This window comes from Lissotriton vulgaris, chromosome 1_1, assembly GCF_964263255.1.
Source record: "Lissotriton vulgaris chromosome 1_1, aLisVul1.2, whole genome shotgun sequence".
Taxonomy (NCBI): domain Eukaryota; kingdom Metazoa; phylum Chordata; class Amphibia; order Caudata; family Salamandridae; genus Lissotriton; species Lissotriton vulgaris.
Window position 1 is genome coordinate 1,198,889,165 of NC_141685.1, and position 72,089 is coordinate 1,198,961,253.

Here is a 72,089-nt window from a genome sequence, read left to right on the forward strand (position 1 = left end):
GTAAATGGTTCACGTACTCCGGCCGCTGCAGCTGCCAGGCGGACATACGCCAGCGAAAAGGTTGTTGTTTAGAGGGGAGGGTCACGGTGGCCAGGACAGGGGAGTGATCCGAGAGGCCTCTGGGGAGTATTGCGGCATCCCTGACGCGACTCAGGCAGGCACCCGGCACAAACAAATAATCTAGCCTCGAGAAGGACCCATGCACCGCCGATACATACGTGAATGCACGCACTGCGGGGTAAAAATGCCGCCATACATCAATCCAACCCAGACTACTCACAGTCGCACACAATCTGGTGGGGGCAGCCGCGGGGGGGGGTCAGACACTACAGGAGCTCGTCTCAGGCGGTCTAGACCCACATCCATGACCTCGTTCCAGTCGCCCCCCACCATGGTCAGAACCTCTGGGGTCTCGTCCCACAGCGCAAACAGCCGCTCGGACAATGCCCACTGCAGGGGGGGAGAGGCGTATACACTTCCAAAGACCACCGGCTCGGAACCCAGCAGGCCCTTGATAAAGACAAACCTGCCCTGAGGATCAATCCATTGCTTCTCATGAACATAAGCCACCCTACGGTGTACCAATATGGCCACCCCCCGCGACCCCCTCGTAAAGCCAGCATCATAAACCTGTTGATAACCAAACCTCTGAAGGCTGAGGGCCTTGGAGCCCAGCATGTGAGTCTCCTGGAGCAGGAGCACATCCACCATCTCCCTCTTCCCCCAACGCAGCACAGCCCCACGCTTGATCTTATCTAGGATACCCCGCACATTCCATGTCACCACCCGCAGGGTCTTTTGAGGAGGCATAGTCGCAGCATCAGCCATTATCGACACACAGTCCAGAATCCGGCCCCCCTCCCACCCTGGCGCAACCCGCAAATCAACAAAAATCAAAACCTCAGACACGTGTGGTCCCACCCCCCCAGCCCGCGTACTCAACAACCCCCCCCCAACCCAGGACCCCCCCAACATTTGCAACACCAGAACTCCCCTCCACGCCCCACACCCACCACCCGAATACCTCAGAGAACGTTGAAGTATCTGTCGCGGCATGGAGAGACCCGGGTCCAAAACAGAGGACCCAGGGCCCGCCATACCAATGGATCCCAACAACCCAACCATGACACACACACTACCCCCCCAACAACACTCACATCCGTGAGGGTCTGAGGCCCACAAACAGTACCCCCCGAGCCCCACTGCGTCCCCACGGCAATAACTGGAGTCCTCACATGGGAACCGACCGGCATATCAAGGACAGAATGGAACAGTCTCACCAGCCAAAGTAGAGCAGTTCAGTATTCAGCATACAGAGTGTGTTCAGTCCCGGCAATGTTCAGCTGCCCGCATCGGAGTGCTCCGAGTCCCTGGCACCACCCGACTGCGATGCACTGGCGGAGGCAGATCTCTTCTTGGAGCGAGACCTCCGATGGCGGCCCTTCCTGTTCGGGCGATCCGTCCGCTCCGGCAACGACCCCTGGGACCTGCCCGGGTCCAGCCCCGGCTGGGCGTGGGGCCTGAGTCGCACCGCTTCATCGGTCCAGCGGAACACCTCCTCCGGTGAATCGAAGAAATGGGTCCGGGACTGATATATCACCCGCAGGCGGGCCGGATACAGGAGAGAGTATTGGAGCTTGAGGCCCCTCAGCTTAGCCTTAGCGTCCATGAAGGATTGCCTCTGTTGCTGTACCATCTTCATATAGTCCGGGAAAATCATGATAGTATGATTCTCGAAGGCGAGCGAGCCCTTGTTCCTCGCCTCCCGCAGGATAACATCCCGGTCATGATAATTCAGCAGCCGGGCGATGACAGGTCGTGGGCGCTCACCCTCCGGCGGCCGCTGGGTCAGAGCCCTGTGGGCCCTCTCAATCACGAAGCACGTAGACAGTGCCCCTTCGGGGAGCCAGCTTTCCAGCCACTCGGTCAAGAACCGCTCCATGCTGTCCTTCTCGCACCGCTCCGGAAAGCCAATGAAGCGGAGGTTGTTTCGCCGCGCTCGCCCTTCGGCATCCTCCACGCGGGCCGCCAGTGTCTTTTGAATGCCCTCCACCTCCGCCAATCGTTTCTTTAGGCCACCAATGTCAGCCTCGGTCGCTGTGATGCGGGTCTCAGCCCCGGTGATCCGCTCCACCGCGTTGCGGAGGTCCTGGCGCAGGAGCGTGACATCCGCCCCGACCGCCCCAATTTTGGCATCGAGCATGTCCCGGGATTGGGTGATGGCCGCCAGTACAGCTGCATTGTCCGGTCCAGGGCCACCGCTGCCACCGGCCGCCCCCGCGCCGCCACTCGGCCCGGTGAATTTATCGATGGGGCCATGTTTAGGCGGGCCACCTCCTCTGTCCCTGGTCATGGCACACGCTGGGCAGGGTGGACACCACCCCTGAACCGTCGGGCACTGTCACAAGTCCTGGATGGGACGGCCTAGACGAGGCCTCAGAGGAGAAAGCGGGCCAAATCCGGTGTCGCGAAAATCGAGGTCCCGGCGTCACCCAGGTGGGACAGGCCTCACCCACACTCGTCACCACGAGCGGCCGTCCAAAGTACAGGAATAAGTTGTGGCTCCGTGGTCTGTGGGCAGCCGTGTTCAGCGGGCCGGGCCAGGAGCGGTATATCGGATGCCACCACCGTCTGCCAGTCCGTCACCGGCCGCCTCGGGGCTCAAGGATCCCAGTCTCCAGGCTGTCGCGGGGCTACGCCGTGCAGTCGCCGCTCGCTGGTCACACAGGGGAAGAGCCGTCCTCCCGATGAGTAGGAGCTGGTGGCACCGTCCCGATCTCCAGGCGATCGCAGCCAGAAAGTTGAGCCAAGGGCGGCGTAGTGGATGCCACCCGCACCCGCTAGATCGCAACCGCCACCAGGCGTCGCGAAACTCGAGGACCCCGGTCTCCGGCCGGTCACCAGGCCGCACTTCGCCACCGTCTCCCTCCGATCACAGGACGGGAAGAAACGCAGGATCGACACACCAAAGTAGACAGGAGACTTCGCCAGATCGATGTTAACCACTGGGTATCAACAGCGGGCTCGGGGCCAGGATAAATGATCGAATTAAGTCCGGGCCGGCGGGAGCTCTACAAGGCTGCGACCGCCATCTTCGCCCGCCAAGCCACGCCCCCCCACCGCAACGTGTTTTAAGACATTTTAAAGTAGGCAACGCTTACTGAATTGAAATGTGTGAGATTCCGTTTTAACAGAGTTATTGAAATCTGGATATAATGGGGCGAAGGAGTGGGGCACACTAGTAGATAGAGCAATTCACAATATACTTATCTGCATTACATTGCACATATTCGCAATTTCGAGATAAACTGATTTGTCGGAAAGACATGATGGCTTCTAAGACGGGGTTAAAGGGTTAAAACACATTGTTCTGGGATTTCAAGTTCAGGAATTTAGCCACATACCAACGAGAAGCGAAATGATCGTTAAAAGTAGCATATTTTAATATTTACAAAAGATTTGTAGGCTGTGTCGAAAATATTATGCATAAGGTGTGAATAGGCTATTGTACAGGACATATACAGCATTTATTCAGGCTAATCAGTCTCTCTCTATTTATTCCTAAAGGAAGACATTTTCAAACACTTATTTCTGAGTGGTGTCCGTTTCTATTTTCCAACATGTGGCTATATATAGGGATTTATTCCCAAATGCCTTGAACAAAGACAAGAGGCGAATAATCCTCATGAGCGTTGTTGTACGGGAGTTCATTCGAGAGAAGCAGTGAGCACAAAAAGTCGACTCATGGTATGCCACTAATTTATCTGGCTTGCTTGTATCTGTCAGTTAGAACAGAATACATTATGGAAATGTAACCCTTGTGCTTGATTCTTGTCTACATAGCTTGCATACATTTTCTTGTCCAATGTAAACTCTGCTTCTCATCAGACATCTCTAATTTTTAACCAGTAAAGTAGGTTTTTCGGAGTTCACGTTCTTAAGCATCCATTCCTAGTGTGTCTGCTTATAGCGTGCAGATCATCTTACATTAAACACATGTTTTCAGTACTGTTTATAGTCCCAGGCATCAAGAAGCATTTTCAAACACCAATAGCAAATGGGAATTATATGGCAGTCTCTTTGCACTTCTTCTACCACCTATTCATGTCTGTGCTATTGTGTTTATGTAAATTGTAAATGTAAATTGATACTTGTATAGCGCACTACTCACCCGCAAGGGTCTCAAGGCGCTTGTACGAATACCGCTGTGGAACCCATCCTGGCTTTCCCTGTGAGGCGGCCACTCCTGGGCACCCCCAAGGTGGAGGCCAGGCATCCTTAGCGTTGTGGGGGCCGTTGTGGAGATTAAGCAAGATATTACCCAGAGTTGCAGAGTGGGACTCCATGATTGGAATAGGCACCGAGGCGAGAATTATCAGGTCCGTGGAATTTTGAGCCCAAGACCCGCAGAGGCGGGGAATTGAACCCTGGTCCCGGGCTAGACCTCTGCATCAGGGTCTGCCACTCTAACCATTGAGCCACACTTCTCCACTTTATGTGTGTTTATTTGACCGTTAACCCACCCAGAAGCCATATAAAGTGTTACTGCCATTATAACATTATTAAAGCTTAACATCTCACAGAACCTGGGGGACTAGGACAGTATGTACCAATAGTTGGTTCTGCCGATTAAGGTAGAATTACTTTAATACTTGAATTTCATCCTGAACACTAGGAAAAGCCAATTCATGGTATATAGTGTGAGAAGTTGGCTGGTATGTGATGTTCACTGTTCTAGTGAGCACCTTGCACCAGTCCAAATGACCCTTATGGTGATTGGTTGTAAGTCAACCTTATAGACCAGCTATCCTATTGGTAGCATGGACAAAAGCAGTCTTAGGCTAAACTTAAGAGGGCATGTGAAGCCAGCTGTTTTACCATATGCAATCCTTTTAATACCAAATTAAAGGACACCACACAAGTTATGTATTATAAAATATATGTATCTATTACTAGAATAATCCTCTGTACTCATTATGAGGCAGAAGCACCAGCGTTAAACAAAGAACTTCATATAACATACAAAAGTTGCACAAATATGGATAGGCCCTGGTGGCCCCTAAAACCATATACTAAACTAGTGGTATAAGAACCACGTCACGAACAATGGTAAGGCCTAGGGCATTGAGAATCTCTGGGGCTACACTGGACTAACATAAGTTAGGACAGAGGAGGCTCACAAGATCCGGGTGCAGTGTCCATAGGCACACGCCTTCACCAACAGAAGTCAATGGTGCTTAAAAGTTACAAAGTTACAGATTTGGAAGTCTTCCGACTGGACTAGAACTTAACCACTTAGAACTAGGACACTAGAGATGTAAATCTCTACAGGAGCACTGAAGTACCCTCGTTACCTCACCCACAGGAAGCGGGTGCATAGGTGTCAAAGTGCGTCAGGTTTCGTCGTGGAGTTCTATGGAGCCTTGGTGAAAAGATGATGCAGGCGACCAGGAGAGAAGAGTCCGGTTGGATCCAAGGGTGGATCGAAGATGTAGAGTACCTGAAAGCAGAGGGGACAGAGTCTGGGTTACTAGCCAGTGACCAGGATGGAACCAGGAAGGAACCAGGCGATGTCAGGTTGCGATCAGGTGCTGTTGTGAAGTTTGTCTCCACTGCCACGTGGACCAGGAAGTATCGACGATGACTAGGAGGTAGACACAGGCTGTCCCACAAAGGTTCTCGCTGTCTGCAGTATCGGTTCTTGAATCGGAGTCAACAGATCTTGGCAAATGCAACCCATGCTGGAATCGGAGATGGCTTCTGGAGCAGACCAGCGAGGTCTGATGGGCTGCTCCTTTTCAGGGGAGCAAGGGCCAGTCTGGAGCAACCAGACCAGCAATGAAAATTTGTAGGTTCATTGTCACAGAGGCCACTAGCCAACAGGCAAGTGACCGGACAGACGCATCAAGCAGGAAAATGCAAAAGGGCCCCACGCAGCACTCAGTGAGTGTGGAGAGGTGATCTTCAGTGCAAAAGTTGTTCGGTGCTGGGGATTCTCAATCCCCAATGCACAGCTTCGAAGGTGCCTTTGGAGCTGCACAGGAAGCACTTTGCTGTCTTTCCAAGATGGCCGGTCCCATGTCTCATGTCACCTCCACGGGTCTCAGCTTTGCTGTGGCTGTGGATCGGGCTGTTGGATGTCTGGAAATCTGGTTCTTTTTGGTCTCTGTTGTTCGAACTATGGCAGGAGCAACAACAAGGAAAACCTTTGAGCGCTGATGGTGCCTGCTTGTGCAGGGTGGTCAATCCTTGACCACAAGGGAGATTCTTCAGTCTTCTACGTTGAGTAGGATGTCGAAGGGTCCAGAGTTCCGTTTCAAAGTTTCAGTCAGGAGGATCTAAAGTCTAAGGACACAGCTCCTACCTTTATTCCAAATCAAGAGGCTGGATTACCTGCTAGGTCCCTTCTATGGGTGGGACCCAGGAAGGGGGTGGTTACACCCCTTTCCCTTTGTCCAGTTTCACACCAGAGCTGGGGATGGAGTGCCCCAGCACCGGTTTGAACTGGACTATGCATGGACACCTTGTTTTCCCCCAGGAAGTGTCTAGTTTCATTCAGCCCTCCGTGCCCCAATCCACTATCTCCTGTCTGGGGTGGTGCTAGCACCTCCCTGTGACAGGAAACCTTTTGTCCAGGCCTCCCATGCCGGAGTTTTGGTCAGCAGCAGGAGGCCAGACTTGTGTCTGTGGCAGCAGCATCCATTTTGTGATGCTGAGGATCTGGTTGATTTTAACCGCGTTTAAGGAAAGTAACATGTCTTCTCCCTCTAGAAGGGTGGAATGCAACCCCCGTCGCCAGGACTGGCAAAGGGGTAGTTTTCCAAAGTGGATGACACCTTACACGACATGTTTTGATAAAGCCAAACCAAAGATAGCATCTAAACGCGAGGTTCATAATGCACTTAAGAGTATATGGTATAGCAATATCCTAGAACAGCTATAAGGACATGGTTCCAAAAGCTGCAGACAGGCTCAGCTCATCCTAGAGCACCATCTCACATAAAACCAAGCACTCTGCCTCCAGGCTTGTTAAGGCCTGCCATAGGAGTGACTTATAGGTGCATATGTGTCCAGATATAGGTTTAGACATAGGTATACTATATCTAAGCAAGGGGTGTTTACACGACCTTGCCCCAGCTGAGTGATCATTCAGTTGTGTCAGTTTGAATGACCAGCCAGGGGGGGCAAAAGATATGCTGCAGCCCCTGGTAGGCCTTGGTACCTATAGTACTCTGTACAGGGGCTCATGAAGTGACCCAATCCCAATTGGTGATGTACCTAAAGTACATGGTTGTGAATTTAGAGAGAGAACAGCAGGGCTGTGGGTCTGATTAGCAGACCCACAGCCCCATTAAGACCCCTCTCTCCTACATATAGTTCTCTTTATGTACCATATAGACACAAAAACGCTGAGCCAACACACTGAACTCCAAAAAGTGAAAGATATATTACCAGTCATTTATCTTATAGCACACTACATATACAAATATTTTTAAAAAAATCAACATGGTATATCATACATACATAGATATGTGTACGAGATAAATAAAGACACACATTTAACATTTACAGAATACATTGAGAAAGAAACTTAGCATAATAATTAGAACATATTGCCTTATCACTGGGCACCCATATGTGAAGTGCAAGTGCGGAATGTCTTTTGGGGACATCGACGTTTCAACCCTTATTCAAGAGTGTAATTAGAAAACATCTCTGCCGGCCTTCTTTAGGACTTGGGATATATTACAGGCCGCCCTGTGGTTCCAATAGATATTGGGTGGGTCATACAGGGTTCAGTAGATCCTTTCTGCTACCAGTGTGGTAATCCCTATTGGGCCAAAGTTCCTGTAGAACCTCAAAGGAGGGTAACTACTTAAAAAGGTCAAACAAAGGACCTTTGGGTGACAGCTTGTCTGCATCTGTCTGGATCCTCCTGTCTTGGTAATAACTTCACTTGCTCGCAAGTCAACGAAATGTGCGATCTCTGCTTATTCATGGATCAAAGGAATGCACAACCACTGCACACTTGTATTCTTCTAAAGAGAGCGTCTCCGCAATTGTTTGTTCCCTCTGACTTCAGTCAGTGTAGTTGACATACTCAAAAGACATTCCACACTAACACTTCACATAAGGGTTCCCAGTGATAAGGCTATATGTGCTAATTAATATTGTGAGTTACTACGGATGTCTAACAACAACATTTCTTTCTTTCTCAATGTACTCCGTACATTTTAATTTTGGGTCTTTGATCACGTACACCTATTTTATGTATGTAATGTAATACAATGTTAAATCGTTTTTTCTTTATACTTGTATATGTAGTGTGCTATAGGATATATGACTGATAATGTATTGTTGACTTTTGTGAGTTCACTGTGTTGCTCTTAGTGTTTTTTTGTCTGTATGGTACATAATGTAAACTATATACCATTGATTGGCTTTTCCTACTGATCAGGATAAAATATAAGTATTAAAGTAATTCTACCTTACTCGACATAACCAACTATAAGTACAGGCTGCCATTATAGCATTGCCAATATTATGCTTGGGGTGGGTAGGAACATGCCACTGATGGACGTATAATTTAAAAAAATACAACAAATATTCCAAAATTGCCCATCATTTTGCCAGGGCTAGCATTACACTGGAATTATGCTCTGCCATGCCATAGGTGTCAACACTATTCAAATAACTTCCATGTTATGTAATATTGTGTTAACCTGATTTGTAAAGTGCGCAGCTACTCAACCATCAGTATGCAGGCGCATCCATTATGCTTTTAAAATATAGAAGTAAAAAATGTTGATGCAAAAATATAGAATGCAAAAATATCAACTGCCTATACTTAAACATGTAAGTACTAAAATATCGAAAAAATGTAGATGTACAAATATAGTTGTAAAAAATATCAAACTTTATATATATATATAAAATAAAATAATAAATATTAAATATGTTAAATAATATAATTAATATAAAAAATAAGTAGATGTAATATAAACATAAAACAATATAATAAATAAACGTAATTAAAAAAAGTTAAACACACAAAATAATTCATATATATTTACGTAAAAACAATTAATAAACTAAATTAGTAAACTATTGATTTTAATTTATTTCATAATTGTAAAATTATATAAGAATTTACATATATATATATATATATATATATATATATATATATATATATATATATATATATATATATATATATATATACACACAAATATATGTGTATTTATGTACCAATAACATAACTCTAATAAAAAAAATTATATTATAAATTAAAATCTTCAAACTTAACTTTCTCACAGCTGTGAGTGCAACAGTAGGGAAAGTGTAGGATAGGAGAGGGGTACAAATTACTATTCCAACCCGTGAGTGCAACAGTAGGGAAAGTGTTGTATAGCAGAATGGTAAAAATTACTATTCCCACTCCAGTGAGTGCAACAGTTGGAAGAGTGTTGGATAGCGGATGGGTAAAAATTACTATTCCAACTCCAGTGAGTGCAAAAGTAGGGAAAGTGTTGTATAGCCGGGGGGGGGGTAAAAATTACTCTTCCCGAGGGCGTGGCTTTGCGTGCGAAGATTGCGGACGCAGCCTTCTCGAGCTCCCTCCAGCCCGACACTTATCCGTCGATTTATCCTGGCACCCAGACCCGATCTGCAGACCACACTTGGGGCACTTGTGGCGGAAGATGGGAGGGGTCACTTGGTGCCGAGTACGGTGCTCCCGGACCCTCCGACACGGACACAGCGGCTGAGGCGGCCTGCGGCCTGATCCCGGGAGGTGCAGCCAGGGCCTCGATTTTGGCGCCTCCCGGTCGAGAAGTTCCCGAGCAGGCTGGCCGCGTCAACATCCATCCTGGGCTCAGCGCCTCTCATAGGCAGCAGGCTTGTGGGCTGGTCTTCTGCCTTATCCACCAAGAAGGCTGAAACAGCCGGTGCACCGAAGACGCCTGGGGGAGCTGTGGCCTACATCGGGACTGTGTAACCGGGACCTCGAGTTTGGTGGTTCCCGACAGCGGCGTGGAGGGTCCGGCGGAGCTGTGGCCCCTGGTGCGAGACCCCACCCGACAAGCCGGGCATAGCGCTTCTGTGCTTCTTTGGTCTGCGGGCTAACTGGCAGCCAAACCGACCGGCGAGTATCGCGCCCGAGCCCGGAAAGGCCCTGCGACGGAGCCAGAGAGACGGAGTGCAGACGTGAGTGACTCTCCGGGGGCCCCTCTGTGGATGTAAACGAAGGGCGAGGGGGGACGGGAGCCAGCGATTGCAGTGCTTGTGGGTGCCCGGCGCGATTAGACTGTGAGACGAGGAGCTGTGAGGCCGGGAGGCAGCGGTGCCACGAGGCCCTCTGTGGAGCGGAGGCAGGACCAAGGGTCTTGCGGCAGGAGGACAGGGCCAGGCCGGAACCGCGTTGCGCACCTACGATACAGGGGTAACCCTATAACACCCAGTGCGCCCCCCAGCAACAGACGATAGCAGTGTGGGGGAATTGCGTGCCCGAGGGTAGAAAGAACATTTGTGTGGAATGCCCTTGGCCGCTACTGGTGGTGCGGGGTGCCTGCGCTGTGACGATTTACAAACGCTCCGAAGACAACGGCCCCTGGGTGAGCCGCAGATATGACCAGAGGAGGTAGTGGGCCAACCAAGCAGGGACCCATCGATAAATTCACGGGGCCAAGTGGGGGGCCCGGAGCGTCTGGAGGTGGCCAGGGAACGGGGCCGGACAATGCAGCGCTCATGGCGGCGATTACCCAGTCCAGGGACATGCTGGATGCAAAGATAGGGGCAGTTGGGGCAGACGTGACCCTGCTGCGCCAAGACCTGCAAAATGCAGTGGCACGTATCATGGAGGCAGAATCCAGAATTTCGGTGGTGGAGGACGACGTTGGGAACCTGAAGCAGAAAATGGCGGCGATGGAAAACATTCAAAAGGGCCTTGCGCTCCGTGTAGAGGATGCCGAAGGGCGCGCGCGCAGGAACAACCTTCGCTTTGTGGGTTTTCCGGAGGGATGCGAGAAAGGCAATATGGAACATTTCTTGTCCCAGTGGATGGAGAGCTGGCTCCCCCCGGATGTCCTATCTCGTTGCTTTGTGATTGAGCGCGCCCATAGAGCCCTGACACAGAAGCCACCAGTGGGAGAGCGGCCCAGACCGTGCTAGCTAAAATCCTAAATTTTCATGATAGAGACACTATATTACGGGAAGCGCGGGCCACGACTCCCTTCTATTCGAGAATCAGAAGATTATGATCTTTCCCGACTATACCAGAATCGTGCAACAGCAGCGGCACTCTGCGAGGTCTGAAAATTCAATACTCCTTGCTCTACCCGGCCCACTTGCGGGTAGTCTTCCAATCGCGAACCGATTTCTTTGATACACCGGAGGATGTCTTCAAATGGACTGATGAAACAGTGAGGGTCAGACCGCATGCCCAACCGGGTCTGGACCCGGGCCACTTGAGAGACCCGTCACAGGACCGGGGGGACCAAAATGCCCGGGGCAAAAGAAACAGGAGGTCTAGATCGCGGAAACGATCCTCTTCTCGCTGTGAAACTCAAACTGGTGCGCCTACTGACTCTGATCATTCTGAAAAGGACCATTGAGAGACTTCGGGGAACTGAGTTTATTTGCAGATGCCACAGGCTCCAGCTGAGAAGAGTTGCATAGCTGTGTCCTATTTTGCAGATATTTGAACACTGAGTATATTGCCATTGCTAGTTTATCTTCTTGAAACTGTGTAGGGTTGCGGGGTGGGATTTGGGGTGCTTCTTTATAGGGGCTATCTACCTCCTACGTGAGTGGGAGTTGACTGGGGGGGGTTTCTTCTGTTTAAGGGGGTAGTTGGGATCCATTGTTATGGTTGGCCTTGGGCGCTCTGTTTTGGGCCTGAGGTTGCCCATGCTGCAACAGATACTTCAGAGTTCTATGAGGTATAGGGGTGGGTGGCGGGGGACAGGGAGTGGGGAGTTGAGGGGTCTGTTTTGGGGGCAGGTGGGTGGAGGGGTCTGGGTTGGTTGGTGGGGGGTACACGCGATTTCTGGTGCCTTGTTATGGATTGTGCTGTGAGACTGGTCCTGGTGCTGGGCATCCTTGTGTTGGGTCCTGTGGGATTATGGCTGAGGCATCAACCCCGGGGCTCCCCAGGGAGTCAATGGCCATACTGAGTTGGAATGTTAGAGGGATGCTGGATAAAATCAAGAGGGGGGCGATTTTGCGGTGGGGAAAGAGGGAAGCGTTAGATGTCTTATTGTTACAAGAGACACACATGATGGGAACGAAAGTGCTTAGCCTGCAGAGGTTTGGTTACCAACAGGTCTTCCATGCTGGGTTTTCCAGGGGCTCCAGGGGTGTCTCCGTCTTGGTCCATCGCAGGTTGGCTTACATTCACGAGAGACAGTGGATAGACCCACAGGGTCGGTATGTGTTTGTTCAAGGGATGGTGGGTACGGAATCAGTTGTGTTTGCAGTATTTATGCCCCCCCCCATTGCAGTGGTCCCTGGCTGAGCGCTTGTTTGCGGTATGGGCCGAAATCCCGGAGTCCCTAGCGGTGCTGGGTGGAGATTGGAATGACGTGATGGATGGGCATGTGGACCATCGGAGGCTACAGGAGATGCTTACTGCTGCCGCCCCTACCCGGCTGAGTGCGATGGTGGAGGGGCTGGGCTGGGTAGATGTTTGGCAACACATGCATGCTAGGGCCCGCAAGTATACGTATGTCTCTGCTGTTCATGGTTCCTTTACACATCTGGACTACATATATGTGCCTTGTGGGTTCTTGAGCAGAGTGCGGGAGGCTAGCATCCTACCTAGGGGGCTGTCTGGCCATTCCCCTGTGGCCGTGGTGGTTGACCGCGAAAAGGAAGCCAATATCTGGGTTCGGGGACCTGTCTTGTGTGAAGGCTACCTAACAACAGTATGTAGGTGTAGCTTTTAAGAAAGAAAAAATGTTCTTTCTTGTTTTCCCCTCACTCACCGGAGTTTCCTCACGGTGACATGCTTCATCATCGGGGTCATCCCAGTTCTCTACGAAAAGGGGCGTGCTACGACTTGCGAGATATGTAGGAGCACTGTTAAGGTGAAGGACTATGTTTGGTGTGAGAAGAGTGGAGTGGATGTGTGTGTGAGTGTTAAAAATACCGTGCTAGTGGGCCTCAATGTTTTATTCTGCTCCTAGACCGGTATGTTAAAAGTGGGGTTTATACTGTGTACCAACCAGTGATGTGGGTTGGTTCAGTATATGGTCAACATGTTTCACGCTACCCCTAGCGTTTCGTCAGGACCATACAGGGACCAGCCCTGTATAATGCCACTCCTAAAAAACCTAGATTTAGGATTCGAAGAATAGATTAGTGCAAAGAATATTTACAGTAAGTGACGCTGTTCCAACTCGGTACACGCGTATATGTATTGTTCAATGGTGAACCTGTAAAAGATATGAACAAAAAACAATGTTAACAACCACCTTGCCCCTATCTCAACCGAGATCGGGGTCTTTTCATCCTTCAAGACGTACATTATCCATGCACGTTCAGACATGCACATGGTCTATATGGTGTAGTTTCGCCATATTGGTGCGTGCATGCTTTCAAAGTCTGATGTCTGATCGTTGATTTACACTAGAAGTGAAAATAACGTGAAAAATCGTGACAGACATACATGAGTGACTATACATAGAACAGTGAACACACAGATTCGACACATACCCAAAGGGAAAGTATTCCATATATTTACATTTGTTGGTGCTTAATGGCACATCATGGTCTCTTAGGGGGGCGGTATCGCCTCGGTGGAAACAATGCTAAAAGGGTTTGTAGAGTTATAAAAACACAGAATTAGTTTTCTAACGTTATTCACCTTGAGAGACTACGATCTAATGTTCCCAAGTCTTTCAGGCCCAGATGGTTTAGAAACTTACTTCCTAGTCAGCAATGCCGCGTGGTATTACCTAGCTGCTTCCCCTTGGACCGCATCTTGCAAAATGGTCCGTGGGTCCGGTTTTTATAGGTATTGACTTCCGGGTTTGGAGACTAGACTGTGATGTTCCGGCGGCCATCTTTGGTGGATGTTAATATGCCTTGCGTGGGTCTTTCTACTATTCCCATTGTGCTAGTTAGAGTAAGTAGGCTTTGTTATACAAAGGTTATCGTAATATGCATTGTCTTCCAGAGGACTTCAGGGATTCTTTGTTACAGATTTAAGAACTTTTATGGAATCAGTGTTTTAGGGCTTGATGAGCGATAACACGGTCGCGTAGTGTCACCTGCTAAGGACACCCACACGGTATGTCATCGTTCAGCCCCCTTGTATCTGTCTGAAGTTTGAAAACCCAGCGTTGTTCACGCTCATGGAGGACTTTCTCAAGGTTTTCCTTGTTCTTGACACATTCCAGGACTACCCATCTCAGGTCATTCGGGGTATGGTTTCTTTCGATAAAGTGGTTAGTCATGCGTGTTGTTGACTTCTTACAGCGTATATTGCTTCTGTGTTCCACAATTCGAGTGCTCACCTTCCTTGTAGTCATGCCCACGTAGTGCAGATTGCACTTACATGTGATTAGGTATACAATTGTTACACGGGTAGTGTCCGTTTGGTAAAGGTTGCAGTCTATTGGTATTCTCTGCTGGTTTTGGTCGCGTGTGTACCAGGTAGTCTTTCAAATTCCTTCCTCTTAGATGGCTAAACATCGGTTTTGGGATGTTTAGTTCCCCACTGTTCAATATTGTCCAGTGTTTCTTTACAATCTTACTGACTTTATCAGAGACCTTGTCAAAAGTTGTGATACAGATGGGTCTGTCACTGGTTGGAGGTTGTTCTGTTTTTGGTTCTAAAAGGGCTTCTCTGTTGTTATTGCTAGCTCTTTTGCAAGCTTTCTGTACCATTTTTTTTTGGATAATCCCTTTGTTGTTACTTTTTGCTCAGTTCCTCAGCTTGTGATAGGTAGTCTGATGTGTAGGAGCAATTTCTTTTAAGTCGGAGGAATTGTCGGAATGGAAGGTTTTACTCCAAGTGCCTTGGGTGGAAGCTGTTATAGGTAAGGAGGCAATTCCTCGAGGTTGGTTTGTGATGAGTGGTGGTTGCCAGGACTCCATCTCTTGCCCAGATGTTCAGATCCAGGAATAACAGATGGCTTCTGCTCATGGTGTTTGTGAATTTCAAAAATGGGTCTTGTTCATTTAGCCAGGCGCAGAATCTTGTTGCTTCTTCCTCATTGCCGTTCCACATCAACAAAATGTCGTCGATATAACGTTACTGTCGTGGGGCTTCATCTCGCCCCAAACAACCGCACTGCTAAATGTGCGAATTCCACAAATGTTTGTTTGTTTATTCACCATAATCAAACTTCATCCTTGTACTCCTTAGTATACCAAACTTGTTTAACTTATTCTCAAATTTTTATGCGAGTCCACATGCTGTGTGTATATGCCATTTCCGATTTTTTACTGTTCACTCTGTGTCTATCCGGACTTTATGAATGAACAAGACTGAAGCATTAATTCATGTCAGGCAGTGTTTATTCTTTAAAAAGTACCCAATGCATTTCGGGCTCAACGCCCTTCTTCGGGGGTCACTGTGAATAAATAATAAATAACCACAATCACAAATTATGCTCGTCACTTCGGTATCACATTTCCTAATGCTAACCCAATTATGAATATGTTGTGCGATAAATAAAACATTTTTATCACTTTAACACAACCTATGCGCAATGAATGAATATGTTACGAAGGTAACAGGCAGCCTACCTCATACGTGCCTTTCTGTTTTTATATTTTTCCTAATTATCACTTTCCAGTCTTATTAAAAAAGGTTGAACCCAACCCCTCGCCCTGTTCCATACCTGTTGATTTCTCATACAACCTTCCTAGGTCGATATAACGTTTCCATAATTTGATGTGGTTGGTGTATGGGTTGTTGGTAGTCAAGATTTTCTTTTTCTTCAGCTGGTGGACATATAGTCCAGCTATGCTTGGCGCAAAAGTGCTGCCCATGCTTGTCCCATGTTGTTGGCGGTATAGGGTCTCCTCAAATCGAAAGAAATTTTCTGTGAGGGCTAACCAGCAGCATTCAAGAACCACATGTCTTGGTGTGTGATAAGTCCACTCCTCTTCAAAGAGCACTTCCTCCAAAATGTCCAATGTTTCTTTGTGCAGTAGACTGGTATAAAGACTTTCCACATCTAGGCTTATCAAAACACTAGATGTGGGGTCAAAAGTTGTGTCTTTCAGAAGGCATAATACATCCTTCGTGTCTTTCAGATAAGTATCTGTTTTTTGAACAATGGGGCGGAGAAATGCATCCGCATATCTTGATACTGGTTCCAAAATGGACCCTTATTCCTGAGACTATTGGTCTCCCTGGTGGTTGTTCCATGTGTTTGTGGATCTTCGGGATCGTGTAGAAGTAAGGGATGACTGGTTTTGAGTTTACTAGAAATTCTGATTCTTTTTTATCCATCCAGTCATTGACCAGGCTCTCCTCAATGAGGTGTGCAATGCAGACCCTTATTCTTTCCGTTGGATCTTCTTTGATGATGATATAATTCCTTGTGTCTGCCACAAGGCGTAGACATTCTTGTCTGTATTTTTCAGTATCTTGCAGAACAATTGCTCCTCCCTTGTCCGCCGGTTTTATAGTGATGGCGTTATTGTTTGATAGTTCATGAATCGCTTCAAACTCCAAGTTGCTTGTGTTCTTGAAGACTCTTATGGTGTTCGGATCCAGGTCCTTCACATCCTTCATCACAGCTTTTTCAAAAGCTAGCAATTCGACTGGTAAGTTGTGGGGGGGTGGGACAAAAGTAGACTTCTTCTTAAGGCCCCTATCTGTGTTTGTGGTTCTTATTGGGTCTTTGTCTTTAAAAAAGACCTGGAGTTTTAACTTTCTCAGAAACTCCTTTAGCTCTGCGCACAGTTTGAATTTGTCCGTTGTTGGGGTAGGTACGAAACCTAGTCCTTTGTTCAGAACCCGTGTCTGGACTTCTGTTAGTGTTAGGGACGATAAGTTGACAACTAGATCTGGGGGTTGCTCGTTGATGTTGTTAGGTAGCCTTCACACAAGACAGGTCCCCGAACGCAGATATTGGCTTCCTTTTCGCATTTATCCTTAGGAGGACGACCTGATCTTTAGAACCTCCTTCTCCCTCCTCTTTTGGAGTGGTGGTTGACCTACATAGGATGAGACAACCATTCCGATGGAGGATGTCTCCGTGGCACCTTCAACAAGCTGAATATATACAACACATACGGGGCGCGATTGCTCACTACTGGTGGGAAAATCTGGTAGAAGACTGAGATGTGACGGTCGCCCAGGAAGCCATGAAACCTACTTTGAGAGGAATTGACATTGCGTGGTGTGCGGCGGCCCGTCGCAAGCGCCGGGAGGCCATAGTTGCAGCAGCAGCTCGGGGGGAAGCTCTGGAGCAACGGTGTCGGAGGGAGGGGGACGGTGTGGCGGTGCGGCAGCTCCTGCAGGCGCAGCAGTCCTATGCATCGGTGTTACTAGATGAAGCCCGACAGGTGTGGTTGGCCACGCAGAGTAGGGTATATCAATGGGGAGACAAGTCCTGTACTATGCTCCACAGTCTATGCCAGCGCACCCTGCAGCCACTTGCCCTGCCCGGCCTTACGGATGGGGATGGTGTCACCATAACGGACCCGGCGGAACTAGCAGCTAGCTTTGCCCATTACTACTCAGGGCAATATGCACCGCAGGATTGCCTTCCGGCTGAGGCAATTGATACATTTATTGCCGACCTACCCCAAGGGCAGTCTCCACTGAGACGTGAGCGGTGCTGGACCTCCCCCTCACGGCGGAGGAGCTAGGAGATGCACTGGGGAAACTCAACACAGGGAAGGCACCCGGGCCGAGCGGTTTGCCGTGTGAATTCTATAAAAAATTCCATCTCCAATTGGGGTCCCATTACAGGTCTGCGCTAGAGGCAGCACGAGAATTGGGCAGGCTGCCAGTTGACTGGCGCCACGCTGAGGTGGTGGTGTTTCAGAAACCAGGTAGGCCCCCTGATCGTCATGACTCGTATCGCCCTATATCTTATCTCAATATTGAGGCTAAACTGCTGGCTAAGGCATTGGCGAACCGTCTCCTCGCGTATGTAGCTGACCTAGTCCACCCAGATCAGGCGGGCTTTATGCCGCGCAGGGCGACGCGACACAATATTCGTCGGGCGCAGACGGCCGTGGACCCAATGAGGGCCACTGGAGAGTGGGCGGCCCTGCTTTTGGCAGATATAGACAGAGCCTTCGACTCGATGAGTTGGACCTATCTGTTCGCGCTCCTGCCTCATCTCAACCTAGGCCCGGTGTTTATCTCATATGTCAAGCTGCTATATACGGACATCACGGCGTCCGTGCTTGTCTCCGGAGCGATCTCGGAGAGGTTTACCATCGGCCGGGGGACCCATCAGGGTTGCCCGCTGTCCCCGTATTTATTTGCGTTGGTTATGGAGCCCCTCGCCGCTTGGTTGCGCATTGACGCGCAGCTGCGGGGCTTCGTATGGGATGGGTGCCTCACTGATAGAATTGCCCTCTATGCGGACGACGTCCTCTTTTTTCTCACTGACTTACATAGATCGGGCCCCGAGTGCTAGAGATTATGCGAATTTTTGGCGAAGTGTCGGGCCTCTACCTCAACCCGCGTAAATCACCCTGTGGGTGCTGGGAGATGGGGCAGACGCGGGCCCATGGGCGTCAGCCTTGCAGGTGGCGGCCAGGGGCATATTGTATCTTGGAGTGTTCTTGTCCGAGTCCGCGACGATCTCGTGGGAGCGTAACGTGCTACCGGTGTGGGAGAAGGTCCAAACGGATGTTAAAACATGGTCCCGAATGCCACTTACCATATATAGTAGGTCTGCGATCTTTAAAATGGTCGCCCTTCCGCGCCTCCTATATCAGTTGCAGAACCATCCGCACCTAATCGCACCTCAGTGGTTCCGGCAGGTCAATTCCGTCCTAGACCGCTTCTTGTGGGCCGGAGGTGCCGCCAGAGTGGCGCTGCGTACATGCTTTATATCCACATATAGTGGTGGCCTGGCTACATCCGACATACTGTCGTATTACCAGGCCTCCCATCTGTTAGTCTTAAATGAATGGTGGTATGGAGATGGGGGAGACCCGGCATATGCTCTGGAGCGCTCGCTGATGGGGAACAATACATTGCACACAATCTTATACTCGGCCAGGCTCCGGAGGCGGCTGCCATCTGCCACACAGGTGGTCTTTGCGGTTTGGCGACAAGTGCTGCGTCGCATGGGCTGGTGGGGTAGGTTGACGGCGGAGACCCCATTGTGGCATAATGGGCGGCTCCCCGCGCTGGCCTCGCTGGGGGGGTTTGGCGGAAGGGATTCTATAGGTAACTCTTCACTTGGAGACGTTATGTCCGGCGTAACTATCAAGTCGTTCCAGGAGTTACGGGGTGAATTCCACATGCCCAAGACTCAATTTGTCAGATATTTACAGTTTTGTCACGTGCTTGCGCCTAGCCTAGTTGGGTTGAAGTCACTTCCGGAGTTCAGCCCTGTAGAAGCGAAGGTTTTATGGGAAATCTCGGGGATAAAAAGGTGTCCCACATTTATCAAACGCTGGTTACCCACTGCTCCTCCACCCTGCTTCCATTGAAGGACGCCTGGGAAAAGGATGTAGGGCCCCTGGATGAAGATGACTGGAGGGAGGCATTGGAGTCCACACGTGGGACCGCTATCGCGGTACGACTCCGACTAATCCAATTCAAATATTTGCACAGGGCTTATTATACACTGGAACGGCTGTGGAAGGCGGGCCTGATTGTGTCCCCGGAGTGCCTGCGCTGTGGAGCTGAGATAGGTTCCCTGCTACATACTGTATGGTCTTGTGCGGGCTTGACTAGGTTCTGGAATGGTGTATGGAGTTGTTTGTCAGAGGTACTGGGCTGGGATCTCCCCCGCACTCATCGCCTGGGTCTCCTCCATGTGCTAGAGGGTGTGGGAGGGAATATTTATAAACGCCACCTTTTGCTGTTGGGTCTAGTGGTGGCCAAGCGGGACTTGGCAAGGGCATGGAAGAATGAGCGAGCCCCCCCTGAGTGCGTGGAAGTCTGGACTGGACTATTTTATGGGGCTAGAGCGCCCAGTATTCGAGGCCAGAGGTTGCCCCTGAAAACACTACAAAATCTGGAAGCGGTGGGCGGACTATAGGGGTTTGACTCTGGAGCCCCCAGCAGAACCTGCCGATGATCCGGATCTGGAGGATGGGCACCAGGCCTAGAGAGGCGCATGGCACCTGGCATACTGACAGCACTTACAGGAGGCTTAATGTGATCGTGTGTACTGGGTTAGGGAGGGATAAGGGGTGGGTAGTGGGGTTACAGGGGAGTTGTGGGAGGTGGAGGGGTTAAAGGAGAAATGTTTCTTTCATTGATTGGGCTATCATGATATACGTGTGTTGATATTTGGCAGTGACCTCCTGATTGTGGAGAACTGTGTATATGCCTTTACCTTATCAATCAATAAAATTGTTGTGAAAAAAAAATACTCTTCCCACTCCAGTGAGTGTAACGGTAGGGAAAGTGTTGGACATCATAGGGTTAAAATGGACTTTTGCCACTCCAGTGACTGCAACAGTGGAGAAAGAGTTGGATAGTGGAGGGGTAAAAATTACTATTCCCACTCCAGTGAGTGGAACAGTAAGAAAAGTGTTGTATAGCGGAGGGGTAAAAATTAGTATTCCCACTGCAGTGAGTGCAACAGTAGGGACAGTTTTGGATAATGGTGGGATACAATTTACTATTCTCTTTACAATAATTGTAGGAAAGTAGGAAGTATGGAAAGTATTGGATAGCCTAGGGGTAACATTGGCTATTCCCACTCCAGTGAGTGAACAGTAAGGAAACAAACACAATTTAACAACAATAAAAATATTTTTACAAAACGAAATAAATTAAAAAATATATAAATATGTTAAAATGGCAAATACAAAAATATTTAAAAAAATGTTTTAAACTTACATTAATGTTAAATACCTACAAATGTTATATTAAAGGAAATAAAAAATAATTCCCAAACACATACATTTTTTAATCATAAATTATTTAGAAACAAAATCATTAATTATTACAGAAAGTTACTTTTTTTATTTCCTACCCTATAACACCACACAATTCACAACCCACATCTAAATTTAATAAAATGTACTATCTCATGTAATATAATTAATTACCAATTGAGTACATATTATTAATTAAAAAAACGAATTAAAACTCATAACATCTATTTAACTTCCCACACTTCAGCACCTATAATCCCCAACCCGCTGCTAAAATTAAACTGTAAAAAAAATGTAATACACAATTAAAACGTATTTTCAATTAAAAAACTCATAGTATTTAACAACTAATTCAAAGGTAATAAAGTTAATTTACTCCCCACACTGTACCCCTATAACAATAAAGCCCACACACAAAAATATAAACAAATACCCTAATTAAATGTAAATTAATGAATTAATATTAATGATCAAATAGGTTTTTATCAATTAAACAAAAATTACTTCCCACCCTTTAACCCTAAAAACCTCTCAACCCGCACCTATTGTTTTTACACAACTACCCCAATTAGGGCTATAAAATCTAAATTAAATAAATAAAAATGAATCAGTAATTTATCATAGTTAAATTACTTCCCACCCTATTCCCCTATAAACCAAAAACCCGCTACATCTATATTTTTTACACAATATTTTTTACCCTAATTTAGATGTTCTTGACTACGATATTCTTGCTGTTGATATTTATGGATCACGATTGTTCCAACTCTTTATTTGTGTAAGTCAACATTTCCAACTTAATATTCTGTCTCAGCACGTTATGGTTCAGGATGATAGATTTGTGATTGGGTGTCTAGCGTGCTGTTTTCAATTAGTGGTGTGTTGATGTGGGAGAGTGATACCTGGGAATGTATTTTGCTTCGGCTCTTGTGAGCGGTGATACTGAAGATTTCTGTTTGATACCATGATTATATGCAGTGGTATTAGGGGGTACTAGTGGATTCTTCAGTGCCTTGGGAGTAAAGTGGAGGTGAGGTGGATGTGTGGTGCTGTAAGGTGGTAGTTGGGGCATGGTAATGTGATGGTGGTGGGTGGTAGTAAGGTGCTTTGAACTGGCTGTGAACACATGGGGAGGTAAGTATAATACGGTTGTGAGGCAGTGTCAGGAAGATAGATGGTAGTGTGAGTCATAAAAGCATTTTTTACTGATAGAATATGGTATTGCCCTGGTGAGGTGGTTTTGTGATGCTCTGCGAATAAATCTTGGGTTAGTAAATTAGTAGTGTATAGGCTAGTGCTGTTGGACAGACACTATGCATAGACTGTGTTAGAACTGGCTATTTCTGGTTGGCTAAAGTTGGTGCCAAAGCTAGGCAGAAACCACCATTCTATTCAGGGCAAGGGAGTCACACGCCAAGATAACCCCTGCTCACCCCCTGGTAGCTTGGCACGAGCAGTAAGGCTAAACTCGGAGGCAATGTGTAAAGCATTTGCGCCAGCACACAACAGCAACAACATCCTAGGCACACCACAAAAGGAACTCCACACAAGGTTAATATAAAATAACTTTTGTATTGTAAAAACACATCAGATAGTATCACACAATATACATGGTGCCAACTGGCACGGGCAGTATTCACTAGGGATTATGTACAGGACAGGGCCACATGGGCCACTGTCAGAAATTGCACTTCTAGAACTTAGAATAAGTATAGCACACAATAACAGTTATAAATCAGAACCAGTAACTAATGGTAACAGGTAGGTACCACCTACGCAACCCTAAACACCTTAGTAGAATGTCACTCCGGGAACCAGGACCTCACTAGGACCACCTGTACTACAAGAACAACCACCTAAGAATAAAATACATTTAGGGGTATAAGCAAGAACACATAACACATGATGCATAAAAACATTCAGAGGTGTAGGTAAGGAAAACACATGATGCATAAAACATACATTCAGCGGTGTAATAACAAGGCACATGATGCATCAAAAACACAATTTAGAAAAGGGGGTGGTGATGAACAGAGTGTCTGAGTTAAACAGACCACTCTTACCCAGTCCAAAGATCAGGGCTTGATCCATCACCGTTATTTATCTCACTGCCCCATCCCAGCTCAGAACCTGGCTATATGCAAATCAGTCTGTCCCTGGCCCAGTGCATCATGGGAACAGGGCAGACTAAACTACCAAGCCAATTCTTCACCAGAAAGGAGACAAGCTACCGGGGACCGGTTTCTGGCATTTCAGCCTTCTTCGGCCCGGCTTGCTTGAATCCTGATGGAGCAGTGAGAAAGGGACTCATGTCTGAGTATACCCTGCCACACCTATAGTGGCCAAAAACGATTTAGAAAAGGGGGTGGTGATGAACAGAGTGTCTGAGTTAAACAGACCACTCTTACCCAGTCCAAAGATCAGGGCTTGATCCATCACCGTTATTTATCTCACTACCCCATCCCAGCTCAGAACCTGGCTATATGAAAATCAGTCTGTCCCTGGCCCAGTGCATCATGGGAACAGGGCAGACTAAACTACCAAGCCAATTCTTCACCAGAAAGGAGACAAGCTACCGGGGACCGGTTTCTGGCATTTCAGCCTTCTTCGGCCCGGCTTGCTTGAATCCTGATGGAGCAGTGAGAAAGGGACTCATGTCTGAGTATACCCTGCCACACCTATAGTGGCCAAAAACGATTTAGAAAAGGGGGTGGTGATGAACAGAGTGTCTGAGTTAAACAGACCACTCTTACCCAGTCCAAAGATCAGGGCTTGATCCATCACCGTTATTTATCTCACTGCCCCATCCCAGCTCAGAACCTGGCTATATGCAAATCAGTCTGTCCCTGGCCCAGTGCATCATGGGAACAGGGCAGACTAAACTACCAAGCCAATTCTTCACCAGAAAGGAGACAAGCTACCGGGGACCGGTTTCTGGCATTTCAGCCTTCTTCGGCCCGGCTTGCTTGAATCCTGATGGAGCAGTGAGAAAGGGACTCATGTCTGAGTATACCCTGCCACACCTATAGTGGCCAAAAACGATTTAGAAAAGGGGGTGGTGATGAACAGAGTGTCTGAGTTAAACAGACCACTCTTACCCAGTTCAAAGATCAGGGCTTGATCCATCACCGTTATTTATCTCACTGCCCCATCCCAGCTCAGAACCTGGCTATATGCAAATCAGTCTGTCCCTGGCCCAGTGCATCATGGGAACAGGGCAGACTAAACTACCAAGCCAATTCTTCACCAGAAAGGAGACAAGCTACCGGGGACCGGTTTCTGGCATTTCAGCCTTCTTCGGCCCGGCTTGCTTGAATCCTGATGGAGCAGTGAGAAAGGGACTCATGTCTGAGTATACCCTGCCACACCTATAGTGGCCAAAAACGATTTAGAAAAGGGGGTGGTGATGAACAGAGTGTCTGAGTTAAACAGACCACTCTTACCCAGTCCAAAGATCAGGGCTTGATCCATCACCGTTATTTATCTCACTGCCCCATCCCAGCTCAGAACCTGGCTATATGCAAATCAGTCTGTCCCTGGCCCAGTGCATCATGGGAACAGGGCAGACTAAACTACCAAGCCAATTCTTCACCAGAAAGGAGACAAGCTACCGGGGACCGGTTTCTGGCATTTCAGCCTTCTTCGGCCCGGCTTGCTTGAATCCTGATGGAGCAGTGAGAAAGGGACTCATGCCTGAGTATACCCTGCCACACCTATAGTGGCCAAAAACGATTTAGAAAAGGGGGTGGTGATGAACAGAGTGTCTGAGTTAAACAGACCACTCTTACCCAGTCCAAAGATCAGGGCTTGATCCATCACCGTTATTTATCTCACTGCCCCATCCCAGCTCAGAACCTGGCTATATGCAAATCAGTCTGTCCCTGGCCCAGTGCATCATGGGAACAGGGCAGACTAAACTACCAAGCCAATTCTTCACCAGAAAGGAGACAAGCTACCGGGGACCGGTTTCTGGCATTTCAGCCTTCTTCGGCCCGGCTTGCTTGAATCCTGATGGAGCAGTGAGAAAGGGACTCATGTCTGAGTATACCCTGCCACACCTATAGTGGCCAAAAATGATTTAGAAAAGGGGGTGGTGATGAACAGAGTGTCTGAGTTAAACAGACCACTCTTACCCAGTCCAAAGATCAGGGCTTGATCCATCACCGTTATTTATCTCACTGCCCCATCCCAGCTCAGAACCTGGCTATATGCAAATCAGTCTGTCCCTGGCCCAGTGCATCATGGGAACAGAGCAGACTAAACTACCAAGCCAATTCTTCACCAGAAAGGAGACAAGCTACCGGGGACCGGTTTCTGGCATTTCAGCCTTCTTCGGCCCGGCTTGCTTGAATCCTGATGGAGCAGTGAGAAAGGGACTCATGTCTGAGTATACCCTGCCACACCTATAGTGGCCAAAAACGATTAAGAAAAGGGGGTGGTGATGAACAGAGTGTCTGAGTTAAACAGACCACTCTTACCCAGTCCAAAGATCAGGGCTTGATCCATCACCGTTATTTATCTCACTGCCCCATCCCAGCTCAGAACCTGGCTATATGCAAATCAGTCTGTCCCTGGCCCAGTGCATCATGGGAACAGGGCAGACTAAACTACCAAGCCAATTCTTCACCAGAAAGGAGACAAGCTACCGGGGACCGGTTTCTGGCATTTCAGCCTTCTTCGGCCCGGCTTGCTTGAATCCTGATGGAGCAGTGAGAAAGGGACTCATGTCTGAGTATACCCTGCCACACCTATAGTGGCCAAAAACGATTTAGAAAAGGGGGTGGTGATGAACAGAGTGTCTGAGTTAAACAGACCACTCTTACCCAGTCCAAAGATCAGGGCTTGATCCATCACCGTTATTTATCTCACTGCCCCATCCCAGCTCAGAACCTGGCTATATGCAAATCAGTCTGTCCCTGGCCCAGTGCATCATGGGAACAGGGCAGACTAAACTACCAAGCCAATTCTTCACCAGAAAGGAGACAAGCTACCGGGGACCGGTTTCTGGCATTTCAGCCTTCTTCGGCCCGGCTTGCTTGAATCCTGATGGAGCAGTGAGAAAGGGACTCATGTCTGAGTATACCCTGCCACACCTATAGTGGCCAAAAACGATTTAGAAAAGGGGGTGGTGATGAACAGAGTGTCTGAGTTAAACAGACCACTCTTACCCAGTCCAAAGATCAGGGCTTGATCCATCACCGTTATTTATCTCACTGCCCCATCCCAGCTCAGAACCTGGCTATATGCAAATCAGTCTGTCCCTGGCCCAGTGCATCATGGGAACAGGGCAGACTAAACTACCAAGCCAATTCTTCACCAGAAAGGAGACAAGCTACCGGGGACCGGTTTCTGGCATTTCAGCCTTCTTCGGCCCGGCTTGCTTGAATCCTGATGGAGCAGTGAGAAAGGGACTCATGTCTGAGTATACCCTGCCACACCTATAGTGGCCAAAAACGATGTAATGCCAGAAACCGGTCCCCGGGAGCTTGTTTCCTTCCCAGTGTAAGAATTGGCTTTTGTAGTTTGGTTTGCCCTGTTCCCATCATGCACTGGGACAGGAACAGACTAATTTGCATACAGCCAGGTTCTGAAACTGGGATGGTGCAGTGAGCTAAAAAACAGTGTTGGATCTAGCCCTGATCTCTTGACTGGGTGAGAGCTTTCTGCTTAATTCAGAGACTCTGTTCCTCACCACCCCTTGTTGTAAGCATCAAAAACACATTCAGAGGTGCAGGGAAGGAAAAACACATGATGCATAATGCATAAACCAACACATTCAGAGGTGTAAAATCCAGGAAGACACATGATGCATAAAAACATTCAGAGGTACCAGAACATAACTCAATAGCGCAAAAACACATGATGCCCAAAAACATTCAGAGGTGTGTAATCATTTTCAATACATTACATTTCCTAGCACCACATCATATTGCGCAAAACTCACATTAGGCAATTGCCATCACACAGATAATCACATTGCGCCTAAATGAAATCACATACCAGCCCCCATCTAATAAAGGGACTAAAGAGCCCTGTGTCCAGAATGTCAGGGCGCGCTGCCAATGCAGTGCCAGTCAGGGGTGCGCCACTGGTGCACAACCTAAACGTTGCAGGTGCCCACTACTTGCTGGGCACCTGGGAACATCCCAAGACCTAAACGGTGCATCTGTCCACTAATTGCTGGGCAGCTGAGAGTCAAAACTGCCACAGGGTCCTCACTGACCCCTAGGCGCAAACTGCGCCCACTGCTGGAGACACACTGGCTCTGGGCATATCACATGCCCCAAACGTTGGAGCCACACAGGCTCTAAAATCACAGTGCCCCTATGGTCTTGGGAGCCTAGACAGGCTCTAAACAAGCATGTCCCCAGGGAGCCTCCTGGGCTCTAGACAACGTTGGGGGACCCGCTGCCAACCGGGGCCGCCCTAAATGCACCACCATGAAATAGGCCCCTAACTGCACTAGGCAAGTGCCGCCTTGCGGAGCCTCTCGGGGCTTGTCAACAACTATGGCCCCCTTCGTTGGAGTCCCTCAGAGAGGACTCGAAATACACTGGTGCCCCAGAGCCTCTGTGGCTCCAAATACACAAAATGCCCCCAGAGCCTCGCAGGCTCCCAAGATTCAAATGTGGCCCCTTCGGTGGAGCGACCCCTTATCAGGCGGGGGCCGCTCAAGAACTAATGCGGGCATGCTCCCCGCACTCACTGGGACTTTCCTTGGGCTCCTCTTGGTGCTCTCTCCTCCCCCGCCTTCCTCCTCGGCAGCGCCACTCACCAGCTGCTTCTCCGGGGCGGGGGTTCGCACCACGCTTCACCCGGTACCCCATCTCGGGACCGGGACTTCGGAAGGTGGAGCCCTCGTGGCTCCAGGCTCATTCTTCTTCTCTCGGGGCTCCCTCTCGGTCACAGGAGCCCCGCAGCGGCCGCCGCCATCTTCCTCTCTCCCCCTGGACTGCGGGGCGGGACTTCCGGCCGGGCCGCCCTGCAATTGGCCGGCCGGCCAACCACTTCCGGGTCGTCGCGGGCAGCGCGGCGGCCCATTTCAGGCACTCGTAGGCGGGGGCTGAATTAACCGAGGAGTGGGCTCCCTCGAGTTTAAAATATAAAAATAAAAGCACTACTAAGCGCTTGGGAGCAAGTAAAGCGCTCCTAGCGCTGTAAATAAAAATAAAGCGCTTCAAGCGCTGGGGGAAATAAAGCGTTCCAAAGCGCTAGAAAACAGATAGAGCGCTCCCAGGCGCTCAGGCTTCAACAAGCCTGGGTAAAGGCAAGAAAAAGGTCTCTGCAGGAAAATGCAGCTTCTCCATGCTGCCAAAGGTCCCAGAGATTCCAAGGGGCAAAGCAAAGTCCCCCCAATCCGCCCAGGCAAGGCAGAGGGGTCCCCCAGAAGTCCTCCGGGGATCCAGGAGAGTCCATCAGATATCCAGGGACTGGGCAGGGCCCAGGGATTCCCCTGGGCCCAAGCAGCAGCACGCCCCTGGTAGGATTCAAGTCAGAAACATGAACAAATTGTAAGGGGACACAGCCCCTTTTTATACTGTAAATTCCTTTGTCTAGCAGGGTGCAGGCAGTGTAAGAACCAGCTAGAACTGGTTATAGAGAATTCCTATTACTGGCCAGGCTAGGGACATCAGACGCACCCCAGGGGGTGGAGCCAGCATTGTGTGGGGAAAACCCAGACCCATTCAGGACCCTCAAACCAGACGGTCAATCCACAAGCAGGCCCGGGCTCACTCCTCCCCTCACATCAGCATGGTAAACACTCCATTCACCACCGGGGCAGACCCTCCCAGACTCTTGGAGACAGGCTCACCAGCCAGCCTCAGCCAATCACATGCCAGACACAAATTACACAAATATGCCAACTTCTAGAAGTGGCACTTCTACACTAGACACACTTATGCCGCATATACCATTGCGCAGCATTCAATCTCACGAGTCCGCACATACCAAACTCGACCCTGCACTCCCCACACATCAGGAACTACCATGGGCATACATATTCCCCATTCACTCCTATGGGAGGGCAGGTCACTCACACCACACACACACAGAGAGCTCACGCACTTTACACTGTACCACAGTGAAAAAGTGCACAGAGGCCTAAAATCACCACCACCAGGTTCCAGAAACAGCCTAGGAAAAAGCAAAAAGTCTCGGGGTGAACCTGCCAAAAGGGCCGGGTCCAACAGACTGGCAGTGTGGTAGCATTGGGTGGAATCCATGTGGGACAAACATAATTAGGCCTGGCCGGAAAATTACGTTCCGCTCGCGGAATTTGTGGAATTTGGGTAATTTCGCTTTCTGGGGAGAACGTGAAATCGCCCAAAAATCTGCGTTCCGGGACTTCGCAAATATTTTTGCTTGTTTGCGTTCTCAAAATGCGTGTTCGCAAGATATTTCCCCTCGAGCACGCACACAGCGATTGTGCACAGTAAAAAAGCATTGCGAACAAGCAAGTCCGTGTATTCACGGGATTTTTCCTTGTTCTCTGAGATTTTTTACTGTTTCGCCGAGTTTTGCGTAACACGATTACGCAAATTCCGCCCACCCCAATAAATAATTGAATGTGGCAAAATTAAATGTTGCAGTGATATTATCAATGAAGTAAGAGAAAATGTCAAGAGTAATGGAATATTTGGGGGAATTGACAGTGTTTGGTGAGTTGACGAGTTATAGTTACCATAGAGTTACAGTTACTTGAGACTATAACAACTGAATTTCTATGGTTCTGTGTTTGTAAAATCTGAGCTTAACTATAATGTCCCTATAACCTTTGTTTTTTTTAGTGAAATTCGAAGGTTTTTCAATTTTATTTCCTAACTATATCATCACTGTAAAAAATATTTTTTATGAACTTTCACAGTTTTAATGCTATTTCCTAACTATAACATCCATGTAATCTTAGTTTTTTTGTGAGTTCTCAGTTTTTTTCTATTCTAACTTGTGTTACTATTTGACCCATGAGTTCAATTTAGTAAAATACATTTTTGAAAGTTTATATATACCTATTATTCACACATTCATTCTAATTGTATATTTAAAAAAAAAAATAAGATAAGCTAACTTATGTAGTCCTGTATAAATGCAATGCAGATAGTTTTTCTGTTTTCTTTGTATTGTATAAATCTGCAGAGGCGTCAAGAATCCCAGGAATAATAAGGGGTCCACTAGGTATATTGCACACATTCAATAATAAAACAAAATCAGATTTAATACAAACATATGCTATTTCAAATTCTATAAGTGTATCAGTGCCTGGGTGAAGTTGTATGAGTGGCTGTGTGAGTGACTATATGGGTGTGTGAGTGGCTATTAGGTGTGTGAGTAGGAATTTGAGTGGCTGTGTGCATGTATAGTTGGCATGGGACTGGCTGTGTGGGTTTGTGAGTGGGCGTTTAAGTGGTTTTATGAGCCTGTCAGTGTGTGTGTGTGTGAGTGCCTGAATGGTTGTGTAAGTGTTTATGTGGGTGTGTAAGTGACTGTGTGAGTAGGTGTGATGATGGGTATTAGTGGATGTGACCGTCTATGTGTGGGTGTGTTAGTGGTTTTGTGGGTCTGTGAGTCAGTGTATGAGTGGCTGTATTAGTGTGTGAATAGGTGTATGAGTGGTTGCATGGGTGTGTAAGTAGGTGTGTGAGTGAGTCTGAGAGTAGGTGTGTAGGTATACAAGTGGGTGTATGTGTGTTTTAATTAGGGTGAGAATCCATGCATGCGCAAACAAATCTTAGAATGTCTTGCCCAAGAGGAGTACCTCACCACCATTCTATCAGTCCCATGGGGTCAGCGTACCTCTCCCCCGATCCCTACTAACACTTTTACATTCTATTTTCCCCCATTAGAACTGTGTACCTATGAACAAAATGGTGGCTACAACTTTCTTCTCTGGTTGCGACAAGCCAATCATGGAACTGCTGTTGGTAAAGGGATCCACAAGACCACCCAGATCTGCGGAGGATCAGCGGTTGAAGACATCTCTAGATATACATAATTATTTTTAGTTTAATAACTCCAAAACCACTGAAAAGATTTACACCAAATCTTTCTGCCAAATTTTGAGTTATTCTGTTCAGCAGTTCGGGATGGTGTAATGTGTAAAATCCCTGGGTAAAACATATTTTGGGACCCATCTTTTCTCGAGTCCCACTTGCTGGTCACTCCAAAACTTTCCAGACAGCAGCTGAAGTGACTGATGGTTAGTTTTGAAAAGATTGTTAAAATTTGCCAAAACGCAAAAAGGGGGTCATTACGATGGCGGACAGAAAAACCCTCCGACCACCATGCTTGCAGAAAAAAAAAACAGTGGCATGTTCCGCAGCAAAACCGATGGTCACATTACGATGCAATGAATGCAAAATCTCACTGTGGCGGTTGGATTTCACAAAAATCCATCTGCCACTTCTGGAAATCCAGAAAATCTGACCGGGGCAGATGGAAATGCTGCGGAAAGCACTAAAAATGCAGATCCTCAGGCGGAATGACCGCAAGTGAAATTCTGATAAGATGGCAGAGCAGGCGGAACAATCATTGTTTTCTGACTGCTGCGGTCACGTGAAGGATGAATGGCAGAGCAGGCGGAACAATCATTTTGTTCTGACCATTGCGTTCACGCAGTAAGAAGAATGGCAGTCAAATGCAACCACACAACCAGGCCTCCAAGTGTACCTGTTCCTTCTGCTGCCCACAAACACATTTGACACACCCCAAAGATATACCCCTATGGTATTGAAAACCAAACAAATGTCAAGTCAACATCGAGAACACACCGGACAGGGATACCTCATTTTGACACACACACATAGCTGAGTATAAAACCAACCCCATCCTTGACCATCATCCTTTGCACAACTCCAGCAGTAAAGGGCCAAACACCACGGCTGAAATGAGCGACAAATCAGCACACATTACACCGCCCCAACCACCCACACCAACACTACCAACACACACCTCACACATCTCTGCCACCACCTTCCCACCTGCACTTGTCACTTCTTTGCACGTCACACACCATAGCACAGAAAAAAATGCCCAAATTTACAGGCAGTGAGTTGTAAGTGATGCTAGATGAGATCATTAGAGTAGAACGACATTTGTAAGGAAGCATGGTCCAACAGACACCACTAGTCAGAAAAAAATCAGGTATGAAAAAGGATACTTAACAAAGCAATGCAGTAGGGATGAACCTGTGCACCCTGCGTGACATCAAGAAGAGGTGGTATGACATAAAGACCAGGGTGAAATACTGTGCCAACAAGAAACATGAGGCCGCTCAGAGAACTAGCGGTGTCCCTCCCATTCTACCACTAACATTCACTAAATGGGAGGAGAAGGTGCTTGCCATACTGCATCCATAGAGTCTCACAGAAATAGCTGAAGGAGTGGAGGCTGGTAGTATCAACACATGTATCCCATCACACTGCCATGTACTGTCTTGCACAACTATAAAGCTACACTTTCTAGACCTAAATGCACGTATGTACAACACACCCTTCCCAACACATGCCTCACATATCTATCATTTCCTTCCTCTGATTCACTTCAAATATAGGTAGCAATGTTTCCATGGGGGTATGAATACAGGCAGCCAGCACTACAACTCCCATCAGGCACCCTTGACTCACAGCTGAGCAGGATGGAAAACTCACCCCACCCAAGAGTGGGGTGACCTATTCCTTTCCTCTGTTCCACTTCACAGGGAGATAGCCTTCACAAGTGGGAGGGGGGTGTACATGCAGCCATCACTACAACTCCCACCAGGCCCCTTTGACTCACAGCTGAGCAGCATGGAACACTCCCACAGAACCATGTGGAAGTCATTTCATTGTTCTCCTTTACCTTACAGGTAGGTAGCCTTCTCATGCTCACTTGCATCACCCCTGAGCAGGATGGAACACTACCCCCGAACCATGTGTAACCTATTACCTTCCTCTGTTTCACTTCACAGGGAGGTAGCCTTCTCAACAGGGAGCCAGCACTACAACTCCCACCAACTCCCACCAGGCACCCTTGACTCACAGCTGAGCAGGATGGAATACTCTCACCACCCCAGAACCACGTGGCAGCCATGGCATTGCTCTCCTTCACCTTACAGGTAGGTAGCCTTCTCGTGCTCACTTGCATCACCCTTGAGATGAATGAAACACTCCCCCTGAACCATGTGGCAGCCACTTTATTGCTCTCCTTGGTAGATGATGACATGTCCTTGTAACCACACTATCTGTACATGTTAAATGGTTGTTATTCACACCTTACTCATACTCTTTCAATTTCAAGAGGTAATTCTGAGAGTCCAACAACATACACCATAGACCGCCTTTTTCGTCTGAAATAAATCCTTTTCTTTAATTTCTTTTTAAATCTCAAAAATATACATTCTATGAGTCATGAAATCATTACACATTGTGTCTATAAACATTAAAATACAATCCTTTACTCATTTAAAAAAATCCTCACACTTTATTTCATATCATGCATTCATACTCTATTCTCATTCATATTCTATTCTCAATCATTCAACACATCAACAACAAACAGCCTGTACAAAATTAGCTCTTCTCTTTTACATATAGAACCTTTCAAATACATGCCATAGAAAGCAAATTATAACAAAAATGTATTGTTTTGAAAATATTTGAATTTGTACACAATTTCGATGGCAGAAAGCAGGTCTACGCGTTTCGAACTCCTGCACTTCTTGGAGTTCTCATCAGGATCTAAATGCTGCAAGACAAACATAAAAAACGGGTCCAGTCACTATCGGTGCCTACCACCTCCAATTGCCCCTGCACCCTTTGGTTGGTGTTGCTTACCTTCACTTCAACCTGAACCTTCAATCTAACTGGCCCAAGAGATGTACCCAATGTCACGTCAAAAAGACATAAAACAAAATATATCTTTCCTTTAGCCATTCCAAAACTTCTTCAGTCCAATCTCAATATGTACAAGAAAAAACAAGAACAAATATTTTCTTACATTACTGTCTCTGTGGGCCTTTCGTCACGTTTTGAAATCTCCTTTTTCAGCTGAGAAATCCTGAAATAACACAGCAGCAGTCTAAACCACATATCTCTGATATCTTTTGTCACTGTGTGTACCCTAATAGTCTGCATTATCATACTCACTTGGGCGATGGGTACGTATCAACTCCACTATTCCTTGAATCTTTGCATGAAATTGGTCTTGGCCTGCAATTTTGAAGGCCTCTATGTTACAACAAGATCTTCGTTGATTTGAGTTGCCGATTATCTACATTGGGTAAATTTGTTACCAAACTCTCACCTCCTTTGTTTTTAGTATCAGGGCTGTTAAACAGTCTGCGTCCACGTCATTGGTGCCATTTTTTTGAAGTGAGGTGAGTCTGTAATGGAAAAACATCCGTACTTCCAAGTGTTTTGGAGTATCCATTGTGGGTTGTTCAAATGCTTCTTTCGAACAAGCTTACCTACATTTGTAGCAGGGCAAGTCTGCAGTGTAACTGGAAACGCTGTGTACTCCGCGGTTGCGCATTAGGTCCTGTTAGATACGACTCAAGGTAGTCCGTTGATTTAAACGCGTTCAGCTTCCGGTATTCACTATCCGGGAATCACGATGCTGACACAAAAATACTTACATGTGCCACTCTTAGATCCCTATCTTGATCCAAAATCGGACATAAGCGCCAAGACGCTAATTCTTTAAGTTTAGGGTTTACTTTTGCATGTATACCCATTGCTGATGTTGTTAGGGGTGTTTCTGGGTATTGCATTTCATTCTTTATTTGAAGAAAACTTTATTTAAACCACCATTCTTAATCCAAACATAAAGCTATTGGTATGGGGTCCCTTTCTTCAAATTCAATTAGCGCCATTTGTCAAAAAATTGGAGTTGCTACCATTCTATTCCTGTAGCAGACTTATCTATGTTCACTTAGTGGAGTTCACTAATAGTTTTTTTTCTTTTTCTTGATTGACTGTGCAGTCTTTAACGTTATACTGCTTCTTCAAGTAAAAGGTCCTTATTCTTCTTGGTTTTTTTTGGGTGATATTATATATTTAGTTATGCCGGGTGGTGTTTATGTGTTAAATTCCGCCGATTGACTTAGTTCGATTTGACACTGATGTCTCATTGCCTCCCACAATATGTTTAGATCTTCTTGTTATATAGAAGGTGGATGATGTCCTTTATTAGCTGACTTATTCTTGGCCTAGTTTAAGTGTTCAGCTTAATTTGTAGATTTCTGACAGTTCATTAGCCCGTCTACTGCTGTGTTGAATTTGACTATTAGCGTGGCTTCTCTCTTTGAGAGTTTAGTCTCTATATCTCCACATCTGGGGTCTGGTTCAACTTTAGATATGACAGTCCACCTCAGCTCGCTCTCTGTGCGGTTGTTCAGTTTCCAATGGTTCACCAGCTGCACTGTTTGCACATTCTTTCTTATCCTGGATTTATGCTGTGAGATTCTAAATCTCACTTCCTGATTGGTTTTGCCTATGTACAGCTAATTACGTGGGCATTGTATTCCATACACGACGATTCTTGATTTACAGTGAATAACTTGTGTTTTTAAAAGATTAAGTTATGTGTAAAGAATATGCCTTCTTCTGTAGTGGCACAACAAATGCAAGTGCCACACTTGTGGTGGCCTTGCACTGGGGAAAGGCCTACATAGTTTCTCACTGAGACTTGTTTTGTTTGAGGCAGCGCTGCTCTGACTATCTTGTTGGCAATGCGCCGATCTTTTTTGAACGCAAACAGAGGGTTGTTCTGTAATGTCAGGTTCAGATTTTTTACTAAGTGCCATTTCTGATTAATCACTTTCTTTAAAAGATTTGAGTTTGTACAGTATGTTGACACACATACCAGTCTGTCTGTTTTTGGTCTTGTTCTTTTTCCCAGAAGGACTTCTCTAGGGGTCCACCATGCTCTCTTCATCGCCCTTTTTAATAGTTTATTGGGGCATTCACGATCTTTTAGATTCTCTGACAGTTTTATGGCATGGAGTATGTATCGTCTTTGTTGGCAGTTCCGTCTTACTCTGAGGAATTGCTCATGGGGCAGATTTTCTTTGAGGTTTCTGGGGTGGTTGCTTGAAAAATGTAGGGCTTTGTTGCGGTCTGTTTGTTTTTTGAAGAGGGTTGTCACTAATCCTCATTTTGCTGGATATACCTCCACATCCAAAAATGCCATTTTTGTCCTGGAGTAATTCATGCTAAACTTGATGTCTTTTGTTCGGTTGTTCAACAATTTCCTCATTACTGGTCCATACCATGAACACGTTGTCTATATAACGACTCCAATTCCCGATGTATTTTGAAAAAGGGTTATTATTATTTTGCCATGAAAAACACGGCTAACTCTGGGGCAAAAGGACACCCCATTGCTACTCCTCTTACTTGGTAATAGAACTCCCCATTAAAATTAAAGTAGTTCTTTTTGATAGCAAAAATGGCCAGTTCCATGATAAATTCTGTTGGTACCAGCTCTGGGAAAGACCGATACACAGGTGGTCGTCTCCTACATATTGTGGCAGGGACACATGTAAATATGAGTCAGAGAAGGGATATGGCAGACATCTTACATAATGACTAACACAACCCTAACATTGACAGGACTGTAAAAACAGCTTAATGCACAATTCACATGCACAGACACCTTGATTTCCTGTAGTCATTCATGAAGCCAGGATGTACATTCTAACAACTGTTAAATCCAAAAAATACTGTCTGAATGATATATGGTACACTCCTAAATCTTGTGTCACCAGCCCAGTGTGTAGCTGACACAGCACATGTGGCAAACAGCATCAATGCTGAGTTGTACGTAGTTGCTGTCACTGCAAAACCTTCTTGCTTTAGTCACACTAAGCACAACATCATTACAAAATGAGCACCGTGAGTGTAAGCTGGACAACTACCAATTTAAATACAGCACTATATACATTGATATATGCACATTATGTAGTCATTCCATCTTGACTGTGGGATGATTTCGCATTTCACACATTGGCATGTTCACACACATGACAAGCAATTTAACATGACATCTGTATACATGCCCACATGGATGAAATTTGACATGTGAGTTCGTATATACCAATTAATTTAATCATGTGTACTTACATGACATTTGTGGACATACTTGAGTTAAATGTCACACTCTCAATTAACTTTACAACCAGGTGAAATAATTTTGTGTAAATGTATAGTGATCAGTGATGCAATTTGCAAAGCGATAATACTATTGCACAATGTGTTTACATGTGCGGTAGGCGTGCTCCGCCACTGCTGTCACAGTAATTGTCCGCAATTGAATGATGCAGGATTGCGGTAGAGACCACCTGGCCCCACGGTGTGACACAGCCTATATGAATGTCATTGCAGCCAATGGGAACCACCATTGCGGTAGTGCCTTTCAGTTTTGAACATCACAGTAGGCGTGCTCTACCACTGCGGTCACAGACATTGGCCACAATTGAAAGATGCAGGATTGCTGTAGACACCACCTAGCCCCAATGGTTTGACACTGTCTATGCGACGGTCATTACAGCCAAAATGAACCACCATCGCAGTAGTGCCTTTCAGTTTTGAACATCGCACTAGGCGTGCTCCGCCACTGTGGTCACAGGCATTGGCCACAATTGAAAGATGCAAACCAGGCAGACCAATCGCATCAGCATAGAGCCACTGATTTAACCCTAGGGGCCTATAAATGTCTGTGAGAAAGCCACACCTGTCACTTGCAATCAGACACTGCTGCCTGCAATTCATCACCACCAACTACTGCTGTACCTCTACTCTGGACCCAGTCATGGCATGTACAGAGAATATCAGGGCCTGTCCTTTCACCACAGAGGAGGAGCTGGAGGTCCTGGTGGATGAGGTCCTTTGCCAGTACAGCCGGCTATATGGTGCTTGAGAGGTACTGGTAAGTGTATGAGTAAAATTTTGAGAGTGCTCAAAATGCTCACATTATGCTACTTTTGCCAACAGCATGGTCCATGCATGACCTAGAACGTTTTGCACATGAGTAGGTGGGGAGGATGGCAATATAGACACTGGTGCAGCTCTATTGAAGTTAACGAACATACATGTTGTTCTGAGACTGGATAATGTAAATGTGTAAGACACTGCCTAGCATGATGACCTCACGTCAATGGGACATTCTGTGGTTTAGCATTTATACTGTTACACTGCTGATTTGAGAAACAAGAATTCTATACACACATTCCGTGTGCCGTGTAATGTCATAGTTCATTAAGTGTTCATATGTTCATTTAGAAACATTACAAAAGTAGATTGGCCAAAGGGTACTGAATAATGTGTGTACTGTTTTGAAATTGTCCCTATGGAGATGTGGCCATTCTGCACAGGAGTACAAGGCCTGGATCTATCATTTCTTGTGGAAATCACCTCTGACAAATCTGAGAAATGTACAGTGGACATGTCATACTTCATTTGATTCCAAAATGTGCAGCGTCTTGCATGTGTATGCTCTGTTTCACCATTCCCATTGTACATGCATGTGATTTCTGTGAAGGACCACGTTTTTCCTAAGTGAAAAGCCCTCAGGCCTGCCCAATAAATGCACAATGTTTCACGGGCCCATCACTAAAAGGACTTAGAAAAACATCTGTGTTGTCCTCTATCCTATTTTTGAAGGAGATATTATAGGCCTAAGGAATACACAGGACAGGCCTTCACGTTGTGACAAGAGTGTGAGAATGTAAGATCAGGTACCTAATTGTGACCTCCATGACATGTGTAGCTATGAAATGGTCAAGGACATTTAGGGGTGTGTAGTGTAAGACACAGTGAGTTCGACCACTACACATCACTTACAGTGTATGTGTGTCATTCTCACTCACATAGTGCATCACAGCTGAAGCCCATTTTCACATTTGTCTCTGTGCTGGCACTCTGCATGTGTATGAGATGGCCATGATCATAGATGTATACATTGCAATGATATGGCTTGATCCATGATTACTATGTGACATGGTGTTTGAGCTCTGCTCTCCATTGATGCATCTATGTGCTATGTGTTTACAAGCTACTGTACTGTCACACAGTGGTACACAACAAAGTGTTACAAAAATTCCTCTTCTTGTCTCCCAAACCTACAGCTCAAGGTCCAGCAGCGTGAGGCTATATGGAGGGTCAATGCCCGCAGGGTGCGGTCCCTGGGGGTCTCAAACCGATGCCAAACACACTGTGCAAGAGGTGGGATGACATCTGGTGCCTCAGCAAAAACGTTACAGATATGACACTGGGGCTGGTCCGTTGAAGTGGCAGGTTGGCGCGCAGGAGCATGACACCACTAATGGCCCGCATCCTGGCAGTGAAACAGCCAGAGCAGGATGGACTGTTGATTGCCCAACAGCAGTAAGTTGGAGGTGTGTATTGTGCTAAGTGTGACTTTGTGCATGAGTGACTGCATGAATCCCAGTCCAGGGTAAGTGCGGACCTCTGTGATGTCTCTAGTGTGATGCAATGGCTTCTAAGTAGCCTCATTGTAGACAGCAGAGGTTTTGCATGTATACAACATTTTGTTTCTCATGTGGGAAATCCATGAACTTTGTGATTGCAAGTCGTCTTGACATGTTTACATTTCACATTTTGTGAATGTTGTCTGAACTGAGAACTTCCTACACAGGAAAATTTGTTGTGCCAAGTGTGTATCCCATTACACTTGTTAAGCTTGTGTATGCTGTGTGCTACCACAATAGTGTGCTCATGTAATGATATATAAGTGGCTAGAGACATGCATAAATGTGGACTAAGGGGGCAGTGAGCTGGTAGAGGTCACACCTGTCCCATGGGTTGTGTTATTCACAATGATAGAGATGACAGCATCACTGTAAAACATATTAGCCTAATATCAGCAGCATGGCATCACATGATGTAATTTCCTGACACAGTGACAGTAAGTGCACACAGGAGCTGATGGGGTAGATGGTGATAACTGCAGTGATGCATTGACTGATTTGCCTTTGCCAATTGTGCACATGGCAACATGACTTGGATGGTTAAACTCTGGAATTTAAATGCAATGTTGCTGAACCTGGCAATTGTGAGACTGTTTTGGCACTAGAGCGTAACATGGTTGGATGTGATCAGTGGGGTATGTTACCCTTACAACGCAACTTTTACGTCGTAATGCTGTTACAACGCAGCTATTACAACGCAGGATCCATTACATCGGATGCCATTACAACGCATGGCATTACATAGCAGATGGTATTACAACGCATACCATTACATCGTAAGTATTGGTAAGTATATAATTTTTTTTATTTTATTTAATATTATATAATTGATTTAATTATTATTAATTATAAATAAAAATATTTATTAATGTTTTTAAATATTATAAATTATATATATTAATTTAAGTAATTTTTTAAATAAGTATGAGTATAGGAGTATATTTTTTAGGGTACTGAGGTATATGCTTTGGGGTGTTTGGGTGTTTTTAGGTTTTAGGGCAGGGTTTGGGTTTTGGGGTACAGGGATGTTTTTGGTTTTAGGGCAGGGTTTGGGTTTTGGGGTACAGGGGTGTTTTTAGGTTTCAGGGCAGGGTTTGGGTTTTGGGGTACAGGGGTGTTTTTAGGTTTTAGGGCAGGGTTTGGGTTTTGGGGTACAGGGGTGTTTTTAGGTTTTAGGGCAGGGTTTGGGTTTTTGGGTACAGGGGTGTTTTTAGGTTTTAGGGTAGGGTTTGGGTTTTGGGGTACAGGGGTGTTTTTAGGTTTTAGGGCAGGGTTTGGGTTTTGGGGTACAGGGGTGTTTTTAGGTTTTAGGGCAGGGTTTGGGTTTTGGGGTACAGGGGTGTTTTAAGGTTTTAGGGCAGGGTTTGGGTTTTGGGGTACAGGGGTGTTTTTAGGTTTTAGGGCAGGGTTTGGGTTTTGGGGTACAGGGGTGTTTTTAGGTTTTAGGGCAGGGTTTGGGTTTTGGGGTACAGGGGTATATTTAGGTTTTAGGGCTGGGTTTGGGTTTTGGGGTTCAGGGGTATTTTTAGGGTTTATTTTTTTTAAAGTATGACTTTTATTTAATTAAATTAATTAAATAAATTATAATTAATTAAATTTATTAAATCAAATAAATTACAATTTTAAGATTAATTCAATTATATTTATTAAATTAAATTAATTAAATTTAAATAATTACTATTATAAAATGTATTAAATTAAATTAATAATATTATTTTAATTTAATTAAATTACATTAATTCCTATTTGAAATTAAATTATACTTATTTATATAAATTTTATTAATTACATTTTAAAAATTAATTTAATTATATTAGTTAAATAAAATTAATTATATTAACTTAATTACATTTTTTTTAAAAAGTTATACTTACCTATACTTACGATGTAATGGTATGCGTTGTAATAGCATTTGCTATGTAATATCCTGCGTTGTAATGGTATCCGATGTAATGGAACCTGCGTTGTAAAAGTTGCGATGTTACAGCATGCGTTGTAAAAAAACGCGTTGTAACATCATAGATCCATCAGTGGGTATGGCAAATTGTGATGTTACTGAGGTGTTGTACTGTAATTTGATAGATAAAAAGAAGCACATTTTACTCAGAATGTCAGTCCTCAGTATGTGAGCATCAGTGCATGTTGAAGTTGTGGCAACTGCTTTTAATCAGTGAGTGAATTATTGGCACATTGAGGTGTCATCGATGTCAACAGTCAGCACAACGTAGATATGTCATACGCCAGACCCTGGGTTTTGGCACACATTAGCTGTCATGATGGAGGCCGTTCAGCACTTCATCTACCGAAGGCACTATCATGCCTTGGATCAATGAAAGCCTGTCAGGCAATTAGAAAAAGGTTGGTATGTGACGTGTCACAACACATGAAGGCCTTGCATTACATTGCCCTTATCATGCTAATGTGCATTGTCTATGTGACTTCATTGTTACATTCGGCTTATTTGTACTTCATCACCAAAACAGATGTGTATCTTGTGACATATACAGCAGTGTGAGTCTCAGAGATATCAACTGGCAGTCAACAGCAGTGAGCATCATGTTAGTGTGCATTTAGAGTTGGGTGCTGTGCACTTCAACCAAATTGATACATCTACAAAGTTGACAACAATATACAACTGTAGTTGTACTTCAGTGCCAAACATAATGGAGGTAATATCACTTGCAAATGGATAGGTTTTACTTTGTATAGGTAATGTTCAGTGAAATATACTTCAAACGTGACTGCCACAACATATTTGGATGTGCAGCTATCTTACCTGTAGGCACATAGGTGTGCCTACAGACAATTGTACGTGATGTTGAAATGTAGGTACATGCACAGCAATTTGGTTGTGTCAACGCAACATGGAGCATGACTATCGACCAAGCATGTTTCCATGCATCAGCTGATGAATGCACAAATTTGGAATATGCTGACAGTACATGGAGTTGTTAAATGTGGGTGTTTCAGTCGAAGTATTTGTTTTTGTATTACATATGCCATACATATTAAGTATGCCACTTTTCTGAACCTATGACTCTGTCTCTTGCAGTATCTTCCAAGGTCAGGAAAGGAGAGGGGCCCGGCACCATGAGGGAAGCTACTGGCACAACTGGTACACAGGAGTTCAGTGACACTGAGGGGACCAGTGCCTCAGAGTGGGACAGGAGTGCCTTGGAGGATTCCTGCCCGGAAACACTTACCTCCACATCTTCCCTCTCCAGTGGTGACTCCTCTATGTTGGCGGGCACAGGAAGTTTAAGATCTGCATCTTCTTCCACAACACCTCATCCTGTGTCCACCCTCCCAGATGCTCCCCAAAGTGCTATCCATGCCGGCAGCCCTAAGAAGGGTAGAGTTTCTTCCCCACAAGCTGCCCCTGTCTCACCTGCTGCCCTCAGTTTGGAAGCCATAGACATTTCACAGAAACTGTGTGTGGGTCAGACTGCACTCCTAAATGCCTTCCAGCATCATGGCAACAAGTTGTCAAGGGTTGTTGCGTTAATGGAGGTAATTTATTCGGACGTGGGTGGCATACGACGAACTGTCCAGTCTTTGCCCTCCACAGTCACTGCAGCCATTCAGAAGTCCCAAGCTCCCATTCCAGCTTCTGTCCCTTCTACAATCACACTCTTAGTGCCCCACCTGATCAGAGCGCACACACCCCAGAGCACTCAGGCACCCAGTCATCCCCACACAGCACACAGCAACAGCACTCCAAGCAAACAAGACAATATACACCATAACCACTGCACACATGACCGCACCACAAAAAGCCCATTACAGGACACTCATAAACTTAAGGACAAAAACATGCATCCACATTGCATTCCTCAGATTCCTCACCGTCCAAGAGCACTCCCATCCACACACCTGATCCAAAACCAACACAAACATTTGCCCTGTCTGCCGTGAACCTGGTGCCTGCCACAACTGTCTCAAAACACCATAAGAAGGCTGTTTTGCCCAAAACTTCGACTTCCACCAACACTCCTGTGAAGCGTGGACAAGAGAGCAAAGTGGGCAGTGTACCGCCACAACAGGGGAGGCCGGAGAAAAGTCAACCCCCACCCCATTGTACAACCAGGACTGGCAAATTCCCACAGGAAGATCCACTACCTACTACAGTTTTGAGGAAGAGGTAGGCTGTTGAGGGCATCTCACTTCTCACTTGTGGCAAGACACTTGGGGGATATCTGATCCCCAAACAATTGAGACCCAGCCCTCCTCAATTACCAGCAGCCACTGAGCCTTCACACAGCATGTGTCCACCTCCCCGTGCCACAACTCCACCTGGTCCACAAGTCATCAAGCTCCCACATCCATGGATCCCTCTACCTCACCCAGTCCTCACCCTCTCAGGTCCAGTCCTCGACAAGCCCAAACAATCAGCCCCCTCCCAATTTAACTTCTACACAATTCTGAGGCCACGTCCCCCTCCCTGAGCGGTGTCTGGACTGCCCATTTGAGGCCCCTATCCTGGGGTGATTCAAATGACAGATGTGTACACACCAGTGTAGATATTTAGTCATCTTGTGTAGGTCTGGCTTCATAGTCACATGGATACGTTTGGATGTGTGCACGTGAGTACTCATACAGTGTGATTGTCCTGTCATTAGCTGAAGTATTGATGTCTAAGTGCCCTTGAGCATGACCCTTACACACATGTATGATCCAGTTGATGAGTGCCCTTATGTTTAAATGATCAAACACCTTCTGTAGATTGTGAGCACATGTATACGTTTTTCCCATGCAAAGTGCAGTGTGTTGATGTGACCCTGCAGTCCAGGGTACACTTACTTGTTGTTCACATCATTTGTGAGTATGCAGAGTTGTCACTGCAATATCTGTGTTGTGAGTTTTGGTATCAGCCATGGCTCTTGCTTACCTTTGTTCTCACTGTGCTGACTGGCTCAGGCAAACAAACATTATACGTGACTGTTCACAAACATCGATGTCACTTTACACTTTATTTACTCTACTATGTGGTATTCAGAGTCATACCAGGCCCATGAACAACCTTGGATGCCTACACATTGTGAGTTTTTGCTCTGTACCCTCCCCACCTGTACAATACTTATGTATACACCACAGCAGTCTAATACGTTCCACTCCATGCTTTGGCATTGTTTGACCTTCCTCACCACTCCATGGTGTGACACTTTACTGTGGGAGGGTGATCTGTGTCCTGAACCATTGTGCCCCTCAGCACTGTTTCACAATTTTTTATGTACTATTTTGTTGTACTCAATTTCAGTCATGGTTGCTCATGTACAGTACAGATGAGTTTCCAGCAAAGTCCTCTAGTCAGATTCCATGCATACGTGTTAGCCTGAGTTGTGCCGCATGAGTTGATAGCTAAAGTGTGAATCTGTTTCCTGAGGTACATCTACCCATCCTGAGAGCAAAGTGATCTGTGTGATGTGATAATTTGTGATGTTAAATTTCATGGTGGTGTAATCAGATATGTGTGATACTGGTTTTAGTAGTGTTCACACACTGCTTACTGAGTATGCACTGCTGCCGGTGGATGTTGCATTGTCCGTGCCATTGTGAGTCCCCCTGATGTCCAGCTGAGATTGCATTCTGATTTGTTTGGATGTACATATGGATTGCATTTGTTGTTGAGGGATGCAGTCTTTGTCCTGTGTTGGCTTTTCTACTGACAGTCCCATGTATGTGTAATATCTTTTTTATCATTACATTGTGTGTGAGGAGTCTGAGTATTTGAATGCATTCTGATGTGTGCTGAATTTGCACAGTGCATTAATTGTGTGCATGACACGTGGCTATGTGGAGTCTTGTTTATTTGCTTGTTTTGTGTGAACTATTGTGCTGTGGCCTCCTATATTTGAACAGTCACTTGTCAGGATTGTGCATTTGAATGCTTCTGCTACACATTGATACCATGCTCACTTTGTAAACGGTGGAGTGTCTATGTCTATGTTTGAAGAATTGTCTAGTTGCACACAGTTTGTGTTTATATTTGACATGTGATCATGTATTTTTAGATTATGTTGGATGATGCTGTCTGTGCAGTTGGCCAGAGGAAAAATATGATGTATTCCAGGGTTGTTTATGATCCCATTGCCCATCCACTCTTTTGCTGCACATGTCCAAGCTATTTGGACTTCTTTTGGTGTGATTTGTGATACATGTATTTGGCAATTGGTTTGAGTTCAGCATTGGATCAGGCATCCCAGAGTGGAACTTTGACATTTGTAGCTACACACGAGGGTGTAGCATTGGGCATAAGGGAACTCATATGACCTTATTTTCACCTTTATCAGAGGTTCTCCCAGGTGTAGAGCAGTGAAGGTGGAAGATGGGTAGATAAGAGGTATGTGCAAAGGTCATAGATGAGTTTGAAAGTCAGGGAATGTCACTGTGAGACATGAGTGTTGTGCTGGTGGCATACACATGTCAAGATAGTTGATGAAGATGATGGGCTGGTCATTGTATGGATTATAACAGTTTATCTGATTCAGGTCCAATGCATTACTTGCATTACTGTATCACGGGGATACTGCACAGATGTTACTTTCATACCATTTTAATCTATGTGCCAATTATCTATTACTTGATGCCCTAAGCGTAGTGTCATATGTGGTACCTCCTGAATGCTTTGTACATATGGTAACAGGCATTTCTCCTTGCTTTACCTGCACTGTGCCATCGACAATTATAATACTTTCCTTGTTATCATACAGTGCTGCTGAATTATGGTTTGTGTATGAGGTAGAGTTAAAGTGTGTGAGCTGTATCAAGGACTTAACATGTAGACCGAACATTTCCAATGTTGTTAATGTGCACAGTGACTCGTCATTTCTTTAAATGCTCACTTTCATTCACATGAGTGGAAGGCAGGTGTGAGGAAGAGGAGGGTTGTCCTGAGTCTCATGTCAGGGTTTTCTTCTATCAAGATGGACTATTCCTGACACTTTGATATTCATTCAATACTTTATAGTTGGTGCTAACTTTGTTGAGTTGGAGTAATGGTGTATAGGTGTGCTGTGAGTTGGCAGTGTAGTCAAGTTCAGTTCAAAAACTTTATTGCGGCTAGGTATATCCATAAAAGCACAATCATATTCAACGAATATCTATACAGATCGGGTTTGAGATAAACAATTCATGATATACAAAGGCATTTGGGCATGATAAAAAATGACAGTCAATAAAATCGTCATTATGGGACTACATGGTTGTAAAATACAGTTATAAAAATATAAATTACAATTCAGGTAATTAAGAATTTAAAAACAATAAAAACTTTAAAAGGAAGGATAATGGCTGTCTATTTTACTTAAGTCCCAGAGCTTCCCGCTCGGTATCCCTCAAACCTGCAGTGTAGTCAGTGATGATGCACTGGACATACTCACATGGTGTTATTTATTGCAGCAGTACACCATTGAGTCAAATGCACACTGGTGTTTACTTTGAGTTTGCTGTTTAAGTCAGAATTGTTGTACTGTGTTGCATGGTATGGGATGTCATTATGTAGTATGGTCTACCAGTGTATGTGATGAACCTACCAATGTCTGCTTGGGGGTGTGCTGATCTGTGATTATGTGGCAGTGGTGTCTCAAATAATCTGTTATCTACCTTGGCTCACTGACTCATTCCAACACGTTGTTGGAGTACTGTGGAAAACACATACACACCCTGCTTGCTCTGTCCTCCCCTGTTCCACATTGTATGTGGACTGACTCCTATTTGGCTGCAATGATGACTATTGTCATTTTGAAGGGACTCTTGACTCATCCCTCACTCAAGTTGCTATAACATTACTGGTGATCCTAATGATAGTGTCTCATGCACATAGCTTCTTGCTGCAACGATGTTGTGCAGAGTGGTGCTTTTTTATGATACATGGGGTGTGGATGTTGTGATGATGGTCTTGCTTGCCTGGGACAATGTGCTGGATTCCTACTACATTGTGGGCAGGTTTTACCGTAGCTTCACCACTGCAGTGAAGTGACCGGTATGACTGGGCTAGTTGTAGTAATTTCTATGGAGATGGGTGCCCAAGATGCCGAGCTGACAATTTATTTACGAGCAAGACATGAGTAATTAGACTATGGTATATGTTCCTGTCTCCACAAAGGTGTATGTTGTAGACAAGACACACATTTGTCTGAGACAGTGGTGTGTTGTTGTACAGGGGGTGTATGCGGGGATATGTTTTTACCAAACCTGTGGTGTTGACCGCCACGGGGTCTTATCTGCTGGTATCGGATCAGGTACAGCAGCCAAAAGGGTTGTAGAGCAGTATCCATGGTGGACAGGAACATGTGGAGGTGTCTCAGATTCTAGTTTCTATCTCCGCAATTGTGCGTCCGCCATCTACGAATCGCTTGTTTCTCCGCTGAATTCTGATGGGCTGGTTGATGCTTCGTGATCTGTTGGCGGATGGAACATCATTCCACACAGCTGTCTTTCTCTATCGGCTCCCTCTAGCACCATTGCGGACCGAAAAATCTGGCGGATCCGCAAACTTTGCGACGGACAGAAAAAGGGTTATCTTTGACCATTGTAATACGGAGGTTGCGAGGACCACCGCAGGAGTGACTAATGGATGTTTTCCGCCTCCACCAGCAGAGTGAAGGTGTCTACCACCGCCATCGCAAACGGCCCCAATGTTATTAGCAAAACAAAAAAAGCTTTTCCTCATGCCCGTCATTCACAGCTTTCTCATCAATAATTTCACAGCAAATGTTGCAGGGCTATTATCAATGATGCTATAGAAGATGTTATGAGTGGTGTAATATGTAGGATAATAAGCAGTGCATGGCGAGGATGCAAGTTATAGTTACCTTGAGCACTAGTTATAATTACTTGAGATAACTGTACCTATACCGGCAGAATTTCTATGGTTTTGTGTGTGTAAATTCTGAACCTAACTCTAATTTTCCTGTAGGTTTTGTTATTTGTATTTCCTAAATCTAATGTCCCTGTAACCTTTTTTCCCAGTGAGTCTCTATGTTTTTAAATGCTATTTCCTTACTATAACATCCCTGTAACCTTTGGTATCTCAGTGAATTTCTAGGTTTTGTTTTGCTTAAAGTATATTTAATTGTCAAAACGCTAATCAAACCACCTCTGTGGCATCATTTGTTACCAGGGACCCCATTCCTCAGGGCCCAGGGCATATTTTAGGGAGAAGTGGGAATAGGCTACCCCTCCCTGGGATGATAAAGGCCCTGGGGACTGCATTGCCCGAGGACAGGCACATTTCATGGGGGAGTTGGGTACTTGTCCACCTCCCTGGAGTAGTTTTGGTCCCAGGGACCCCATGCCCTAAGGCCCAGCACATTGTTTAGGGAAGGTGTTAAGTGGCTCCTTCCCTGGGCCATTTTTGGCCCTGGGGACCACATTCCCTGGGGTGCATCCATTATATAAATGAGGGAGCGGGCCCACAGAGCTCCTCCCGGTTCGATTTTAGCCCTGGGGACCCCATCCTCTGGGGCTCGGCCAAAATTAATACGGGGGATAGGAGCATGCAGCCCCCCTCCCTGGGCTTATATCAGCGCAGGAACCTTATTCATTGGGGCCCAGTCAGTGTGAAAGGGGGAGAGGGGCATACAGTCCTCCTCCCAAGGCCAACCCGGGAACCCTGGGTCCCGGCCAATGATTAAAGGAGGAGGAGGATAAATAGCCACCCACCCTAGGTCAATTCCGGCCCGGGGGACACCATCCCCTGGGTCCTGGTCAACTAAAAGTAGGTACTCTGGTGCCCACCCAGGGCACCCACCATATCTGCGGGGGAAGGCACAAGGGGAACAGCAGAATGCAGGAGCAATATTCTAATCTGTTTCCCTGCCTGCATCACTGTGGGCAGGGAAACAGATCTGAAATCTCCCTCCACCTGGCAGAGGCATTGTTAAAGCTCACACCAGCTGGGAGAAGACTTTGTGTTTGTTCTTGCTTGGCCAAGTGAGGGCAAACACAGGTTTCCCTGCCCACACCAGCGTAGTCTGGGAAAATGCTGTCTCCCGGGAATGAGCTCCCTACAGCAAGTGAGCATGCCCCAGCGGATTGTGTCATCAGGGCCATTAATGGCTCAGGGAGGAGGGTATGTAGCGCCCCTTCTTTTAAATATAGTAGCAGCCCTGGGGGATGGGGTCCTCAGGGCCTTTTTAAAGGCTTGTGGAGCGGGCCGCACTGCCTCCTCCTCTTAAAAAAGACAGTGGGTCCCGGGGGTTTGGTGCAGAAGTTAATCTTGGGAAGGGGACCAACATGACATTTTAACTTCCTAAAAATACTGAAATTCACCAATTACTGTTACCGAAGTAACTATAACTTGCACCATTGCAATGCTATGCACAGTGATGTCCTTTCAGATGTTGTCTGTGATGTTATCAATGATGTTATATAATATGTCATGAGTGACGTAATATGTGAAGTCATAAGCAATGCATGGCGACGGCACATGTTATAGTTACTAGATATTGCTATATATTTACTGTGATTTGTCACATAGGCTGGCCTGCAGAAAGGTTTTTTGTTTTATTGTTTGTGATTTCATGCTGAATTCTTCCACCTGAATGCGTGGCCTACTTTCACATCTGTTTTATCAAATCTTCAGTTACATTCAAATTCAGGTGGCAACATTTTTCTTTCTTTGTTTTCATTTTGAGTGTTATTGATGTAGAGACCAGTTTTGAAGGTCTCTGCACTTGGGCATTGCAGTGTAATAAGATCTTCACGCAACAGGAACAAAGCAAACATATATTTTTGTTCAAAGCCTTTAAAAGATTAATGTACAAAATAATTTGGACAGAGGATTGCATGTCTACCCACATTTCCTATAGCCTTCATTAGCTGTCTGTTTGTATGACTATATTCATTACATACACAATCATATTCACTGTTGAAGGCCATGTGGAAAGATCAAGATGAAAGCAGGAAATGCATAGTAAAAACCCATTATCAATAGCACATTTAATTCAAATGAAAGGTTTTTTGATAAGGAAGCACATCTTAGATGAAAACATCAGAGACATATTTAAAAAAAAAGAAGCTATTCAAATCATGCTTCAAAGACAATTTTAAATAGCTGTGCGTTGCTCAAAGGTATTTGGCAAGTTTTCAGCAGAAAATACGTGCCTCTTAAAATCAGAACTGAGTAGTGTAGAGCTTTATGAATTTGTGAAACCTGACGGCTCTTAACTTTGTGAGCTTTTTTATTAAAAAGTTGGCCAGTATTGCTAAGTGTAAGACTGATGAAGTTTAAAAAAAAGTTGAAACAAATAACCCCTTCACTGCAGTAGGAGCATGCCTGCTGCAGTGCAGGAAGGGTGGCTGATTCTTATCTTTCTGAAGACCTTATCATGCTTAGTCTACTTTCCGTACTGTTAAAATACCCTGGGCACAAGTCTCCGGAGAGGGGAAAAGAGATGCTGTGGTTCAGAGTTCTACTTAGTTTTCGCACTGGTTTTAAGGAAAGAGTAGACAAACAAACTATTCCACGTGATGTCCCCTCCACTGTACCACTGGATTCAAGCTAGCCTGGGTGAAGAAGGGTGACATACCCTGAAACCGGTCCCAGGATGCTTGTTTCTGGTCCAGGGTGGCCCTGGCCTGGCAATTCGGTCTGGACTGTTCCCATGGGGCACAGGGTCAAGACTGATTTGCATATGGCTGGGTCCAAACTGGGGTGGCGTAGTGGGCAAAAGAACAATGGATTTAACCCAGATCTTTTGACTGGGGTAGAATTTTTGCATTGTCAGCATTCCGTCCATCATTTGTTTGCTGTAACACTTTTCGCCCTAGGTGGGATGGGGATGCCTAGACGTGGCTTCTTGCTCACTGTGCCACTGGATTCAAGCTAGCTCGACTGAAGAAGGGTGACTTTCCCTGAAACCGGTCCCAGGATGCTTGTTTCCGGTCCAGGGAGGACCTTCGCCTGGCAGTTTGGTCTGGACTGTTCCCATGGGGCACAGGTTCAAGACTGATTTGCATATGGCTGGGTCCAAACTGGGGTGGCGTAGTGGGCAAAAGAACGATCGATTCAACCCAAGTCTTTTGACTGGGTGAGAATGTTTGCTCTGCCAGCATTCCATCCATCATTTGTTTGCTTTAACACTTTTCGCTCTAAGTGGGAATGGTATGCCCAGACGTGGGTCCCTTGCTCACTGTGCCACTGGATTTAAGCTAGCCTGGCTGTAGAAGGGTGACATACCCTGAAAGCGGTCCCAGGGTGCTGGGGGGGGGAAAAGAGATGCTGTGGTTCAGAGTTCTACTTAGTTTTCGCACTGGTTTTAAGGAAAGAGTAGACAAACAAACTATTCCACGTGATGTCCCCTCCACTGTACCACTGGATTCAAGCTAGCCTGGGTGAAGAAGGGTGACATACCCTGAAACCGGTCCCAGGGTGCTTGTTTCTGGTCCAGGGAGGACCTGGCCTGGCAGTTCGGTCTGGACTGTTCCCATGGGGGACAGGGTCAAGACTGATTTGCATATGGCTGGGTCCAAACTGGGGTGGCGTAGTAGGCAAAAGAACTATGGATTCAACCCAGATCTTTTGACTGGGGCAGAATGTTTGCATTGTCAGCATTCCGTCCATCATTTGTTTGTTGTCCCCTGGATGTTAGGCAGAGTGCATGACAAAAATACTGTTTCAAAAATAGTGAGTTGTGAAAAAATATATTCACATCAAAAATAATGTCAAGTCAAAAATTTTGTGAAGCCAAATATATTGAGCAAGGGTAAGATTATCATTTTCATAAATATACCTTTTTTTAAATATAATGGCGTATAATATAGTTTTCTCAAATATGGTTGCCTTTAAATCATTTTAAATTATTCTTTATAAAAATGTAATTAATCTAGCTATTAGTGTTATTATAATAATTGTTTTTAGAATAATTTGCAAGATTTAATGTGCTTTTTTGTTACATTTAAATAGTAATTTATAATTTAGTACAGAGTTTTCAGCTTGCTTTGAAGGGGAAGAGGGTGACATGTATTTAAATGAAAATTATTGTTTTTTGTAATCAATATTTTATTTGTAATTATTTAGGACACTGATTCAATTGATTAATTATTATTTTAAATGTTTAAGGTTTTTAAAAAAATGTATGTGTAATTTAAAATTTGCATTGTTGAATTACTAATTTATAATATAGGAACTGGTTGTTTGGTTTTATAGGAAACTAAGATTGGAAGTTATTAAAGTTATGAAATTTAGTTTTTTGATTCATGATTTATGTTTATCAAATATTTCATTGGTAATTAGTATGTGAATGATCTAGCTGAACATTTCTGATTCCAATTATTTGTTGTATGTTACTTAACTGCTAAATCTTTAAAAAGTGTATGTTTAAAAACGTCTATATTATTTTCTGTTCATTATTTGGGTCAAATTTATTAATATAACTACTGTATTACAGTTTGTTGAATAAAGTTATTACGCTGTTTAGTTAAAACCATCAAAGTACACAAATACAATCAAGGCTTAAATTTTAAAAGGATTAAATAAGATAAACGTCTTCAATCATATCTAAAATGGATACAAAATGGCGTGGCTAAAATTCTAAAAACAGTAATCAAACAAGCATTGTATAAATCATCCTGCATTTAAAACTCACAGCACTAGGGAACAATATGATCAAATTGTTGATAAAATTGTTGTATACAGCGTGCAGTTCATTTGTGCTAATAGATCAATTTTTATAATCACAGGGGTTAATTTTAATATTAACGATCAGCGCCAGCTATATGCGATAACGTTGGTCGTTTGATCCAGAACAAGAATAGGAAACGATTGACCGCATAGACTATTGGTCCTGTAGTATCAATTTTTAGGATTCTGTAGGCAACCTGGCGTTGCCTAGCTCCAATGTCTCCTATAGATCATTTGATATTTTATGCATAAAAAAAGGATGTGCTCTTCTGTCTCCTTTGTTCTGGCACATGCATGGCAAAGTTCTAGCAGTAAACCTGCGGACCGGTTGCTAGGAAACCGGAGTAGGAGGATGCCTTACCTGAATCTGACATATAAACTTTTAGCAAATGGTTCTCTAATTTGATCCAGGAAGGGTTCAAAGGAAGGGCATGGCTTGACACATAAAAATTGTGAATTTAATTGGCCATTTACTGTCCTCGTCGTGTAGTGCTCTTCCACAGCCACCAAATACCTAATCTTCAGCTTCTTTCTATTTGCCTTCTCTAGGATATTCCCATAATTCTGTCATGCCAAGTGTTGTAAACCAACTTGCGACCAAGGTAGGCTTTTGGAACCACTAATCTTCAAAACCTCCTTCAGGGAATTGCAATATTCAGAAAGCTGCAGTGTTGTCCACAGGCGAAGCCAAAATGATAATGGATTCAATGAGGCCATATCACCAATTCTTTTTGTCCCTAGGTTAAAGAACAGTGGGATTAGAGGGAGTGGTAATAGGTACTGAGATGAGTGATCTAGGAAAGATATTTTCAGATGTCATCAGTTAATTTGTGTTGATATACCCCCATATCTCTGCTTCATACAAGGCACTGCTCTGAGCTTTTGCTTGATACACTTTTAGTGCTGGGGTCAATGATCGAATATGAGACTCCCTGTAATATCTGACTACTGATTCTAACCTTTGACAGAGAGTTAAAGGCTCTTTTCCAATTGTTGCCCCTAGCCAAGTGTATTGTCTTATCCCCAAATAGTCAAAGTTTTTCACCTGCTCTAAAGGTCCCAAAGCAATCCTGACCTCTCTTGATTTACCCTTAATGTTCCCGAACACCATAAATTCGGTTTTGGCAACATTAGGTTCTGTAGAAATCCCAAAACGTATCCACTAAGATTTGCAAGCCCATTGGGGTTGTGGGAATAAGTAACGAATTGTCTGCAAAGAGCAGGATGGGGACCTTTGTGCCACTCATGAGAGTCATGCCTGTAGTCCAGTAGGCTGCTGGCCACAACATTGATGAACAAAGAAAATAATGTAGGAGTAAGCAAAGCACTCATCCCTGGCGCAAGCCATGCTGTATCGTTATTTTGTTCGTTAGTTCACTGCATGTTCCCCATCTGACCTGGGCGTAGTTATCCTCATGGAGTCTGGCTATCAAAGCCACCAGTTCATTGGGGGCCCCTAGGTCAAGCATTACTTTTTACAACAGTTTGTGTGGAACTAAATCGAATGCAGCTCTTAGGTGGACAGATGCTATTTAAAGCTTTTGGGGCATATTATCAAGAACAGTGTTAAAATTATCGCCGGTTTAGCGGCAGAAAACAGCCACTAAAGCGGCAATAATGGGCTTGATAATATGCCCTGGAGAATTCCAATAGAAGCCCATGTTCACACCAGAACATGGACTTCTATTGGAATTCTCATGGGCATATTATCAAGCCAATTATTGCCGCTTTAGCAGCAGTTTTCTGATGCTAAACTGGCGATAATTTTAACTCCGTTCTTGATAATATGCCCCTTTGTCTTTTCAATAGCACAAATTTCGAGGTTAGCCGACTAAATCTGAAAGCCTGGTCGCATGTGCTGATTTTGGAATGGAAACCCGCTTAGTAGGGGGACAGTATCATCTTCTCATCCAATCAGCTCTGGAGTTCATCCAGGACTTGGTGTGCAGAGATTATTTGCTAATTATCTATCAAGCAAATTGGTCTGTAATTGGATGGGACAGAAGTATCACCCTTCTTGTGTATGGTGATCATCTCAGCTCCCCGCCTAAGTTACAGTTATTAGGGTAGTATTTATATTTTGTTGTACAGGTTATTATGCTGGTGGTTGTTGTTAGGTAGTAAGGAGGTAGCTATATTTAATTTACATTTATTTTTGTTTTACATTTGTTTAATTAATTAATTCGTTTTGTAATATTGGATTTTATTGTTGCATATATTTTTTCATTTTAAATATGTGTCAATATTTTACATTATTAGGTACTTAAATGTTATTTTAAAAATGATTAGGATTTGGAATTATATATCTACATCTTCATTATTCCAACACTTTCCCTACTTTTGGGGAATAGTAAATCTAATCCTTACAAATTCGCTTTCCTGACTGCTAATTACATTGGAGTGGGAGTAGTAAATCAAACCCCACTGAATTGAAATAATATACTTGATTTTTCTCACTTTGTGGCCCAAGACGCCCGGTGGGAAGCAAGATGGTTATTGCCGAACTCGACCGCACTGCAGCTCTCTGATCTAACAGTGAACTAACTGTCTGAATACCCTCTTAAAATCTGGGATTAGGGATAATGGTGACAGCCTTGCAGATATTGATCACAAATTGCTCAACGTCATGCTTAAACTGCTGCAAGGCTGTTCTACGCCAAGGAGAAGTTCTACTTACCTGTGTTCTGCTGTGGATGGAGGCAGCGGACCAGTTCAGCTTTAGCTGATGTGACGCAAGGTGCCTGGTCCAAGGAATTATTCTTATTGCCATCAATTATCCAAAAGAAAAGGAAGCCACTGTTCCACGTAGTCTGGAGCGACATAGGCTACAGTGGGCTTGACAGGTTCATCCTCGACAGCGGAGCCTCCTACAACCTCATCACAGCAGAATACTCAGAGAAACCTGACGGTGGCCCCGATGGAGATCAAAGGAATGGGAATGGTGGGGCTATGCCCCAGCAGCAGCTGGCGGCTCGACTGTGCTGGAGCTTCTGTGAGGTTCCGTTGGTGGAACAGGGGACCCCGTCATCAGGTGGGGCCTGTGGAGGACATGCACAATGGACACAATCCTCCACTGGTAGAAGCTGGCACCAACTACAGATGTGTCCATGCCTGAGGAAATGGAGGTAGAACCTGTGATGTAGTTGAGTGCCCCACAGAGCGTATTGCTCAGGACAGATAAGGTAAATGCTACTATTTATGTATGTATTTATTTGTTTATTTGAGGAGTTTTGTATAGCGCTGGCTACACACGGAGGTATCAGAGCGCTTTACATACGGTAAGCATTTTCACATAGTTATGTCAGTTGCATTTTACATAGATTACATCAGTTACAAGAAACAATCATGGAATAGAGAAGAACAAAGTTACAATTTTACATCCATTGGTCGGGCCTTAACCAACATAGAAGACAATACAAATGGTGCAAAGCGATTAGGGGGAATAGTAGGGAATAGGAATGTAGAACAGACCTAGGCAAACAGTCATGGAATATAGAACATCAGGGGAACACCAAAAAGTTAGAGAAAGCGAGTCGAGAATATCGGTAAGTGTCAAAAAGGTCAGCTACATCCAGAGCCAAACGCCCTCACTGCATTGGATCGGATTAGATATGGGAAGGGACTGGAAGGGAGGAGGGTGAGAAGGGGAGCATAAAAGTAAAGATTTAAGTAAAGTGGGGTATAGGAGTTCAGCCGGGGTTATTGGTTTAGGCAATGGTCAGCGGGGGCACAAAGTGCTGACCGGAGGCAAGAGTCAATTTGTGAAATGAAGAGACTGCAAGATGGAGGTACAGGAATGTACCCCATTACGTTTGTGACAAAATGGTGGAAGAACAAAAATCTGGTCAACAATGTAACAAGGAAACCTACCCCTGGATCAGTGCTGAGGGGAAAGACTGACACCAGCTTAGGCGGGGAACGCAGTAGGTTGCCGATCATTCTAAGGTCATCGTAGTAAGGGGGAAGTCAGCGTGGGCACCTAGGCAGCGGCACCAGATTGCAGCAATTTGGGGATTCCCTTTGTTGCCGTTGAGGGGGACAAGAATCGTGCATCCCAGCCACAGTCCCAGGCTACTATTTCTTTATAGCTGTCTGACTCTAACAATGATGGTGGCTTGATGAACCTATCCCACTTTCAAGTATTTGTGACTGCTTCAGATCTGGAGGGGACTAAGTTTGACAATATGGCACTGGCCAAGGTATGATGGTGGAAGAGAGGGACAGTTGCCCTCCTAGCACAATTAAATCACAACACAAGAGCAGAAAAACTTGACTGTCGTTGGGGTGAGGCCTGGTTTTCAGCATTCTGTGGCTAATGATTGTTTTTTTCTCGCTGTCGGGCAAGACCTGATCTGCATATGGGTCGGATTCAGGTGACAATGATAGCATGCAAGATGTGAGTGGGTCAAATTCAGCTATAACTGAACATGAAGTGTTTAGGAATCCAGGATGACAAAATGAAACCATTGGAAAAGAACTTTAGTTGGAATACTCACCAACTGAGCAGTTGATTGGGATGCTTTTAAAGCTTAGTTCAGGGGGGAGGTTATTAGTTTTGTGGTATGGAGACAGAAACAACAGATGGCTGAGGTTAAACAATTGATAGAAAAGTTAGCATTTCGTAGGGAAAGTACAATGTAGTAATCATAAGTAATGTGCTGGAGAAGGGGCAAGGACAAACATTATTACAATTAGAAACGATAATGGTGTCAAAGAACAGTGGGATTAAAGGGAGTGGTAATAGGTACTGAGATGAGTGATCTAGCAAAGATATTTTCAGATGTCATCAGTTAATTTGTGTTGATATACCCCCATATCTCTGCTCCATTCAAGGAACTGCTCTGAGCTTTTACTTGAAACACTTCTAGTGCTGGGGTTCAATGATCGAGTATGAGACTGCCTGTAATATCTCAGTATTGATTTTAATCCTACAAAACCAAGTAATTAAACCTGTTAATGTTACATTTTACAATTTACAGATTACATTGCCATCATAACATCAGACCCGGGGAGGACAATGTTAGAGGTCAGAAATCTAGCTAGTGAATTTGGGAGGAAATCAGAGTATCTTCTGAATAAAGAGAATAAACAGTTTGTTTGCTCTACAAATATTCGTTTTCAAGATCCCCAAAAGGTCAATACAGCTATATATTTAGGGTTTAGGATAAACTGTGAGGTGGACTCCATTTGGATCCCCTTTTAAGTAGTATTTGTATTGACTTAAGACTTATGGATGAATATAGCAGTTACTACACATGCTATTACATTGTATTCTATTACAACACGGTTCGTTACAACGACCGCTTTGTTAGAACGCAATACCTTTAAATTGCAAGTCATTAGATCGACTTGCTGTAAGGGACGCGCTGGACTTTGGAATAGTATAATATACAATTCAAACTCCAGTGTGCGCAAAAGTAGGAAAGGTATTGGAATAGTAAATTATACTATTCCTTAGGGTAGAGCACTCCCCACAGGAAGTCAATCTACTGACTTGCGATGTAAAAGTATCCCGTTCTAAAAAACGCAGGTGTTGTAATGACCGTATTGTAAAAGGAACGCGATGTAATGGCAGAATTGTGAACGCTGTTTCCTCTATGGATAAGCTACACCGGCAATAATAGGGAGATATAATATACTCCCTAAGGTACTCTACTTGTTCCGTTCCATCCCTGTTGAGATAGAAGGTGCTAAATTTAAGAAATTGGACTTCATGTTTATAAACTTTATATGGCAGTATCAGAAAATACAACAATCCTTAACAAGTTTTACACTTCCTCAGGAAAGTGTGAGTCTTGATCGTAACAGAAAGCCAGGAATGTGACTCTGCTTCCCCTTACATATATCAGCTGGCTACAAGGTAGAGAAGTATATGATGTTCTTCTCCAACAAGTTGAGGCTAGTTATTAGTATAAAAACATTTTAAATGTGTAATGGCAGACTAGAAAAAAAGGAATAAGGTGGGCAGACTGATAAAGATTCCAAGATATAATAGTCATACACCTTTGTGGCCATCTCTACTTTTTTCGACTATATTCTATGATGTAATTCATAGGTACTGGGAACTAGTGTTGGAGACATCTACAAGTGAACAGATTTTCAGTGTGTCCAGGTGAAGGAATTTGGGGGCGAGTCCATTATAATAGATAAGATTCCCCTACTAGAAGTTATCAAGCATGGGAATTCCATGATAATGTGTATTTACAACATTCTGCTTGACTCTTGCCCTGATGATTTAGAGAAGGTTGAAGCTAACTGGGCCAAAAAAGTTAAAGGATGGGGATGCAGGCTTATATATGTCAATTGCACTTGGGATGAAGATCTTCCTCTCAGCTAATTTGAAGACCCAGCATTATAAAACAGTTTCCAACCTTTATTTAGCACTAGGGAAGGTATTTGTTTGGAGAAGAAGGGAGAATGAAAAGTTCCCTAGATGTGAAAGGGGTCCATCTGAAATGATACATAGGTTTTTTACAGTTAAAAATTTCAACCTTTAGAGTCATGAATGGAGGCTTTTTGGCAAGCTGTGCCAGGAAAAGAGGTTTCCATCAACCCTCTCATGATGCTTCTGGGATATGATAATTGGGACACATGGGTTGCGATTCAAATTAATGTAATTTGTATTTCAGTCACAGTAGCCCACCTGCTGATCGCAACAGGATGGTAACATTCAGAGGCTCAGACATATCAGGTAAGGCTTGGCTGCCTTTTGTGTATATATGTGCAAGAAATAGCTCTATATAATTGCAAGGGTAGATGCTCTAAGAGCAGGGCAGTAAGATATGGTCACCTTTGAACACATTGCTCACTGGCAGACATACTCATAAGGTCAGGCTTACCCCAGACATTGAGGGTGTGAAGGTTCTATCCCTATATCTTTATAAGCTAGCGTTGCAGGTCATTTTTTTCCCTTTAATTTCTGTGTTTTAACGAATAATGTATACATTGTAAAAAACATACTGTCTATTCTGTATAATATTTTTAGAAATTCTAGAAATTTAACGACTGAAAAATGTGAAGCCTTTCACTGTTTCAATCCTGTATACCCTGTTACATACTGTTTTTAACTTCTACTGTGAAATGAAAGCAATTGACTACCCATCATGTATTGTGCAATTTAGATCTCATTAATATGTATGTTTTTTTTATAATTATATTTTTCATTCTGTGCAATAAAAATATTTATAAAAACAAGAGAGAAAATAAAACAATTTCTAACATTTACCCTAATGTTACTTGGATTGGGGTGAGGATAGTAAATCTAACCCCTCTAAAGCCCAGCACGTTCAATACTGTAAAATGCAGTATTGAGACGGCAGTTAAATGCATTGGGGCTGTACAAAAATACCAAATAGTTCATGAGTCTGCCTAAATCATGCTGGCAATGTCAGCCAATCTTATGAAGTTGGTACTACTGGGCATAAAAAGAGAAAGAGGACAGGATCATCTTTTCAATGATGAAACACCAATCAATCAACTAAATGTCCATAATCTGCACAGCTTTGCAGTGTCTCCTTGGAAACTTATCATAGTGTATCCATCAGGGGCTAGCAATTACCAAAATATTTCCATGAGGGATAATGCTTAATAGATATATTATTCAAGATTAGATACTACTCTTCAGAGTGGGTGTGTAGTGCACTATATAAATGCTGTGATTGATTGATTGATTGAACTCACAGATGCTGTGATTGATTGATTGATTGAACTCACAGAAAAGATGCAAAGGGGCTGGGTAGCTAGTGCTCTGCTGTAAAATGTCTGCTGTAGCAGTCTTGAACGAAACATCACTTTGTAGCACATGCATATGTTAAAAGATAACAGTAAATGATTAGATACCATTCTTCAGAATTACACAACTCACAGAGAATGTGTAAATGGGCTAAGTAGCTAGTGCCCTGATGTAAAATGTCAGGTGTAGTATAGTCTATTTAGAAAAACATCATTTTGTGGCACCTGAATATTTTAAAAGTTTACTGCAAATGATGAAAGATTAAAGCAAAAAGATCAATATAAAGGATCAATGGCAGGTTTTCAAACATCAGTCTCCTGAACACAATATTATGTTCATATCAATCAATAATTTAAAAGCGCACTACATACCTGCAAGGGTTTCAAAGCGCTGGGGGTGGGGAGAGGGGGGGTGCTGTACTGGTCGAACAGCCAGGTCTTGAGTTGTCTCCTGAGGGCTAGAAGGTCTTCGGCTTGTCGTAGGATGAGGGGGAGGGTGTTCCAGGTCTTGGTGGCGCAGTGGGAGAAGGATTTGCCTCTGGCTGTGGTTCTACCAATGCATGGGACGTTAGCCAGAGAGAGGTCTGTAAAGCGGAGTTTCCTGTTGGGTCGTAGAAGGAAAGTCGGCTGTTGAGATAAGCTGGGCCGGTCTTGTGGAGTGCCTTGTGTGCGTGGATCAGGGGCATGAAGGAGATTCTTTTGTCGACAGGGAGCCAATGAAGGTTCCTCAGGTGGGGGGTGATGTGGTCGCGGCACGGGTCGTGGAGGATCAGGTGTTCGGAGGCATTCTGAATTCTTTTCAGTCTGTTGATGAGCTTGGTCAGGGCTCCGGCGTAGCGGGCGTTTCCGTAGTCTGCTGCTGACTAGGGCCTGGGTGACTGTTTTCCTTGTGTCGGTTCGGGATCCATCTGTAGATCTAGTGGAGCATACGGAGGGAGTTGAAGCAGGTTGAGGAGACATGGTTGACTTGTTTGATCATGGTGAGTTTTGAATCGAGAATGACTCCCAGGTTGCGTGCGTGGCTGGTGGGTACGGGGGTTGTCCCCAGCGACGGGGGCCAGCAGAAGTCATCCCATGCTGAGGGGTTGGGCCCGAGGATGAGGATCTCCGTCTTGTCTGTGTTCAGCTTAAGGCGGCTATCCTCCATCCAGTCGGCGATGGCCTTCATTCCCTGGTGGAGGTTGGATTTGGCGGTGAAGGGGGTCCTTGGTGAGGGAGAGGATCAGTTGTGTGTCGTCGGCATAGGAGATTATGTTGAGGTTGTGGTGTCAGGCGATGTATGTGAGAGGCGCCATGTAGACGTTGAACTGTGTTGGGCTGAGGGAGAATCCCTGCGGGATGCCGCAGATGATCTCGGAGGCTTCGGATCGGAACGGGGAGGCGGACTCTCTGGGTTCTGCTGGAGAGGAAGTAGGAGGTCCAGTCCAGGGCCTTGTCTTGGATCCCTGTGTCGTGGAGTCGTGTGCGGTGTTAAAGGCAGCGGAGCGGTCCAGAAGGAAGAGGGCCGCCGTCTCGCCGCTGTCCAGTAGGATCCTGATGTCGTCTGTGGCGGCGATGAGGGCGGTCTCGGTGCTGTGGTTGCTGCAGAATCCTGACTGGGAAGGGTCCAGGATGCTGTTATCTTCGAGGTAGCGGGTGAGCTGGATGTTGACTATCTTCTCGATGACCTTAGCTGGAAACGGAACCAGGGAGATGGGCCCAAAGTTTTTGAGTTCACTGGGGTCCGAATTGGGTTTATTTAGTAGGGCTTTGATCTCGGCGTGTTTCCAGCTTTCAGGGAAGGTTGCAGTCTCAAAGGAGAGGTTGATGATGTTGCCCAGGTGTGGTGCGATGGAGCTGCAGGCTTTGTTGGAGATGTGGTGTGGAAAAGGGTCAGATGGCGAGCGGGAGTGGATTGTGCCCATGGTCTTAATTGTGTCTTCGATGCTCACGCTGGCCCAGGTTGTCAGGGAGTGGTAGTCGGTGGGGTGTTGTGGTTCTGGCGTGTTGGGGCTTGTTAGGGTCGGCCTGGGGTTGAAGCAATCATGGATGTCAGGTATCTTGCGGTGGAAGAAGGTGGTGAGGGAGTCGCACAGTGCTTGCTACGGCGGGATGTTGTTGGCATTGGAGCTGGGGTTGTAGAGTTCCTTCACGATGTTGAAGAGCTTCTAGCTGTTGTGTGTGTTGTTGTCGAGGTGGTCTTTGAAGGAGGTCCTCTTGGCGGTCCTGATGAGGTGGTGGTGGTTGCGGATGGTGTCTTTGTGGGCTGCGCTGCTGCCCGGCGACTTCTTGCTGTGCCATATGTTCTCCAACTTCCGGCAGGTGCGCTTTGACACTAGGGGTTCCGGGGTGAACCAGTTGGCTCTCTAGCTGGTGTCTTTGAGGGCTTGTTTTTTCAGTGGGGCTAAGGTGTTGACGCAGTCGTCCATCCATCATCTGAGGATGTGCTCACCATTGTCGGGGTTGGACGGGTTGGTCGGTGGGTTGAGTGCATGGTTTGTCTGTAGTTGTACTTCGGTGATTTTGCCCTAGCAGCAACAGGGGATCAGTAGGGTGCGGTGATGTGCGACGAGTATCCGAAAGGTGAAGTGGATGCAGTGGTGGTCGGCCCAGGTGGGTTTAGAGACATGGCAGAAGTATATGTGGGTGCTTGAGGAGAAGATGGCGTCGAGCGTGTGTCTGGCAATGTGGGTCAGCTTCATGATGAGCTGGTGAGGCTGTGCATCAGGTTGGAGGAGTTGCTGTCGTTGTTGTCCTCCAGATGGAAGTTCAGGTCTCCGAGGAGGATCTAGTCGCTGAAGGTCAGTGCGTGCATGCTGATGAAGTCGGCGATGGCATCGCAGAATTGTGGTCGGGGTCCGGGTGGTCTGTATTCGAGGGTGCCTCTTAGGGTGGTCTTGGGGTCTATTTGGATCTGGAAGTGCATGTGATAGGTGGGGCTGAGAGTGTCGTAGGTGTTTGTTGAGACCCTGCTGGTCTTTTCATTGGCAAAAGACAGTGCCAACATGTATTGTGGTATACTGAGGGCTTTTTTACACAGTGTCACCCAACATCATACACTGGAGTAAAACAGGTTTTCATTTGAAAGCTTGAATGATCTTCTTCATATTTGTAATGCATTGTTAGAAAACAATTATCCTTTTAACATATAACACTACAACTTATAAAATAAATGTCAGTATGCAAAACAAGGAAAAAATAAATAAGTGAAAGGGACGAGAAAGTCAAACCTTAATAGTACCGATACAAATAGAATAATGAAATATCATTAATGTTTGGCAAATGGTATGTTAGGCAAATTTTATTATATCAACATGAATTTTATGTACATTATTCTACATAAAATATGAAAGAATTCATGAAGGTTTATCAACGTCATCACTAATAGAAACATAAGATATATTCAACATTTTCTTCAATAGACAATCCATGAATGGATACCACATAACGATCCGATTTTCTAAGGGTTAATAAGTTGTAGAGCCGTAGTCATTTGATCTTATGAATAAAACATGTATTATTCCACATGTCTCTCAAGAAGATTTCAAGTTGTCCTTCCTGGTCATGGATACTTATTGAACCACCGACACAATAGGACAAACAACTAAATTTCCTCCGTAACAAGATTTTATCTCAGAGGTCTTCAAACTGTGGGGCGCGCACTGTTGATGGTCTAGAAGTGAGGTGATACGGCAATGTTTATTTGCTGCATGTCCAGACTACAAAGTTCTTGAAGGGAGATCAGAGTGTCGTGGGGCTGGTGGTCAGTGAGTGTGCTGCTGTGGGCTTGTCTGGGCAGTGTCTTGAGTCTTATCTCATGCATGCCCAAGTTTTTCACAGGTCTTTAAAGACCATTTGCGTATTTACTTACCTTTGTAAACTGGTTACTGAGACTTAGTTTTTCTTCTGGTTCCAGTACACCCTAAGATCCCTCTCTCCCTATTCCTTACATTTGTGTTTTACATTTAGTAGTATGAGAATGCATTTCATGAAAAGGAATATAAAGTAGGGTTGCAAAAAAGAAAAATGCCAGCCATGTGTTGTTTAAAGAGCCTTCAAAGACGTTGTCATTACATTAAATCGGGTTATAAATAAAGAAGTATGAATTCATTTGTAATTTGACTTTTCTGTCTTTGTTCCCTTTAATTACCTGTCATGGATCACTCTGGCCACCTTACAACACAATTAAAAGTGCTTTCTATTTATATTTGCTGTTCGAAGTACGCACAGGAAATATGACTTTAGGTGACTGTTAATTTTTGTACTGTCTGCGACATCAAAATAAAAAGCTTCCAACACCGAATCATAAGACTGGAAGTTTATTGCAGGATCAGAACATTATTTATTTCCTCCACCCTCTATTCCTGATTAATGACATAATAGCAATAGTGTAACTTATAACTGAAACCCTAAACCGCCGTAAATAACATGCTGATTTATTTCAAGTGTCTGGTAATGCACCCTTCATTCAGACAACTCAGTCCTCATTCCCACCCTTCACTTTCACGCTCACCCTGTAGTCACAGCGATTACTCTGTACTCACAATGCACTTGCGCTGTACACCCGGTAACTCACCCTGAGGTCACACGAGCACACTACTCCATATGCACTCATGTGACACTTCATTCACGTGTCACCCTCACTGCTCAATCTGCAATGTCACTCAAACAAGCCTGTAACAAACCATGCATTCATTCGTCCCACTCTGCACTTACATCTGTACCCAAAATCATATGGTTACCTCATTCACACTGCAGTCACTCCTCTTACTCTACTCTCACACTTTTGCATCGCTCACCGTGAACTCACATGGGTACTCCTGCCACCCACACAGTGCAGAGGGTTAATATGACTGCTACAAAGAACGTGTACCATGCAGATCACAGAACTGAGCGTGAGTAAACTATGAGTAGAGCTATAAAAAATGTAGTGTTTGTCTGAAAGGTGCTATAGAGAGATCAGGTGCATTGTTGGTGAGTGGTAATGAGGAAATTGATGGAGAAGGAGAAAATGGGGAAGGGGCACCAAAAAAGACTGTTGCACCATGTGTGACCAGTGCTAGGGCCAGCTCTGGCTGGGATTGTTAGCCCCCCGATGTTGGGGTCTAGTTGTGCTCCTGGTGTGCTGGCAGGGTCGAAGAGGTTGCACAAAAGAAAACAAAAAGGCCTAAGAATTTTGTGCTTTCATAGTCATGCAAGTGTGTATAAAAAATGCTATAACAGCTTAATTGGACAATAAATTCAAGTTAAACTAACTGGTGAAAAATGCACTCTTTTAGTTTATGAAACCTCAGTTAGCGACTACCATCATTGCAGATGTCTGTATGTGTTAAAGCTGAGCAACACATGATTGAACCCCAGTTGGTACAGAGGAATAGTGACCTTTGTATTTATAGTCAGGGCCACAAGAATTATGCAACTATGCAGTTTTTACATTTTGCGCATAGGTATGGATTTCCCGCATTTGCAACATAATCCATCATCTGCTGCATAATTTGCAGATTTAAACAAACAAACTTACTTGTTTCTAGCTCAAACTGTTCAAAAGTTACTAAAAATACAGCTACACAGGTTACAGGGCAGTGGAAGGCCATTTTTAAAGGTTGACTGGTCACCTTTCTGTTGCTTATTGCTAAATATGGCTGTTAATGTGGTACTTATGAGGGGCAATAAAAGCCAGAACAGAGTTAACAAGTGTAAAAATTGCAAAATGATGCAGTAATTGCAGTATTAACCATTCAGGGCGAGTTTTGTTGTGAAAGCTTAGTCCATGGGATGGCAGGTAGAAGGCCAGCAGTGTTGCATTCAGAGGCTGAGCCCTAATCCTCTCTATCCTTGGGGCCTCACAGTAATGGTCTAGGAGGCAGAGGAAAGGAGCGAGATCAGGGCTCGATTAGGGGAACCACGCCGGTGGACAGCTTCCCCCAATTTATTTTACCAGGAGCTTGATTACTGGAGCAAATGGAGCCTCACATTCACTCTTTGGCCTCTCTGGGGCGAGATTGGAGCTCATTCAGAATGCTGCTCACATGCTGGCTTCTCTTATGCAATCATATCTAAGGGGTGAGCGAGATGAGGCAATGAGCCTGATGGTGCAAGCCACCGTTCGTGAGGTAACTTCCTGTCGTGACGTCAGCATCCTCCGACTTCTTTTTTTAGGACTTGTGCCCTGAGCGAGCTTCATAGATATTGTCAAGGAGAAGACACAGAAAAGGGAGCAGTGTAGGGGGACTCATTTTTATGTTTACAAATGGCTAGAGACCGCTTCTTCAGAGAAATACCCCAAAGAAGAGGTCAATATAATAGTTTTTTCTTTTTTTTAAAGTGACATTCATTAGTGTTAGAATAGGAATGTTTCTGCTTACGCATTTTCCTATGTAAGTTAGCATTCGCTGCAGCATTTTCTGTTTAGACGCCATTTTAATTCATGATCAAAACTAATCCTGCACTATTTCTGAGAAAAGGTCTCTGCTAGTGTCGCGATCGTCCTCAAGCCGAGAAAACGCCGTGCATTGGTGTCATTCGCATATGCGAGAAAAGGATGGAAGAACTACGTGTCCCAGAAGGCCGTGGGGCGCAGGATGTAAAGGGATTGGCGTCTTGTATTTAAGCGCCTCCTCTGCTCAGGGAAGTGCTTGACAATCCGGATATCGTCTGAAGCAGTAGTCGGAAGGTGTGTTCTCAGAGGTTCCAGGAAGAAGTCAACGCCGATCAAGAGCCTGCGTGGTCAGTGAGTTTCGTCTTTGATGACCTACGCCGATCAAGCCTGCGTGGTCAGTGTGTTCCTTCTTCGTCCTGTTCCTCTGACATTTCCGGTGTTTTCCCTGCTGTGAGGTTTTACGCCCTTCCTCCTGAAAACTACCAGAGTATAGCAAGTACTATAGGAGTGCGGGCTCGCCTTCTTTCTACTTTACTCCTATTTTTGTTTTGTTTTTCTTTAGTCCGTACTTTGGGGAAACTTAACCTTGTTTTCCATGTAAAATACTGTTTCCTGTGGTCTGTTTAGCAGTGCCTAAAACTCGTTACTGCAGCCCTTAGTCTCCAATGCAGTAATTGGTAGACGTGGAGAGTCTTGGCCTTCTCGATTGGGAGTTCTGGGGAGTTGGGGGTGCGGAGTCAGGGGAGAGGGTGGACTTCGCTGTGAGTGGTTCTGATGGTAGTGTTCTTGTCTTCCTGTCCTGCAGTATTCCAAGTCCCACCAAAACCCTGCTGTACATCTGACCAGACCTTGTTGGAAGTACAGAACATTCCGCTCCCTTCTTTCTTTGTTCTCTCCCTTTTTTCCCTGGGCACAGATTCAAGCAGTGAATTCATTCATTGCCGCGAATTGTGTCAGTGGGAGGAAGGGGGAATATCATCTGCCATCGTCTCTGCTGGACATCTGTTTCAGGTTAGTGGCGTTTGTTTGTTCTTGCGACGCTTGCAATCCCGACAGCTAGGTTTTATCTTTCCAAGATTGAGTTTTGCTTCACTAATGAATAGACTGAGGTTATTAGTGCATAGCTTTCCCACCAGATAGAGGCCTTCTCCCACTTGTCTGGACACAGGCCCGACTGGAAAGACCTTGGATTTTATAACTTTGTGTAAGACATGAGCACTGACATTGTTTTTCACTTGTATTCCAATGTTTTGCAGCACCTGCCTGGAAAATTCCACTATGGGCGTGTCATAGCCCAGTTACAAAATGTACATAATGTATCTTTATGCTTGGCGATCCCAGTCCCTCTACAACACTCCTAGCGACTGGGCAGACTGGGTTCCACTCCGATTGTACCTGAATAAACAGATTTTCGTTTGTATTGTCCAATGTCTGACCGACACTTCAGTTGGTATGGAAGGGTGGAAGGTGGTCATTAGTGACCCGAATCATGCTACTTCCTTCAGTTGGCACCCGAACAGGAGCTCCTTAGGGTGGGTGACCCATCCCCTTTCCGTGAACGAGGGGAGGTCGAGGCTGTTGTCAGATTGGACTGACAGTTCAGGGATCCTTTCACGAGGTGTACTGATTGCTCGCAGCTGCCCCTTCCGTCTTGCTGGACGGTGCCCCACGCAGCAGTCATCCCGACTGGATTCCTAAACGTCAAAACCCTTGGATCTGACCGTTTGGTCTGAAGAGTCACAATGGAGAATTGGTTTGTTTGTGCTACTCAATTCAGGGGAGTTCGTTTTGCTTCTTTTTGGATATGGTACCATGAGGAGATGAATGTGTTACCCGATCAGGCTGAGCAGTGGGGTCATAATCAGATTTATAGTGTGGAGGATGTTTGGGCAGTTATGCAAGTTTTTGAGCCCTTTGTACAGCAGCATACTCCTAAGCAAATGTCCGCTACATTGATTAGTCTTTGGCAGCAATGGTTTGGGGATGATGCCCTCGTGGTGGGGGGGACAATTTATCCCAGCCACAATGTGTACGGTACAAAGCCGGCGCAAGGGTCTTAGCCCACTCTTCAGCAAAATTCAGCGCATGTTCCTTCGAGACTGTGCGCGAAACTAGGGAGGATAACCTTCTCCCATCTCGGAGTTGCGAGAACAAAAGGTGGGGGCCAGTTAGCCTCCGCTAACAAAATGTCATAGGCAGTTGTAAAAATTTCCCAAAATACCCCTTTTATGGTACACTGTATGTCACCTTCAATTAAGCAGACTATTTTATAAAGTCTATCAGGGGGAGCTACTCTGATGTCAGCTGTCTACACAACAACATATTGGTCAGTCGCTGTCAGCTTCAGTAGTGGACGAAGGGCCTCTCGCACAATGGTAATCTCCGCCGCGCTGTCCAGCAACGTCAGCGCCCATGTGAGATTCCGAAGCTGCGTTCTCACTATCTGTGGCATATGTTGCTGTTCAAGGGGCAACTTTCTTCTTCTGAAACTGGGGTCTTTTCGGTGTCAAATTGTCCTGATTGCCTTTACTGCCTTTTGGGCGGGGCTAGTTGCGTCCCTGCTGGCCACCCTGACCTCTGCTGGCTCCTCCACCACCGGTCGATGAGGCCGATGAGTCCTGAAAAAGAACGAGGAGAGCGTTGTTCAGAAACCTGAAACGATCAGGTGATTGTATCGTCGCACGATTGCGCAAGTCATAAACACGTTCTGTAGGTGCAGGCCCTGGTGATGCAGGACGTGACCCCTGTTTCTGTTGCTGTTGTTTACCCTGTTTCTGTTTTTCAGCCAATTTTGCTTTTTAGCTTTGGGCTGGTCGTCTGTTTCCGACACCCAAACTAATACGGCCCACGGTCTTATAAGCCGCTGTAATAATTCTTGGTAACTGTCGGGGTTTATCGGCATCGGGAATAGCCTGCAAAGCATTAGACACCTGAAAGCTTTCCAAGAGAAAAATGATATTTTTGTGGAGGAATTGTTAGACACTCGACCTCCACCCCATATGCCATGCAGAGGAAATATCCAGTTCTTCCTTTGCTATCACAGAAGTCTGTTACAACTGCTCCAAATGTTCCTGTGTCTACTGCTGTCATTTCAACAACTTTGGTTACAGCACCCTCTGCTCCCTCTTTGTCTTCACCATCTGTGGCAACTGTTACTGTTAGTGCACCTACTGTCTCAACTCCTATACCACCTGCTCTCTAGCCTCTGGTGAAACCGCTAGCGATGATTGTACCTGTTACTTCCGTTGCTTCTTCTTCTATGGTTCTTCATCCCCCAACATTTTTGAGTTTTGAGTCGCCTGCACATAGATTTGAGGATAGAGATTGGATGAGATTTTAAGGAGCGAATGGGCCAATGAGTGCCACCTGTGGTGGAGGATGAGGAGAAGAAAGTATTAACCGATCAGGCTGAGCAGTGGGCTCATAATCAGATTTATTGTGTGGAGGATGTTTGGGCAGTTATGCGAGATTTTGAGCCCTTTGTACAGCAGCATACTCCTAAGCATATGTCCACTACATTGATTAGTCTTTGGCAGCAATGGTTTAGAGATGATTCCCTCGTGGTGGGGGGACAATTTATCCCAACCACAATGTGTACGGTACAAAGTCAGCGCAAGGGCCTTAGCCCACTCTTCAGCAAAATTCAGCGCATGTTCCTTCGAGACTGTGCGTGAAACTAGGGAGGATTACCTTCTCCCATCTCGGAGCTGTGAGAACAAAAGGTGGGGGCCAGTCATCCTCCGCTAACAAAATGTCATAGGTAGTTGTAAGATTTTCCCAAAATACCCCTTTTGAAATGAAATGAAAATGAAATACATTTTTTATCGCGCAATTAAGCCCGGTGGGCGTCAAGGCGCATAACCAAACAATACCAGCTATCAGAGTATACTCCTAATTATGGGTGGGCCTTGACAAAACACCAGGCCTTGAGCGCTTTTTTAAAAGAGGACAGAGAAGGTTGCATCTTAATCTCATGAGGCAGCAAGTTCCATAATTTGGGAGCAACAATGGAAAATGTCTATTTCCCCAGCGTACCCTTTTGACACGTGGGACAACCAACAGATTGATCTCAGAAGATCTCAGAGATCTACAAGGCTGGTAACGGGTCAGCAAAGCACCAAGGGGGTCAGAAAAGCCATCTGCCAAAGCTCGATAGGCAAGGCATAGGATCTTAAATGAGATCCTAAGATGAATAGGGAGCCAATGAAGACTCTTTCTAGCCATCGTAGCAGATGAGGCATTGGGGAGTGCCAAGACAAAACGAGCAGCCGCATTTTGAACGACCTGCAATCGCTGAATGAGCCCCTTGTTGGAGTCTGCATAAAGCGCATTACAGTAGTCCAACCTTGAACTCACCAATGCCACTGCCACCTGCTTACGTGCTGAGGGAGAGAGATAGTGAAGAATCCTCTTAAGAATCTTTAACACCCCCCATCAGGTGGCAACCATGCGGTTGACCTGCAGAGTCATGGACAAGGAGGTGTCAAAAATTACTCCAAGATTTCTTGCAGACTGGGAAGGAGATGGACAGGTTCCCAGCGAGGCCGGCCACCACTCATCCGACCAGATATCCTGGTCTTTGCCAAAGACCAGGATCTCAGTTTTGTTGCCATTCAACTTCAGGGAATTCTGAAGCATCCAGTCAGAGACTGTCTGCATACAGATCCTGAAGTTGGTGGCAGATGTTGAAACTGAGTGGGCCAATGACACCATGATTTGAGTGTCATCGGCGTATGACACCAATTCCATCCCCTGAGATTTTACTAGCCTTGCAAGGGGGGCCACATAAATGTTAAATAGGGTCGGACTAAGAGCCGACCCTTGTGGCACCCCACATTGCAATGACATAGCAGGGGAGAGAAATTCAC